This window comes from Glycine soja, chromosome 8 (assembly GCF_004193775.1).
Source record: "Glycine soja cultivar W05 chromosome 8, ASM419377v2, whole genome shotgun sequence".
NCBI classification, from domain to species: domain Eukaryota; kingdom Viridiplantae; phylum Streptophyta; class Magnoliopsida; order Fabales; family Fabaceae; genus Glycine; species Glycine soja.
The window spans coordinates 7,746,012-7,815,875 of record NC_041009.1 but is presented as its reverse complement, the minus strand read 5'-3'; the positions used below and the strand labels follow the sequence as shown (position 1 = coordinate 7,815,875).

The window sequence follows — 69,864 nt, the reverse complement described above, 5'->3', positions numbered from 1 at the left end:
AACATAAAGGACCTAATTACTATTGGTAAAGATAAAAAAAAAATGTAAGTTTGTGCCATAACTTTCAAGTACATTAAAGCTCTAGAATTCACAGGTACAAGCTCAGAAAGTGTCGTAGATATGGTATCTAGCAACTAATAATCAAAATAGCATATCACCTTCGGCCTGACAATAATAGTTGCTCTGCATCTGAGTACTTATTCCTTGCAATTAAAGAACAAGCAGTATTGTATGCCAATTCAAAGCTACTTGTTGCCTTAACCCGAAGTGAATCCAACATTCCTTGAACTTCAGATGACCTGCCAGCCATAACTAGGGCAGCAACAGAATTTATTTCCATGTTATCAATCTTGGAATTTTGGAACTTGCGGTAGATATCTAAGCAAGCATCCATTTTCCCAAGTCGATACAATATCTGACATTCCAAAAGCATAGTTTCATCATTGCTCTCTTGTCTTTTCAAAGACTCCAAGGCTTCATCCAACTTGTTTTGTCTGTATAAGCAGTATGCCTATTTAGAAACAACAAAGTAAAAAAACAGCAATCAATGGTAAGCATTCATCTTTTCTATTAGATCATGCATGAAGCAATTGTATGATGAACTCAAACAAAGTTTTCTGTGAAATATGTACATGCTTGAGTGTATGAACCTTTCAAAACAATTGAATCTGTATGGTTTTCTTTTAGAAGCAGTGGAGCCTGCATATGGACTTGAATTTATAAAAAAAGAATATAAACATATTATGAAGACAATGAAACATTGAAACAATTAATATAACCAATTTAAGTAAACCAAATAAACGGAAAACAAATACACCAAACAAGAAGATGCAAAAAACAACAAATCACCTAAAAATCAAACTATTTTTCTTGACTATCAAGTTCACTCATTTTTAATTTCCTCGTCTAAGTATCCCAATAACAAACATCAGTAGGAAAAAGCTGTTAAGAGTTCCACATACAGCAGCAGAATGGTTCGATTTCATAAAAAACTCAAAATTAAAAGGTCAGACCTCAGAGATTTGCCAATGACTTAATAACAATTTGCATGTTTGAGTTTGATTGGAGGTATGTTGCCTACAAATCTTTCGTTCCTTCTTCCTCAGTTTCTCTTGCAGTCACAAGTTCACACTTAGTACCTACACTATTATTCCCTTTTTTCTTTCCATCCTAATTGTAAAACCCTTCCTTCTTCTCCACTAACCTAAAAGTTCTAATTAACATGCTTTTTTCCATTTCCATCCAGCATCTCACAATTCCATGCTTGTTCCACTTCAACCAGCTTTTTTTTTAATATCTAATTCAATCCCTAACCTCTAAACACACAGTAAACATTCGAAATCTACAAAACTCATATGGCAATAAGCACATCCTCGGATCTGATTCCAAATTTCGACAATTAACCAACGAAAAAGCAGAACAAAAAGCGAAAATCGACGTGCCTTGAGGAAATGAAAATCATCAAGCTGCTTCTTAGAGGAATGAATGGCGGAGAGCGCGTCCTCGACGCGGTCATTTTTTATCAGCGCGACGACCTTGCATCGGAGCGCGTCCTCGTCGCCGGGAGCAATGGCGAGAACTGCGATGAGAAAAACAAATGAAGGTTTATGATGCGATGAAACGAAAGGCGTTTGAAATGAGAAGTGAGATTAATTGACGGACTCTGATCTGTGAGCTTGACGGCATTGTCGTATGCGGAAGCCTGGATGTGGCGGTTGAGCGTGGTGAAGAGATCTTCGAGGGCAGGAGGAGGAGCAGGCTGCGATGGCGCCGGTTTGGCCTTCGGAGCCATTAGGTTTCAGGCAGCGAACCAAATCTCTGAATCGTGCCGACGCCAATTGACTTGCGTTTTGTGTTGTGTGGTATGGTTCAGTCGAGAAAGAAAGAAGACGGGTCGGGTTGGCTGCGGGGGTTTTCTTCTTTGTCTTTTGCCTAACTTTTGTCTCTCCCTCTCTTTTTTTAATAAATCTAGTTGCAGCACTGATTCATGTATTAAAGTTGAATCCATATTAAATAAAATGATGATAATAACAATAATAAATAATATAACATGATAGTATTAAAAAAATATATTATGATAATTTTATAATACTACATATTAAAAGGTTTATTACCTAATAAATCGGTGTTTAAAAACTTTATTTTCTTATAAGTGTTTTCTTTATCTTTCAATTTATGCAATCATGTTACTTATTATTTCTTTTTTTTTTTTAACTGTCTGGTTATGTATGATTATAATGCACTCCTTATGATTCTGTCTTTTGTTGAAAAAATGGTAGAACTATAACTTAGGAAGGGTTTTGAGGTTTTGTCTATATTTAACATAAGTTATCTTAGTGTGGGTGTGCATTTTGTGTGTGCTGTTATTTCAAAAATATGAAAAATGCATGAATACACAAAATTTTAGTTGAAAAAAAAATCAGGATTGACATGCATCCAAGTACATGCTAAGACATCAACAATGATTATGTAATGCAATGTCTCGTGTTAATATAAACTTGAATTTATCTAATTTTGATCTTTATCTTTTGCTACGTGCATAGTTTGATTTATCCATTTTGATCTCTATCTTGTTGTGTTAAATATTATTAAACATAAGCACGAATAATTGATTTAGTCAAATTTATTCATAATCATTTGTGATTCAAAGTTGATCATGCTTACACATGTACTTAACTACATATGGTGTTCAATAACATTATTAATCTCTAATGAATAAAGTTAACAATAATTTATGATTAACATAACCACCTTATTCGTAGCACGAATAAAAATTTTCATCAAATGATTTGCCTAGATTTAAAACAAAAGTAAGAACTATTATGTGTATTGTATACTTATCAAACCATTCAGGTCGTCATTTTTTGTAATTTTTAGTGAAAGATGGATGTAAAATGAAATTCAATCAAATGTAAAAATTTAAGTTACTAAAATAACCTTAACACTAACTTGTAATTGTAGCTTCCATGATTCCCTTGGTACAAGTAGAATTATGACATGACAAGTTTTGCTCATATAAGTTCAAATTTCAGGCATGCAGTAAAAGAAAATTAAATTCATATGTGACTTTTTCAGTAATAATGCTAGAAGGATTAAAATTAACCACAAATGATAAAAAGGTTAACCATTAATTATTATGAAAACAAATTTACATCATATGATGTGCCTAAATTTAAAACAATAGTAAGGGTTAACATGTATATTGTATACTCATCAAATCAATGAAATCATTTAAGATTGTCATTTTTGTAGTTTATAATGAAATTTAGGATTTAAAATAAAATTCAATCAAATGTCAATCAAATGTAACTACTTAAGTTACCAATGTAATCTTAATTATACGCATAACTAACCAACAAATATATTTTGTTTGATTCTCCTAGTATAGTAGAATTATTTCGTTAAATCTGCTCATATAAACTCAATCTTTTAGACATGAGCTAGTGAAAATCTAGTTTAGGTGTGACTTTTGAGTAATAAAATTATAAGGACTAGAGTTAACCACCATTGAACCAAACTTAACCCATAATTGTTATTGACTTAACAATGATATGAATATCAGGAATACAAATTCCCATACAAAATCCATGTTCATTCATTCGATAATGTGTGTTTTCATTATATGTAAAAATTCCTCATTTACTTATAGAAAAATAAATTTTGATGACCTAGATTTTAACATTAAATTAACTCTCTAAAAAATATGGTTAACCATTTTAATATGAACAATTAGTCATAGTTATAAAACAACATATTCATAATAAACAACAATGTTAATATAAATAAAATCAAAATAAATTCAACACATGTATTATTCTCAAGTTTAGCAATATAAAAACCTTATTCAATTAAAAAAAAATTCAATATGGCCATTGCTGAAAAAGTTGAAGTAAATATAAAATCAAAATAAAGTTTTCATAAATTTTTCTCACAAGAAGTAACTACATATATTATTATACAAATTCAACAATTGTGTGTGTTAAAAAACTCCTTTCATGATTATTACCACAAACAAGAATCTTTTATTATTGACCATATGAAATTTTGTGGCTTTAACCTTGTGTCCAAAGGCCAAAACTCCTTAAATTTTTACTTTGATCTCCTTAAGCACTTGCTTAACATATGAAAATCTCAACTATATAACCATACATCACCCCAACCCTAATCTGTTCCAACTTATTTTACTTTGATCTAAAAGGTTAAATAGAATATTTATCTCAGTAAAGTGTTATAAAAAGAGAAGAGACAAAAGTCAAAGTAAATAAGAACAAAAAATAAAAGAAACAAAATGAAAATTGAAAGGTGTAGGAGAAGACATTTCAAAAAACAAAAAAATGAAGTTGTAGTTTTATTTGGATCGTCCTGCAAGAAGATAATAATCAATGCCCTATAAAAGGTGATTTAAATTGTAAAAGTGAAAAATTAAGTTTTTTTTCTAATGATTTAACCCTAATACCAAGTGCATAATCAGGACTTCTAATGACTTTAGGAGCAAAAATGCAACAGGATTGTGAGATTCAATTTGCCTGCAAGTTTAAAGAACAATGTCTTCATGAATAGGTTTGTTGAAGCAATCTTGATAGAAGTAGGGTTCTATGCAATGGATACCAATAACAAAGTAGGTGTTAAAATTTTCAAATAAGTGTAAACCATGATACCACTATACTTAATTGGTTTTGTATACAAACGTTTATCACTTGTGAAAAAATTGACAAATAATAATATAAAGCCTATTATGTATGGTCTAATTTCTAACACTTGAATGATACTATGCTAGAAGTCCTAGAAAATATAAACTAATGGTGACAAGATAGTAGGTAATGTTAGATAGATCAACCAATGATCATGGTGTAGCACAAGTAAGCATGGCTGTAAGGAAATAAACAAGTTTGAGATCACATTCAATAAAGAAGTCAAGAGGATAATGCAGTTACACATGAAAAGAATACAAATAAAATGAATAATAATTCAACCTTAATCTTTTGAGATATCCATAGGCCAACATATTCGAAAAACTTGTTTCTGAAAGCATTCTATTTGCTCGTGGATTGCACACTCTCATAAACAAGTTCCTGTCATGCTTCTTCAATAATCACGTCGGTTAAATTGTTGCACATAATTAAACTAGCCTTAATTTATGAATATGTTATATTGTGAACAATTACCATGATCAATTTTGCATATGTCTATGTCAAAAAATGATGGTTAACCAATTAATAAGTTTAATTAACAATATTTATATGAAAAGTTAACAACATACGTCTAAAACTAAAACTTAAGTTACATATGAACCTAAAACGTCAATTACCTCAAAAAATCATATATGAATTGAGTTCTTCGTTGACATTATCATTCACACCATTTCTCTTTAAAAACAAAGACAAATATTAAAAGTGGATTGTGCTGAATATAGAGTCTCAAAATTATTTTTTTCTTAAACCATGTGAGTATAACATGTGTGTCCAACATTTGAATTATGCACTAACACAAGCCAAGAGGACTTGTAGATTGTTAGACCAAGTTAAAACTAGCTATCCCAAAAAACTAGGTGTTTAACAAAAATGAATATGAAAGTTTTTCATCAAGTTAACACTTAACAACAATGTGATGTGGATGATAAAATCCAAGTATTCGAAAAAAGTATTAAGAGCTTGTTGACCATTGATCACTATGGACCAAACTCTTAAGTAATAAGACTCTAATAATTACTATCTTGTGATATGAAACAAACCTAGTACTAATGGTCATTTTACATTAATAATCTAGATCATGCACAAGTGTAGCACAACTAACTCAAGTTGAACCTAAAAATACTCTTAATATAACAAGAGCCCCTTAGTCCCCAAATTCCCCTTACCACACGTGCACATAGCGAAACCCCTAAGTCTCCAAATTAATTTGTTGCAAAGTAATTCAAAGTGTTAACTCATGTATGATTTGTGGTTACCTCTGTTAGGTATAAGGTTAATTATAATTTTCTAATAAGTGATTAATATTATTTGTTAAAGTGGTTAACTGAGTGATTTTTGATATGCAACCTGATATATGTGACTTGTGTATAAATACCTCCTATGTGTAACACAGTGGACACAAGTGACTAAGTGATCAATAAAATTTTCTATCATTCCTTTCATTTTCTCTCTAGAATGTGTGTGTTCTTCTCTTCATCTCCAACAAAATTATTTTCCCACACACAACCACAACCATCTAACTCACACATGCATCCACCCAAGTCACAAACATAAGACTCTTCCCAAATAAACACCCAAGCCAGAATGACAACAACCAAAGAGAAAATGAACGATAAACAAGAAACAAACAAAAGTCAAACCTACAAAGGAAGCTCTTTAATCCTTCACCATGTTAGAAATCAAGCAAGTAAATGAACAGTGGAAATCCATACCATAAGTGGAGACAAAAATGCCTAGAAAAGAGGAAGTGAATGCTTTGGATGCACTAAGGAGAAAGAGAAATGTTCTACCCTAAATAAGCCAAATCTCCAATTTCCTTGGAAAATTTTATTTTATTTATTCTTTTTTTATTAAATAATAAATAATATATTTTATATCATGTAAGTAGGTGTTGGATGAATGGTTTTATTGTTAGATACTCTATCTATCATTACTCGTGGAAAAAATGATTAAAGCTTAAACTGCCATTAAATCACAAATAAAATAACTGATATAATTTTAAAGATTTATTTGCCACTTGTACAATCAATATAGCCGTATATATATATATATATATATATATATATACTTACTTTGGTACCACTCTTCCTAGCTTGGCAAATCTCAATAAGGCGCATCAGACAATGGGCCAAAAGTTATTATTTTCCATATTCGGTCAATAAAGACAAAGAAAGATGCTTTCTTGCGCAATTCTAGTGAGTACTAAGTACCAAGTAGTATGTTTATTAGGAAATTTTAAGTCAAAATTTAAAACATATTGAAATTATCTTAATATTGTTTTAAAATTTTCTCACTCCTAATAATATTAATTAATAAATTAATAAAAACAAGGCCGGGTCGTTTTAAAATAACAAGGTAGCGTTGACTATGACATAAAATATTATATTACATATACTTTTTATGATTTAAAATTTTCTTCAGTAAAAAAATGATCTAAAATTTTCTAATGAAATGTTATAATTTATTTGTAGTATCCTTGTAGTTTTCAGTTTAAAAATTCAACTACTTTTGTGGGTTTTTAAAAATTAACTAACGCACTCTTAGAGTAGACATGTTTTCAATTTTTTAATAATATTTTTTTCTTAATACTTTTTTTAAAATTTGAATAAAAAATAAATATATTTTACTATCTTCAAATTATATAAAACATTAATATTTATAATCTAATAGAAATTAATAAAAAATATTTTTGGGGGGAGTTTTAAATTATTCTAAAAATTTACCACCTTCTCATCATGTTCCGTTGGATCCACTTGCGGAGGAATAGACAAGTTGATAAAATTAACTATTATTGAAATAATTTATTTAATGAATCGTGGGTAATTAATAAATATGCAAGTGGATATAATCAGTGTCAATTTGAAGTTCTCTTTGTACATTACTTCCATTTTTGGTACACAGTAGTTGTTTACAATGTTTTTTAAAAATTAAATTGAGTATTTTTTTTAATTACCGTGATGAATATATTATATATACTGTAGTTGTTAATTTAAAAATTTAATTAAATATGGAATGATATTAATAATACAATGTTATATTTAAATTTTGTTCTAAATTTCATTAAGAAAATTATACAATGATTTATATGAATCAGTACAAAAAATAATGACAAGAAGATCCATTTCCATTTTTCTACATTTATTTACACTCTTCTTTATCTCTCTTCTGTTTTAATTTCTTTACTTCATTCTCCACGGTATTGTATCAATTTTTCCTTTTCTTTTTATTTCTCACCTTTTTAAACAGTACGCCATATATATATATATATATATATATATATATGCTGCATAGGAGTGTTTAATTAAACAACTAAACATAATTACATATAGACGTGACAATGAAACCTTTACCCGTGAGTATTCGTCTAAATCCGTTCTGATTTTAATAGAAAATATTCGAGTTGATCAGGTACGGATTTGGGTTCGGGGATTATCGAGGTCGGAGACGGGGATGTCACTACCTATCCCATACCCATTCCGATGATGAAATTATTAAAATTTTATTAATTACTTGTTAATTTTTTTTATAATTTTTATATAATTTAATATTTTTTTCTTTATGATTTTTGTAGATAAATAACTCCAAATACAAGTACGAATATATGTTGGAGAACCAGTCAAAAATTGAAGAAATAATACCCGTCTCCATCCCATTACCATGTCTAATTATATATCTTATAGTAAAAGTGAATTAGAGTGTATGCAGCTACCCTTGCTTGATATAATTAATTCTAATTAATGACAGTAGGATATATCCTATATATCGATCAGTAGCGGTAGTTATCGATGCTGCAGGCAGAGCATCCATTGATATATACCATAGTCCTTTTAGTTATAAAAATTATCAAAGAAAATGGAGTTCATATCAAGAGAAACCATCAAACCCTCGAACCCCACCCCTCCTCACCTCAGAATCCATCCTCTCTCCTTCATAGATCACATCGTTTTTCGCAACTACATCCCCTTGCTTTTCTTTTACAACTCCCCAAACCATGAGCAAGCATCCACAATATCAAAACTCAAGAAATCCTTATCCCAAGTTTTATCCCGATACTACCCTTTTGCAGGCAAGCTCAGAGATCAAGTTTCCATCGACTGCAACGACCAAGGAGTGTCCTTTCTAGTCACAAGGCTGAGATGCAACCTATCAACGATCCTCCAAAACCCCACAGAAGAATCGTTGAACCCTTTGTTCCCAGATGAACTACAGTGGAAACCTATGAGTAGCAGTAGTAGTTCAAGTATAATAGCCATACAAATAAACTGTTTTGCATGCGGAGGAATAGCAATGAGCGTGTGCATGTGTCACAAAGTTGGAGACGCGGCCACACTTTCAAATTTCATCAACGACTGGGCCACACTTAACCGCCAAAAAGAACTAGAACAAGAAACAGCAGAGTTGTTATTATTACCCTTCCCAGTACCCGGGGCTTCACTTTTCCCGCAAGAAAACTTGCCCGTTTTCCCAGAAGTTTTGTTCGTGGAAAACGACACCGTATGCAGAAGGTTTGTCTTCGAGGCCTCCAAGATCGACTCCCTCAAATCCACGGTGTCTTCCCACAACGTCCCGAACCCCACGCGCGTAGAAGTCGTCAGCGCGTTGATTTACAACCGCGCGGTTTCGGCTCTAGGGTTGATTTCCAAGACGACGTCGTTCCGCACCGCCGTGAACCTTCGCACGAGAACGGTTCCGCCGCTCCCGGAGAAGAGCGTGGGGAACTTGGTCTGGTTCCTCTTCGTGCTTAGCCCTTGGGAAACGGAGCTGCATGAGTTGGTGCTCAAAATGAAACAAGGCTTAACCGAGTTTTGTGACACGTATGCGAAGAAATTTGGAGGGGAGGATAAGGACATGTCGTTCATCTCCGAGTGTCTGAAGCAAGCTGCTTCGGTTCCCGAACCACAGCCTGGTGGTTCGGATGATGAGGAGAGTCAAATAGTAACTATGTTTTGTTGTGCGAGTTGGTGCAGGTTTCCGATGTATGAAGCGGATTTTGGTTGGGGGAAACCGGTGTGGTTCACCACTAGTGAGTGTCCCGTGAAGAATAGCATTGTTTTGATGGATACCAGAGATGGGGGTGGGATTGAAGCCATCGTGAACATGGAGGAGCAAGACATGGCCAGGTTTGAGCGTGACGTGGAGCTTCTGAAATATGCTTCTCTTAATCCTGCTGTTGGACATGGTAATTAAGTTGTTAAGATTTATTACATGGTTTTGCAGTTGAAATTGTTGCAGCACGTGATTCAACCGATAAAAATAAGGATTCTAATGCTTTAGTGTTTGCTTGGGGGTGTATTGCGCAATGTAATGTGTACATGAATAATTAAAGAAGAATTTGGTCTGTTAAGTTGGAGAATTTGTATTGTTTATGCTATTGTTAACTTGTAATTACTTGCAAAGATAGTTTGACCCGACTCACCTCTGTGCATGTGGCACTAAAAGAATTTAAAGGATGGGATTGATCGATTCATTTTTCTAAAAGAATTTGAAAAATGTTTTCCTTTACCTGCAGCTACGCTTTTCTCTCTTTACAGTGAATTAAAACAGAAAAAACGTGATCAATTAACTGCACGCATAAATGGGTTTATTGAGTGATGGTTTTGTTTTGGTATGTTGAAGCCCAAATGTGTACATAATTGATGTTAATTTGAACGTCAGACGGGTTAATTTGGATCTATTAAAAAAAATGAGATCAAAGCTTGCAATTATCTCATCTAGTAATTTTGTTATGGATAACTCTCTCTATTCATTTGTCGTAAGAGTAGACTTTTGAAAAATCAAGTCATTCTTTTTTTTCCCAATCAACCTCGGTATATTTGATTAACTTTGACATGGTTAAAATAAAAAAAGTAGATCTAAGTTTAAAGACACTTCTCTGGACTATTTAGGATGAGATTATTTAATCTCATTTTTATTTCAAGCGTTAGATAAGAATTTATTTCCCCTATAGTATTTTTTTTAGTGACACTGACACGATATGATAGAGAAAAATATAGATTTTATCAAATACTAGTTTGTTGGTTTTACAACTAATCATACTGTGTCTTTACTTGATAAAAATTTGTGCCTTTCTCTACATGACCAATATGTCAAACAAACAGTCCGTTTGGTCCTGTTTAACAACATGAAATAGTCCAATATGTCAAACAAACAGTCCGTTTGGTCCTGTTTCAGCTGAGATCGAGTTCGATTATTTCACTTAGTTGTATCAATGGTTTTACTTCTCCATTTTTTCAAACAGTCATATATACCCTGTGTAGGACCAATCCAAATACATGATAAGCTCCTTCAATTTGCATCTCTTAATCCAAACAATTCATAATGGGCTACCTCTTGCTTAACTGGATCTAGATTCGGGAACGTGTTTTAAGTTATGATTTAATTTAGCTATGGTAGTAATAAAGTAATTAAGAAAGAGTTTACAAGTTTTTGCAATGCAATGTGGACAAATAATTAGCAAGAATTTGGTCTATTAAGTTATGATCATGTTGAGAAAAACATAATTTTTTTTATCAAATATAATATAATTTCGTCGGTCTTGCAAGTTGCAACTAATCGTTAGTTTTTCTTGATAAAGAATTGTATCTTTTTAATTTATGACCATATTGTATTAACAAGATGAAATAATCCAAATCTGTGAAACAGTTCATTTGGTACTAGATCCCTATCTATGCTAAGGAAACCCGTACCTAGTGGTGTGTTTGTAAGCTTTAGTCATGTTAAAGTAATGCTAATAATTTTTTTAAATCAAACCATGTTTAGTAAAATTAAGTTAAAGGATGAAGTCATAGAATAGGTGCATAATCATCTGCGATTATAATTTCAGGAATTCTTATACTGGAAGTGGTAAAAGGATCTTTCAATTATGGTTATCATAGGACAACCATTTGATTAGGATCACCAGAGCTTTCTATGGCAGGAGCTGATTGCTTATTAGGAATCATGAAAATATGCATTGAACTATGAACTATTCAATACTGCAGAAGCGAAAAACCATCAGTTAAGCTAGTTGATCAAAGAGATTAACGCACCTGTTCTAGTATGTCTACTCTCACGTACCCTGACTCTCAGCAAATTGCAAATTTAAATGAAAATTTTGTGGACCTAATGTCTTCTAAAATACAAATTACATGTAGGCTTCAGTAAGTTTTGTCATAGGAGAGGAGTATTTCGAAATTTGAACAAATTCTGCAATTGAACTAGGTTCCATCTGATTATGTAAAGGATATAGGAACATATATAAATGATCTTTAGTTGCATTTTCATGGACAAAATTACCTTCAACTCTTTGCTGAGAATCACTGTGGGCTTACAAACACAAGAAAATGCTTCTCCAAATATTCAGTTATTAGTATTAAAGGAAGCAAGCTTATTGATAAGCTTAACGTTTGTCATCACACATCATCCACTTTTATCTGTGCTTCAATATCAAAATCCTTTCTAATTGGAAAAAAGAATACCCCAGCCCCCTAAAGTTGATATTCTTGGAAAGGAAAAAGAAAGTTCAAGTTGTGACAGTAAATCGTCCTTTCGTGCATTTAGTTGGATTTTTGTTGAAGATGCAGAAAAGGGAAGAGCAGGACCGATCATGCAATGAATAGACTTTGATCTACCGATGAATAATCTGCTGAATCATAAAAGTGGCTAGGGACTTCAGCAGTAAGCCTTGGATCATAATACTCTGACATATCTATATTCTGCAGTCCAAAATTCATGTTGTAGCATTCACTTTGTAGCAAAAAGAAATTCAGGTCCTCATCCAAAGGTGCAGAAGCTACCTCACCACCCAATAATAGGTTCCTTTGGTAAAAATCCAGATCAGAAATGCAATCTAGATTGAATCCCTGAGTCTTCAAGCTCAAATTCGAGGTGAAAGTGGGCTCTGAAGATTGATCACTCACCATAAGGCTTTTGGACTGACTAGGAAAGGCTTCAACTGCAGATCCTATTGAACTCACAGGATTCACATAATCACTCTCGTAACCAGCATACAAAGGTTTGGTCTCTAATTTGGCAGCAACCTCTTCTTCTGTTATAGAGGGATTGGAATTAATTGAGGCAATTGATTGTGATTGATCAATCTGAATGTGATGCTGTGTACCATGCAATGGCAACTGGCAGAGGCTATCCTCTAATTGAACAGGTGTCTTCTGTTCTTCTTTGAGTGGACCTTTTGGAAACTCACTCCAAGAGTATTCTGTTGGTATGGTGCAATCAAAGACTGCATGGTTTGCTTCTGATGACTCTACAGATGTAAAAGGTTTGTTGAGGCTCTTCTGCGAACTTTTTTGTACCTTTGGATCCGGAATTTCACTAGTGGAAGCTCTTATTTTTTCTGTTGTAGGCTCTGACACAATTCCCTTGAGATCACCTTCATAACTTGTAGCATCCATCTGAATTAGTAAAGTTCCATCTGAATAGCTGAAGCTGTCAGTGGCAATATCATTTTGTTGCTTGTTTGCAGTGTTCAGAAAACTAAAACTTCCTAGATCTTTCGAAGGTGAATCCGAGTGCTTTATTCCACTTGATGAAGATTTCTGATCATTTTCCTTTTGCAACCTACTCAAGTAGAGCCTGTATTTCTGCAGAACAATTTGTTTCTCATCAAAGACCATCAAACAGTTTTTTCTCTCCCATTTCTCTGTCTTCATTTTATGAGAGGGTACATCTATGTTGTAATATTTTTTAATCTAAAAAACATACTATTTGGCTCAAAGGACGGAAAGGGAGAAGAAGGAAAATAAAATCTTCCAAACTTTATAGGGGCAGAAAAAGTTGGAGAGGGGAGTTTCCTTCCCCTCCCCTCCAAACTTTTAAACCAATCAAGAAGATTTTATCAAAATCTCTCCCTTATCCTTCCCTTTTTTCTCTTCCAATCACACAGTATCTTAGAGTGAACCTACATTATGATTCAAGGTCTAACATAAACAGCATATCAGGTATGATCACTATGGAGTATTAACATACCCAGATGTTTATTGAAATAAAGGTTATGTGACTGAAGTGTCCTATTAGGCAGTCTTTCAATCATAATAGTTGAGGACTGTTAATATAGTATCACTTAAGCAATGCATATGAGTAAGTGATATACCTGCAAGTGACTAGCAACATTTTCTCTAGTCAACCATGGAACATTCATCAGATCTAGAATTTTCTTGGGACCAACTTCTGTCCAAAAGAAATTATGTTATATTTTTGTACATAGAAGATAAGATGGTTAGCATTAATAAAAAGAATATGATCACAATTCAAAATTATACTTTGTAGGGAAGGTTGATAGGAAACTTACTATCAAATCCGATTTGATTCACTGCTTTGACAAACTTCTGATGAAGATCCACAGACCAAACTACTCTAGCTTTCTTTGTGGGAAAATGATCTCCAAATTCTTTGTCATCATGTTTGTTATCTGCATCTTTTCTTTTCTTAATTGACGTAGTTTCTTCTACAGCAAACAGGTTACCGTCATCAGAGTGATCTGATCCATTTCTCATTAAGTGAATGCCCTCAAAGTCAAAACCCTCATGGCTTTCAAAATCTCTTGCCTCATGCATCCTTTTTCTAAAGACATGTTGCCATATGTTTCGCAGTTCTTTCATCCTTATAGGCTTAAGGAGATAATCACATGCTCCATGTTGAACACCTTTCATCACCCTGCTTGTTTCTCCATCAACAGACATCACTGTACAACATTGCCAAGTGGGACTTGTCAGCATGAACTTTTTAAGTCAATTTGATAAAAATAAAATAAAATTATAGTGACATCATTTAAAGAAAAAGTTGAATAAATTATTAAAAGAGAACTGACTGATAACAGGAAGATCCATCTCAAGTCCTACTTGCTCCAGAAGTTTGAAACCATCCATGTCAGGCATGTTCACATCGCTGATCACTATGTCATATGCTTCTTTCCTTTCACGAAGTTTTTTCAGGGCCTCTGTTGCTAAACAACATGTAGTCACTGAAGCATATAACAGAAATGAGTTAGAAAGAGATATAATGTTGGCTTAGTGGTGAAGGGAGAAGGGAGGGGTGAAAAATCGTGGGTTCAAATCCCCCCACTTACAAAAACTAACAATTAACAACTAAAGGAGAGTAACAAGTAACAACAATCAAAAAGATGATTTGAATTTGGAAGTTACTAAAGATGTCCACTGAATAAAAAGCATGAGACACCTCCATCTTATTATTGAATTACATGTAGCCTCAGTTTGTTGAGCTCGGGCTTTTGGATAGTCCAATCCAATCCAACTTCATGAACAGCTTGAGTGCTTGACAGATATAAATCTCTTACTGATACAGTGATACCAGTCTCAAGTGGCATGGGGTTTTTATGTGTCATATATAGTATGTACTTGTAAATCAGTTTCTACTGCTTACTTGTGGCTAGTCAAATTAATATAACATCGTACATAATGCATATAAAGGTAGCAATTGAGAAAAAACCTTATTCTTGATTTCCATTCTCTAATTAAGGAGGCTAAGAATTGAAGCTCGGCTCAACTTATCCGTGCAAGTAACTGAACCCAAAGTACAAAGATGCATAATGAATAAAAGTCAGCCTAAGGCTTATTTTCTCTACCAACCTAAAGACAGGAAATTTCGAACTCAACTACAGAGGACAGATGCTTGGTATTTCCATCATTGTATTGCACACACAAGTATTCGGCATTTCTAAAACGCCACAAAAAGTGTACACAGAGTTTTGTTTGTTCAGATTAATTCAGTTACTTGATATATTTTATAAGAACTAATCTCAAATTCCACTATCCTCTCACTGACACTAATGCTGACATATGGTAACACATAATTACCAATGGTAACCATGTGTGTAGGAGGCAGTAAATTCTAAAACCTCAGGAATCAAATTCGACAAGGTCACTTCATTTTTTCCCTCTCTGGCTTTTCGTAGTGGCAATTTGTTACTTAAAAACTTCACTTGGAACCATATGTTGCCGGAAGCCTCATGGCAACAGAACCCTCCTCCCCCCCCCCCCCGAAAGTTTTGATACTTTTATTATAACCACCTTCAATCTTAATAAGTTTTATCATCCAAACTTCCAAGCTTTCTACTTTCAGAAACACCAAGTTCAAAATCACAAAGAAACAACTTGAACCGACCAAAACAAATAAATCAAACTCAAAACTCAAAACAACCACCAGAATACAACTCAACATGAGCACATCCCCTCACACACTCAAAATTCAGAACAAATAATTCAAAAACCAGAAACCAATTATAGAACATATATTGAATAAAGCAACAGTCATAGTATAAATTTCAAAGTCCTTTTTTTGAGCAACAAAACAATACCAAAACAGAAGTCGAACAAACCAACCTTCATATAAGCACTTCTTGAGCATCTTTTCAAGGATTCTCAACCATGTTAGATCATCATCAACAACAAGAACTCGCAAACCAGCTGGAAAAGCATCGTGGCGTGGAGAACTAGAGAAGCAACCATTGTCCATGTTGTTTGAGAGAAGAGTCCTATGGATCACTGCGTGTGAGTTCAAGAGAAAAATGGGGTTGGCTTCTTTGGGTTTTAATTAAAATTTTAAGGTGAAGGGAATATTATGTATATTTATATGTGTATAAATTTTCATGCACTGTGACAAAAAGCACTAACGAATATTAACGGTCCCAGTGGCGCACGTTATTACATGTCCCCTTTGAGTTTTGGCCTTCCAATCTTTGTGCTGAAAAGAATAGTACTATACTAGGAACAAGGTCCAAGGAAGTTGTTTTGATTAACAAGGAGTAAAGACAAAAAAAAAAAAGATGCATGGTGAGATTAAATTTTAGGAAAAGATGGCAAATTTAATGTACAAAGATGATGGGAATTAGAAGAAAACATTAGGTTGGTTTTTGCTTTATTGCAAATAAAAAGTTAAAAACAAAAAAGTGAGATGACAAGATTGTTCAATTGAAAAACAAAAAAGACAGAGTCATGCTTTTTAAAATGCAATAAAAAAAAGTTCATTTTTGCAAAAAATGGTTGAAAAGAAAGTGTGTTTGTATTAGCGGTTATGGTTGTTCAGCAAACTCGATAGTACCTTTATTTTTAAATGTAAGACTTTTTCAATTAACTCTATCTTTTAAAAAAATTAATTAATTTAGTTAATAGAAATTATTTTATCCAAATTATCCTTTAAAATATTGAGATTTATCATCTCACTTTTTTCACTTAATTACATTTTATCTAATTAATAAATGTATGTTAGTTATCTTATATTTAAGGACGAATGTAATATATAATAAGATATGTTCTAATTTTGAAGAGGTAAGTTTATAATATTTATAATAGCTAGCGGGTTGGTTTCTGTTTTCTTTATATAATGTTGATGAGGTTGAAGTGGGTGATATACGGTTTAAATTGCAAGAGCAAGAACAAAACAAGTATCAAGCCGTATTCTTTTATGGAAAAAGATGTTTGGAGAAAGGAATTTATCAGCAAAGGGGACAAGAAATATGCATAAAGAGGACATCACCTCTATGTTGTCTGCTTAATAGTAAGTATCTTTGTGAAAAGGAAAAATAAGAAGATAAACCGTTTGTGGAAAGGCACGTACGTGGAATGCATTCCAGAGACAAGAGAATATGGTTAGACAAGCCAAGACATTAATTGGAACCCAAATTTAACACGATCAGTTTATTCAAGTTTCTTTAATTTAATTTATTTCTATGAACACTTGCAAAAGTATTTTATAATTTAGAAAAGGTTATCGGAGTAATTTTCAAAATATGTAGGAGTTATTTTAGGGTTTTTTCCCCTCATAAACTAAAATCTGAAGTTGATGAAAATAAGTCATAATTGAAAATAATAATAATAATGTAATTCTGTGTTTAAATTTTTTTATCTACTTTTTACTGTGGTCAGTTTTCAAAATTCACAACGTAAGGTGCCAAAGAACTAAGTGTTATTTGTTTCGGTAGACTATTTAATGGGATTTTGAGATCTAAAAAAATATGAGTAGAGGAAGAACCAATTTTAAACAAAGGGAGGTATTCAGAATTTTATAAATTACAAAGGAAATAAAACTTATGAAACATACTATGAGATTATAATTAAGAAGTCCAGGTGATTGAGCTTAAATAAAAAAAGATAAGTAGTGTTTAAAATTATAAAAATGGCTTTAATATTTCTTAAGATATTATAATTCATAATTAACATAATTATGATAAATTTAAATTCAAATCGCATGTTATATTTAAGCAAATGTAATCACACAAATGAACAAATGAAGCATCCGCCAACCCCATTTAATTGGACAAATATTAATGCCTTCTTGGCCAATTTGCTTGCGACATGCATTCAAATTCTCCATCCTTGAGATCTTTTTTTTCTCTCTGATATATGTTCCTTTAATAAAATAATAAATTAAAAGTTACCCATTTCTTTTAATTAATAGTATTGAAGCAACACAATTAATAGGAGATGGAAAGAGAATGGAATAATTGAGTCCCTTAATTTCAGTAACTCAATGATTTCGGTCCAAAAACCTTAAAATATATAAGTGGGTGCATGAAAACCTTTTTTTTAGTGTCTGATGCCCAGTAAGCCCTTATAATTCAAAGCAACTTTATGTACTTGGAACTTTATTTTATGGTTAAAATGGTGCAATTTTATACGACATATGTGTCTTAGCATAAGCATCCAACATTTTCAGGTTTAGAAACCCATGATGTTGTCAACGCGTAAATGATGACGAGCTTCAAAAAGAAGGCATTCTAATTCTAACCAAGACAAAACACATCAAAACGCAGAGGGATAAAACATCAATGTCAGGTCAAGAAACACTAATAAGTAATACATCAAGTGAATTGTTTGTCTCCGCACCATTGGTGCGTGTTTTCTCCGTTTTGTTGATTAATAATAGCATTTTCTATGTAACCACGTAAATATGACGAAATAAGGATTATAGCACGCGGCAAAAGAGGGAAAATTAATAAATAGTCTTAAATCACGTAGTTGTTTCGAGTAATATTGTATTCAGTCTTTTTTTTTCTTCTTAAGTTTAAGTATTATGAATAAAAAATACGTAATTGAAATAAAAAAATCTTATTAAAAGTATTTAATCAGATTAAAAAAAAGTAATTAATAAAAATTAATTATCAACAAAATTGATGGATACTTTATATAAATTTCATGATTAAAAAAACACCACAAATTATAATCTTAACTCATTTTTATGTAATATGTAAAAAAAAAAAACTAATAGTATTCAAGTAAAGAATAATTTTTTAAAAAACAAATGTAAAGAATAATTAGAACTAAGGTTGCTCTAACAAAAAAAAAATAAAACTATGATATTCCTAGACTATGTAATAATTTTTAAACTCCAATGTTGATTCCAAACCAACCGAAGAGCCGAACCTTGTACAACTACCTTGATCATTTATAAAATTAATTTAAAGTAAATGTTATGGTGGAAACTTAATCACCACAATGAAAAATAAAGGTGATGACCACTAACCAGGCAACAATACTACTCCTTAAATGCAAATACTATAACATAGTTTGGTAAAAATAAAAGGGTTGATGTTGGAAGTCACCATGGATGATTACTAAATATTAATGGAGGTTGCACTAAAACAAACCAAAATAAAAATCAATAGGTATCTAATTATCCCATCGCATTATAATCAATAGACCCAATACGTCTCCATAATGACATAAGATATCCAATCAACGTAAATTAACAGACCCACATTATATATTATATATACCTACTAAAAACATGAAAAGAAAAAGGGGAGAAAACGAAAGAAATAGTGTTACAACTTACAACTGTTACGCGCGTACCGATGTAGGGATGGATAGGTAGCTCTAATCACGTTCATTGATAGAGGCCACGATACCCCTATCAATATAACATTTGAAGGCTACGATAGCTCCATTTGCAACGCATAAGAGGCCTAAAAGGTGGCATCTTCTTTAAACCTCTTTTAAACAGTGGTTTATTTGAATCAAATGCCACTAATTAAGTTCCGTGACCAACAGAAGCAAGAGCAATGGACACTTGTTTTATATCTCCTATTTATTCTCTTTCATTTTCTTTGTACAATATAAAAAGTTTAAAGAGATGGGGGACTTGTCACATTTTAAGACCATGGTACACACTATATATATTGTCTTAAAATTTAGAGCAAATAATGTAATGCATGCAATAATTTATATTGTCATTTAATTATGAATTCATTTACTTTTATAATAATAAATATCTTTAAAATCATACAATAATATAGATTAATAATGTAAACAATTTACATTTCATAAAATTAAAGTCCAAAAGTTTACGACAACAACAAAAATTACCAATAAAAGCTACTCAATTTTTTATATCTTATCATATAAGCTAACTCTTATTCACTCATTATTTTCTTTTTGTCCGGGGAAAAGTTTGTTTTGGAGGTTTCTCTTTCATGTTTGGGGCTAAAGGTATACTTTTGTTGAGTGGGATGGAGTACGGAGGGGGGGTTTCAGTGTAAAAGGAAAAGGGAAAAGAAGTGTACTAAGCAAAAATTGAATGACCCTAAGAAGGAAATTCCCACTAAGAAATTCTTTATGAAAAGGAGAGAATTATTTTATGTAAAGAGAGGGTGATGAGGCGGCGAATGATTGGCAACTCACAAAACACAAAGTGGATCAACTCCATGCAACTTCTCCTAAGTGGAATAGCTTTTCATTAGTTTAATTAATAATGCAAAGTTAAGAAAATGGTTTTGCCTTATATTCCCCCTCTATACATGATGCTTCTTCAGTTGCTCTTTCCTATATATATATATATATAGGAATTTATTTACTTTTCGTTGTGAAATTTTTTCACTGTTCTTATTGTAACTGGGAGAATATGCTGAATAATGCAATGGGCGACTTCAATTGGGAGAATATGCTTGCCCCTAATCATTTGAGCCACTTGCTTTCACATATTTTTCTGGTCCCATTGTTATGCCATAGCAGATTTTGATTGTTATATACGGAGGGTGGGGTTGTGTCATGTGTGTTTATATGTACTTGAATGTATTCAACAAAAAAAACTGTGTACTTTTTTTAGGGAGAAAAAAACTGTACCTATAAATGTATGTAATATTTTAACATGGAATTTTTTAAAAATAAATACATTTATTTATAAATAATTAAAACTGTATACGGTGTTGTAGAGGTCGTTAGTTTGTTATTGAATTTTTTTTAATGTTTTGTCAAGATGAACGAAAATCATTGGATATATGACAACATAATATCTAAAGAAGTTAATATAAATGAAGACAATGAAGATGAACCTAATGTGTTTGAAAATAATGATTATTCTTATGCTTTCAATACTTCTCAGGTATTGATATGATTTTGTATTTTGCTTAAGTAAGTAAATGAATGTCCCTTGAAAACTAAACATGTATTATCCCTTTTGTAGGTGTTTGCTACCTGTGATGATGTTTTTCATTGGGTTTACTCTGTTGCGTATGATATTGGTTTTGTGGCGATGATAATGAGGTCAGACATAAATACTGGAAAGAGAGAAAATACCTCATATGTTTTAATTGGTTGTGAAAGGAGTGGAAAATATAAGGCATATAAGAAAAATTTAGTACGAATAGTGACTGATAGTAAAAAAATGTGGATGTCCCTTTAAGTTGTTAGCGAAATCAGTATTGGGAGGTGAATGGTAGATGATGAATTAATATGTAGGAGTCTTAATCATGCATTAGCTAAGTTATTTGTTGGACATCCATATGTTGATCGACTGAGTGAGGTTGAAAAAATTATTATTGGTGATATGACAAAGTCAATGGTCAAAACAAAGAATATCCTTCTCACTTTGAAGGAGGATGATGTCAATAATTGTACAACAATGAAACAAGTACACAATGTAAGATATGCATACGGTTCTTCTATAAGAGGTAGTAATAGTGAAATACAACAACTAATGAAGCTTCTTAAACGTGATTAGTATATTCATTAACATAGACGGAATGATGAAGATGTTGTACATGATATATTTTGGAGTCATCCAGGTGTAGTGAAATTAACCAATACATGTAATTTGGTATTTCTCATAAATAATACCTATAGAACAAACAAATAGAGATTGTCTTCACTTTTAAATATTTGTAAATGAATGAAGAAATTAATTTTATATTTTTTTAACTTTGAAACAATATTTATATAAATATTTAATATTATTAAATATTTAATATTTATACAAATATATTAATAAAAAACATTTTTCTTATACAATATTACCTATTTTTTTTTAACTACAATTTAAAATATATACATTATAAAAATTTGGAATTTTTGTTATTTAACTATTTTAAATATATAAAATTAACAACAATAGTTATTTATAAAATAATTAAATAACAAAAAATTCAAACACTAAATTTTAAATAAACAATTTTATTAAATAAATTATTTATTTAATAAAAAAATATAAAGTTAACAAAAATACGGATTGAGAATCCGTATAATTCATACGGATTGACAATGTGTATGGATTATACGGATTCACAATCCATATGGATCATACGGATTGACAATCTGTATGATCGTATACATTCAATACACACAAAAAACAAAGAGGGTGACAACTGAAGTCATAGTGGCGATATCGGGACATGACGGACACCAACGAGAAGCACACACGAATTGATGAAGATGAACTACGGATTGATAAAGATCAAACATGGATTGAAGAGAAGATGAGAGAATTTGAGAGGAGAAAACCAGTAAGTGTGAATGAATGATGCAGACGGATGGATTCCCAATCCGTATTTCACTTTTTAAGCGTCAATGAATGAGGGATAAAATTGATTTTTCATTGAAAATGCTGGGTGTAGAAGAAATTGTACGGGGTGCAGGAAGAAAACCCCTTCAATAGATACCACAGCCCATTAACACGCACATAACTATTATTGGGCCTAACGACAGTGAAGACCTGCTAAGCAGAATTGTCCTTTGGGTTCAGCGCTACAGTCTATTCAATTTTAAGAATAATTCATTTTTTAATAAGGCTGCAAAATTTTAAGAATAATTTTAATTTTTAACTATTAAATATAAAAATAATGCATATTTTTATGTTTTTAAAATAGTAAAAAATTTTGTTTTTATTTAACATCTTTCATTAATTATTGAGATGTTATTATTTATTAGAACAATATCTTATAAAAATATAATAATGTTTTATGCATTTCTGATTAATAAAGGTATATAAGAATATCATGAACTCAAATAAAAAAGAAGAGATGGCTTGTGAAAAAAACTATTGGAATAAGAATAATATCTGATTATAGAAAATGAATCAGAAATTATGAATATAAAATATCTTTCATTACTTATATATGCTTTATAACTACCATAAAAGAAAATTAACCACCTTTAACTAATTATAACAAACTTAATTAGTTAGGTAGCTAATAACTAACAAATTTAATTAATTAGATAACTAACAACTAACTCAAGTTATATTAATACTGATCGTTAAAAGTTTAACTTTAAAACAAATACTTTGGAGTCCATCATGCATCGGATAAGATCGAGACAAGAAAGAAGATTAGGTTTGGTTTATCATTCGGTAACAATGTAGTGGTTAGACATGCTGCTTGTGTTGTGTACACTTTTATTGATTATTATTGAAAATCCATTTATTTATTTTTAAAGGCAGAGGCGGTTGTTGCTCTTGAGCTTGTTGAGCTCCAAGTATCTAACTTTGAGTCATGGCATGTTGCCTGAGGAAAGAGTTTGTGTTGAGATCCTATGTGAACAATATTGTTTTTTAAAATTTAATGACCAAATTTACCAATATAAAATTATATAAAGAACTTTAATCATATTTGATCAAAAGTTTAAAAATTTAAAATTCTTTTTTTCCTATTTATAAGTAATTATGCACCGAGCGATACAATGAACTTAAGTACACATTAATATTAACCTCTTGAAACAATACCTCTTATAAAGAAACATATATAAAAAAATACTATAAACTTCAAAATACATTTGACATATAAATATTTTTTTACTATTACTCAATTTTTCAACATTATTTTTGATATATACTCACCTCGTAGATATCATCTCTTAAGTTTTAATTTTCCATTTTTTTTATGTCTCGTATTGCATGCCAAAACTTGCAATCCTAGGAGTCAGAGGGATGCTGCCATACGGGAAATAATAGAGAACAAACTGAAGGGCTTTCCTTTTCTGATGGCAAGTTGCAATTGAAAAACACTTGGAACATGTCAATGTGAAATCTGTTACTTGGACAACTGGATTGATTCAGCGATTCGAGATGGACCACACTCTTCTAGACTTGGTCTGTCTTGATGCCGAGGTCACACACTTTTTCCAACGTTAAAAGGCTATGTTGGGTAATTTTGAGGAGGATAAAATGAGGGTGTGGTTTAACCACACACACAGAATTTGAGTGATTAAGGTGAAAATTGTAAATGAATATCCAAAATGGTAAAAGATGAATGCTCCACTACAAATCCCAAAATTGAAAGTAAAAAAATATAGAATTCTGAGAAATATTGGGTGGTTGGGTTCTCCCACTTAACCAAATCTTCACAGTTAACATGGGTCGAACTTTTTTTACCATTTACTTGTAACCCCTTGTTCTATCCATTCAATTGTCCAAACATAAAAAAAAACACAAGACAACATGGTCCAAAGTTACACAGTTAACAAAGATTTTGCGGTCTGCAAAAGCACAAATTAAAGTACATAATTTATGGCCCTCCATTGTAATCACGTACCTCCTTTTTCAATCATATTTGGCATTGGCCATTCTTTTTGCGTAGTTTAAGCCCTTTTCGATTCATAACATATTAGTACCTCATAATTTCGTTAACATTTTCTTATAGTATATATTATCAACCTATAAGGGTGGTTTTAAAATTCAAATTCTGTGTAAAATATTGCTAAAAACTCATACCATTAATGTGGCGCATGGTGGCATCAAAGATACAACCTATTACCAACACGACATCGTATGTCTTCGTGTTGTCCCGAAGCCCCAAGACAAATTGTTAATTGTTTTTAGGAGTTTCTTACAATAAAAACAAGTGCATGGGTCGCCTTGTAGCTTGTGCTAGCTTGTTCTTTTCGTGACACTTCTTTTTAGAAAAATAATAGAGAAGAAAAAGAAAAGGTGAACCTAAAATCTTCTTTTGTAGGAAAAAGAGGATTCCAACATCAGATTTAGATAAAGACACGAACGTGAATGAATAATCAAACATTCAACAAAGTCATCAATCCAAAAAGTTAAAGTTAATTAGTGGGAGAAAGCTGGGTCTTGTTGAGATGCTGCCTGAACTGACTCAACTCACAAAACAAAGAGTTAAATTAATCGACCACTTAAAATTCTTGTAGCAAAATTATTATTTTCTTTTCCTTACATCCATGGATTTATCTTCTCTCTTTCTTGTTTTAATCCCTCTATTGACATCACTTGCTGTTTGCCAACTTGAAGGTGAGTTTCATGTACCTTTTTCCAATTCAATTTCAGTTGAAGGAACCATAAACCATGATTACTAATTTAATTTTTTTTAACCATATTCATGTCATGTAATGATACAAAACACAAAATCTGACTTCTTCACATGTAGAATTTGTTAGCATTGATTGTGGAGGGACAAGTAACTACAGTGATACCAGCACGGGGTTGGCATGGATCTCAGATTCTAGTATCATGCAACATGGCATTTCAGTGGAAGTGGAAAATCCAAATGGAAGAAGCATGTTGCAGTATCAAAAGCGAAGAGACTTTCCCATAGACAGCAACAAGAAGTACTGTTACACACTAAGCACAGAAGAGAGAAGAAGATATTTGGTGAGAGCAACGTTTCAATATGGAAGCTTGGACAGTGGAGACACATACCCTCAGTTTCAGCTCTACTTGGATGCAACAAAATGGGCTACTGTGTCAATTTATGATGCCTCAAGAGTATATGTTAAGGAAATGATCATCAGGGCACCCTCAAATTCTATTGATGTCTGCATGTGTTGTGCTACGACTGGTTCTCCTTTTATATCTACCCTTGAGTTGCGACCCTTGAATCTTTCAATGTATGCCACAGATTTTGAGGACAATTTCTTCTTGGAAGTTGCTGCAAGAATAAACTTTGGTGCTCCAACTGAAGATGCTGTCAGGTGTGATTTGTGAAAGCTCCCTCAATTTTTATTTTTTTTAATTTGATGTTGCTTTTGGCACATAAATGAATGAAGACTTTCCAAAAATTTTACTTGAGAGAATAAACATCAGTAAAAGTATTATTGCCTTATCAAGGAAAAATTGCAGCATGGTTAACTTGATTGGGAAGAAATAATCACTAATGTGATGGCATAAGTTTGGTTTAATCTTTTTAAACAAATTTGTTTCTCAGGTACCCGGATGACCCGTATGATAGAATTTGGGATTCTGATCTTATTAAAAGGCAAAATTATCTTGTTGGGGTGGCGCCAGGCACAGAAAGAATTAGCACTACGAAGAACATAGATATAGAGACTAGAGAATACCCACCTGTTAAAGTTATGCAAAGTGCAGTTGTTGGCACAAAAGGAGTACTCAGCTACAGATTGAACCTGGAAGACTTCCCCGCCAATGCTCGAGCTTATGCATATTTTGCAGAAATTGAAGATTTGGGTCAGAATGAGAGTCGAAAATTCAAACTAAAGCAACCTTATATAGCTGACTATAGCAATGCAGTAGTTAACATTGCTGAGAATGCCAATGGGAGCTACACTTTATATGAACCAAGTTACATGAATGTGACTCTCGAATTTGTTTTATCATTCTCCTTTGTTATGGCCCCAGATTCTACTCGAGGACCTCTTCTAAATGCATTGGAAATAAGTAAATATGTACAGATTGCTTCAAAGACAGACAAGCAAGACTGTAAGTTCTTAATGTTAGTATTTGTGAAGATAGATCTTTTGTTGCTTCAAGCATACATGGCTGATGTATGAACTGATTTCTAACCAAACTTTCGTCTTGCAGCAACCGTTGTAACTGCATTTCAATTATTGTCTGCTGAAAGTTCCCAAACAAACAAAGGCGATCCTTGTGTCCCAACTCCCTGGGAATGGGTGAATTGTAGTACCACCACGCCTCCAAGAATTACTAAAATGTAACATCTCCAATCACTTTTGTTCACAATTTTGTTTCATAGCAAGTAAATTGTCATTCTTTGAATCACTAATCTCTGACAGCAGCTTTTGAATACTTAAGAATGTTAAATTCCAAAATGCATCAAAAGAGTTTGAGTTATAGAATGGCAAATACTGCTGTATCATTTATGTTTGGAATAAAATAGGCTGGGGCATTATGAAAATCATGATCAAACATTTCAAAAAGTTCACTGAACATTTTGCTATGCTAAACACTTATTGGAAGTTAAAGTTGAACAATTTTTACTAATTGCTATTGTTTGTATTAGAATTCTTTCGAGGAGGAATGTGAAGGGTGAAATCTCACCTGAGCTTAGCAATATGGAAGCTTTGACAGAGTTGTAAGTACATTTATCTTCATGATAAAAGTACTTGAAGTTTTTCTTTAATGAGATTTCTTTTGTAATTCATTCTGATTTACTAAGGTGGTTAGATGGCAACTTGCTTACTGGACAGTTACCTGACATGAGCAAACTTATAAATCTAAAGATTGTGTAAGTTCTTCAGTTTGACGCATGCCCCTCCTTGGAGGGTTGGAGTGCAATAAAAAAACTTCAGTTCATATTTCAAATTTATTAGTTTTTAACCCCAAAACATTCTTCTTTCTATGTTTTCTTTTTTCTTATTTTCATTTCTTAATTGATGACATGCAGGCATTTAGAGAACAACAAGTTGACAGGTCGACTACCATCTTACATGGGTAGTTTGCCAAGCTTACAAGCATTGTATGTAGCACTTATTCACAAATGTTTCTCATCTCTAATTTCAGCACTTGAAGTACTTCCCTAGTTAGCCTGACTTTTCCTAATTGAGCATAATTGATATTGCTATCCTCGTAAGTTTATTAATCACACAGCATCTGTGAATTTGTGACAGGTTCATACAGAACAACTCATTTAGCGGGGAAATACCAGCCGGATTAATATCTAAAAAAATCGTTTTCAAGTAAGTATGCTCAGCAACAAAACAATTTTTCTTGTATAATGTTAATGTAAATGCAAATTCTTTAAATACTCACTGATTTGACTTGACAATGAAATCATTATGAACATAATAGAACAAGGATCTTTTCAACTAGCCTTGTACCAAGATTGAAGTAACAGACATATTTAATTTCTGTTCCAGCTATGATGGTAATCCTGAACTATACAGAGGAAACAAGAAGCATTTTAAGATGGTTGTGGGAATTTCAATTGGAGTACTAGTGATTCTATTAATATTATTCTTAGTAAGTTTGGTGCTATTGCTTAAAACACGTAGAAAGGCATCTCAAAAGAAACGTGAGGAAAAAGGTTTGCCATCCAATTTAAATTTAATGCTTTTGTTTCAACTTGATTACAATCAAACGTCTTCAACTAAGCATTCTTTTCCCCATCAGGCATTTCTGGACGCACTAATAGTAAACCTGGATACTCATTTCTTCGGGGTGGAAATTTAATGGATGAAAATACTACTTGCCATATTACACTCTCAGAGTTGAAAGAAGCTACTGACAATTTTTCAAAGAAAATTGGCAAAGGAAGCTTTGGATCTGTCTACTATGGGAAAATGAGAGATGGAAAAGAAATAGCAGTTAAAAGTATGAATGAATCATCTTGTCACGGGAACCAGCAATTTGTTAATGAGGTAGAGTTTAATTTTGTCCCTTCAGCATTTTCAAATTTGAATTCTGATAGACAACAAGTTCTGTTATGAGTAATTTTTACCTTAAGAAGTGCATATCAACCAAAAAGAATTGTACTCCATGAATTTCATTAGTATAATGTGAACACCTCTCTGTAACAACCTTCTTGATTCTTGCTCGTGTCGAACTGCAGAATGCCTGCTTTAGAACATGATTTTCTTACATAGATAAACAGAACAACAATAACACATGAATATCTTGATTTTCAGTTATTTGACAATAGAATCACAAATGCAGGTGGCCCTCCTATCCAGAATTCATCACAGAAATTTGGTTCCTTTGATTGGATATTGTGAAGAAGAATGTCAGCATATTCTGGTTTACGAGTATATGCACAATGGCACTTTACGCGATCACATTCATGGTCTAGTGACTAACCTCACAACCTTGTATGCATTTTATTAATTAATAGTGAAGCTTGACATTTATTTCCAATGTTCTGCAGAGAGTTCCAAGAAGAAGAACTTGGACTGGTTAACTCGTCTTCGTATTGCAGAAGATGCCGCTAAAGGTTGCTCAATGACTACCTTCATGGTCCATAAGTAATTATAGTATGGTTTAACATGTTTGTTAGTTCTTGTAAATATGGCAAGTTTTAGTTTTAGTCCTTGTAATTTCTTTTTGTTAGTTTTCGTCATTATAAATTTTAAAAGTTTTGACAATGATTTCATCAGTTAATCATATGGCACATATTTAGACATGTCATGGTCATCTGATGACATGACATACATCTAGACATGTCACATTACATGTCATTTTAGAGTGATTGTCTACATAACATTTAAATTTATGAGTATTGAAACCAAATTTCTCATATTTACACAGATTAAAAACATATTTAAATTATTTAGTACCAAATTTTGATTTCTACAGGTCTTGAATATTTACACACAGGATGCAATCCAAGTATCATTCACCGTGACATAAAGACAGGAAATATTCTCCTAGACATCAATATGAGAGCAAAAGTATCAGATTTTGGACTCTCTAGATTAGCCGAAGAAGATTTAACCCATATATCAAGCATTGCACGAGGAACTGTTGGCTACTTGGATCCTGAGTAAGTCATGAGTCTCATGTGTTTGTCTTTTTTCCATTGAATGTGTTAAATTCAGTTAGTATTTATTCTCTACAATTACAGGTACTATGCAAGTCAGCAATTGACAGAAAAGAGTGACGTGTATAGTTTTGGAGTTGTTCTGCTAGAACTGATATCTGGAAAAAAACCTGTGTCATCTGAAGATTATGGTGACGAAATGAACATTGTTCACTGGGTATGTTTCCCTTTCATTAACCACAAGATGAAACATTGGCATCAGTAAATGATGTTAAACAAGAACTAAACATGAGCATGTACAACATCCTACGTCGAATGCAATTAGTTCTTCCCGGAGTTTTTTTTTTCCGACAGATATTAATTGTTAGTTTGTTAATTTTTTATTAGCAAAGAGGAATCAAATTCATGATCTTTTCCTTTTTCCCTTTTTTATTAACCACTCAATCAACCTTATATCTCCCGGTATTCGTTTTGCTAGGAGTATATTGCAAACATATCTTAAAAATTTTACTAGTTTAAAAAAACATTGTTTTGCAGGCAAGATCCTTAACTCGTAAAGGAGATGCAATGAGCATCATTGACCCTTCTCTTGCTGGAAATGCCAAAACCGAGTCCATTTGGAGGGTGGTAGAAATTGCCATGCAGTGTGTAGCACAACATGGTGCCTCCAGGCCAAGGATGCAAGAAATCATTTTGGCTATACAAGATGCAACCAAGATTGAAAAAGGAACAGAAAATAAGCTAAAATCATCATCATTTTCAGGTAGTAGTAGTTCAAAGCCACAACATTCTTCCCGGAAAACTCTACTCACAAGCTTTCTTGAAATTGAGAGCCCTGACGTGTCAAATGGTTGCCTTCCATCGGCAAGATAATTAAATTGGACATACCTTACAACATTCCATGGGTTGATTTTGTTTGTATTTTTACTTCTTTTTAACCATTATTATTCTACCATGTTTACACCAGTAACAATGTGACACTAACTAGTTACAACATTCCATATTTTGGAACCAATAGTAATCCTCTTCCAGATTTATTTTTTTGTTTAACCTGGTTATTGTAAACTGGAATGGAAAACTAGATTTATTTATATGAAAAGTCATACCTTTAATAAATAAATATATATATATATATATATATTACATTTATTAAATATAGTTAATATAATATTATGAAGTTTAATTATATGTTATCTTTAGTAATTAATTTAATTAATACTATATTAGAAAAATATTTTGATTTGTTTATTTATGTAAATATCGCACTAATAAAATTAAATAAGGCATTAAAACTTTTTTTATATCTAATTTACTATATATATAAACATCAGTATAGATAGATTATAGAGTAATTATCTTTGTTATCCAGAATCTTCAGATTTTATCGTATTTTGATGAATTGTGCATCTATGCTCACCTAATCATAATAAAAACCTAAGATTATTAATAATTTAATAATAATTGCCAGTTTGTCTAAAATATTCAACGATATGCTTCAAAGGTGATGACATATTGTTTTCTATTGAGTAGCCACCCATGCATGAATCTCCCAGAAGCAAATCAGGATAAGATACATGATTTAAAAAGCTATAAAAATAAGCATCTAATTTTTCTTCCACTTCAACCCATTTACAAAACCTCGTTGAACTCCATAATATTTTTTAACGAATTTATATTGTACTTTAATTTAAATCTTCACCTAATGTGTTACATGTGCAATATCTTAATTAGTGATAGTTTGACTGTCATTATAGTTCCCTCTTACATTATAATTTATTTTTTAAAAAAATAAAAACTAATTCAATTGGTGGAAGGGGGAGCAGAGAGAACTGTTAATTCTTATGAAGAGATTTCTTACTATAAATTAAATAATGAATGAGTAGGATATGTTTTGGTATAATTAAAAATAAATAAAAATTCATTAAAATTAATGCAAGGAATCTATGATGAGACAATAATCTAAAACAAACTCTTTGAAGGTAAACGTCTAAGCTTGGCAACTTGAAACAAGGAAGCCTACAAATACCCTTTCCTTTTTTGTAAGGGAGTAACTATAATACCTTATCAATAGCCACCATACGATCAGATATGATGAGGAGAGAGAAAGCGATAACCAGTAAAATATTTTTTAAGCAAAATTTAAAATAAAAAATTAAATAACTTCTTAATTTTTTTTTTTGGTGAATAAATAACTTCTTAATTGATCCTTGTGAAGATGTTATATGGAGATATTTTGGTTCTTTTTATTTTAATTTTTTTGTCCTTACTCTTTATTATATACATTTTTTTTTTATATTTCATTGTGACTTTTGGGGTTAGGTTTTGTGACTTTTGTCCGTTAAATGTAACAAAGGTTCAACTCACAGGCATTGAATAGAAAGAAAAAAAAAAAGAAAGAGAAATAAAATGAAAAATTAACAGGATCAAATTAAAAATAAATCTTCTATTATAGGGACTAAAAATTTATTGAAGCCACCTTTATAAAAATCAAACTTTCATGAAAAAGTATTGTGTGGTATTTCAAAAGATTGGGTGAGGTAATTCAATTATTTTTGGTTGTGGTATCCTGAATGGTAGAATTGTTTAGTGAAGTATATCACACTGCACTATCTACCGCGTGTTCTATTAGAAAAAGGCGTGTGATATCTTTTGTTTTGCTTCATAAGTAGGATTCCAAGAAATTATTTCTAAATCCAACAAGAATTTGCTAATGATTTCACTAAGATTTATGATGGATTTTATATTAAGATGGAATCTTATCATTTACTAGTACTTTGTTTCTTATATTAAGATGGAATCTTATCATTTACTAGGATTTGCTATTATTAAGATTTATTTTCAATTATTATGAGGATTTCTTTTCTATTACATGTTTTTTCTACCATTTTTTTTTCATATGAATAATAAACACTAACATGAATTTGAATGAATATTATTTTATTTTTTTAAAAATTGCGAGAGCTTTTCGTTGATCTTGTGACGAAAAAAATCACATGATGTATCACTTACATTTTCACACATGTCAATATCTTTTATTATATAAAAAAAATAAACCTGTATTTTTCAAGGCATGTTCATGTCTATGTTCATATTGTAAAGTAGTTTGAGATGGTTGAGATTGCTTTTTGCTATTTATGAAAAAAAGTGTAAAATATATATTTAAAAAGAGAAGGAAAATAATATTGATAATGTTTAAACAAAAGAGTGAGAAGAATGAGACTACAAGAGTCTCACCTTATAAATGATGCATGTATTTTAATTTATAATATAAAAATATATCAATTATATGATTTTGTCTTTGTGTAATGAATTTTACTATTTAAGTATGGATCTTGTCATAGAAAAATTTATTTTAAATGAATATTAAAATATAGGGTATCTCGTTAAATAATTAATAATCTTTCTTTTTTGGAACATCGATAGTTTTGATTATCTAGAAACAGTAAAATTTTGAAATGATTTTTACACAACAAACACTCTTAACAAAAATATGTTAACTTTTATTCTCTTAATCAGTTGCTTAAAGCATTTTTCCTAAGTAGCTAATCACAACTAGGGGTAGAATGGATCTCTCATATTAAAATTTTACATGCTTGATATTTTCTTTGTTTCTCAAACGATATATTATAAGATTTTGTTTAGAAATATAAAAATAATCAGATAATTATGAAGGATGAAGAAAGAAGAAAGAAGAAAGAAAAATTCTCTGTTTGAATTCTTATTCTTTCACGGACATTTTTAATAAATTTTAAATACTAACTGATAAAAAAATGAAATAAAATAAAAATTTGCACAAATTTTATCTCCTGAAAAAAATACACACAAAATTTACGTATATTATTAAGATCTATCTATCCATATAGATATAGAATTATAGATACGGGACCCTTTTGATTCCTTTCCCTCTGCAAAGAGACGAGCATGAATTAATTAACAAGAAAACACAGTGTTTGAGTGTGAGCCAGCACAGTAAATATCATCACACTCGTGTTATCTCATGTCTCATGACTCCTCTCGGTCTCATCACATCATATGACTCAGCATTCCACACAATCATAGAAAGCAACGAAACGCAACACAACACATCGTAATACGGCATTCCGTTCATTGTTTCTTTCAACTCAACTCAACTCTCTCTCACCCACCACAAAACTAGCAGCAAAATTTGAACAAACTACCGAAACAAAAACAAAACCAAAGCAAAAATCGTTTTTTTTTTTTCTGTTCCCTCATCCTCATCTATTGGATTAACTGATTAATATTATTAGGGTCCCTTGTAAAAAGAAGATTCTTCATCCTTCCACACACCCCCCACAACTACTGGGAGAGAAAAAAGGAAGGAAATTTTGCTATTTTCTGAGACTCTTGATTTTATTTTATTTTTATATTTTTTCTGCTCTGAAGAAGAAAGATGGAAATGATGGCATACCAGTTTACTCGGTTACCTTACTCGGATTCCCTCAAACTGCTCGAGGCTGATATACAGCATGCAAATGCTTTGTTAGTTTCATCTCTCTCTCTCTTCATCTTAACAACTTATCTATTACTTTCTTTCTTCTTATGTGTAGTTTTCTATTTTATGAAAATTGAAAAAAAAAAAAGAAGGATTTTTTTTTTGTTTGTAGAGAACGGGTTTTGACTTTATTAAAGGCTATAGGATTTGAAATGGGGTGTCATAATCACTTGATAAGCATCTGCCTGTTACTGATTGAGATTGATCATCTTTAATTGCTTTCTAGTGGTTGATAAAGTGGGAAATTTGTGCTTTTTCATTGAAATTGTGTCAGACTGGAATTTGGTGGTTAATTTGATTGTGAAATTCTTTGTTTGGGACTATGAAATGTACTGTGTGTGTGTTTTACTTTCTTTTGTGTTGTGAATCTTCTGAATTTCAATACTGGGTATGTACTCTCTAGGGCTGCTGCAATTCCCAGAGCCAAGGGTGGGACTCTTCTCCAAATGAAATTGGTTTACAACCACTTGGCTCCTCTCTTTCTGTTGTTGCTACAGTGGATGAAATGTTCTTGTACATGCTTTCTACATAGATATCTCGACCTCTTCCACATAGTTGTATACAAGGTAAACTCCTTGGTGGATGGATATTTGTAATTCTTGTAGTAACTTGTAAGGTTAATCTATTCACTTGGTCGCTATAGTTGTCTCCATTTTAAGTTTTGGTCCCTATAGGGAAAACTGTAAGTTTTATTTCTCCACACATGCTTAAAAGTTAAATTTTGGTATCTGATGCTTACACTAGAGACGGATTTCTGGCAGTGTAAAACTGCTATAAAATCTCTGGCAGTGATAAATCACTGCTAAAACTTATAATTTTCTTAAAATGAGGACAACTATATGGACCAAGTGAATAGTTTAACCTTCTTGCAATAATCTTTTGATTCAACGAAATTGGTTTTGTGCAGTTCTTTTTCTCTTGTTTTTTTTTTTTTTTTTTTTAAGGTATAGGATTGCCAGTGTTTGTAATTGACCCTTGTTTCTGTTTTGTTGTTGCTCTCCTATTTTTTTACCAAAGGTACACGATGATGGTAGATCAAATGTGGCTTCTCATGGGAGGAAAGCAAGCATCCGGGACTTTTATGGTGCGTGAATCTTTGACTTTCAAAAAAGCACCTTTTATTTTAGTTATTCCACCCTTAAAAAAAGTGCTAATTTTTGTGGCTGCCTTTATTAATTATTCCTCACTGTTTTTTGGGGTTAAATATTGTACTTTAGCTGTTATCCTTCCATCTCTCGAGCGGCTTCTTGGTAGCTTGGAGAAGTTGGACATTTGTAAGAAAAGTCATTCTAGCATAGATGGTATTAGTTATGGCAAGAAAATGATGGAAGGTGATGGGAAACTAATCAATATCGATCTGGAAAGAGAAGATGAATGTGGCATATGCTTAGAGCCTTGCACCAAAATGGTTTTGCCTAATTGCTGTCATGCCATGTGTATCAAATGCTACCGCAAGTGGTATGTATTCATATTAGACATGCATATTTAGTCGCCTTACTTTATATTCAAATTGGTTTATCATCATTTTTTTTGTGAACAATGGTCGCACTGAGGTTCGATCCTAGATCTCACGTATATTACCCAAACCCTCCCCCACTATATTGACCTAGTGATTCTAGTTTAGCATCAATTGTAACACCCTCATGCTGAATCTTTCCAACTTGCAGGAACACAAGGTCAGAATCTTGTCCTTTTTGCCGTGGTAGCTTAAGGAGAGTTAATTCTGAGGATCTATGGGTACTCACTTGTAATGAAGATGTTGTTGATGCTGAAACAGTTTCCAAGGAAGACTTGTTGCGTTTCTACCTTTATATCCACAGCCTACCTAAAGATCACCCTGATGCACTTTTCTTAATGTATTATGAATACCTGATTTGATATTTTTTTTACTAAATAAGGAGAGAAAAAAATTGTACAGATAGGAAAATTCGAACTGCAATTGTGAATAGAGTCTGGTAGGTGTCCATATTTAATGTTTGAAGGAAGATATATGTAGGGGGAGACACATAATACTCTTGCTCCCCATTTCAAGGGTCTATATCCTAATGGAATTGATAACCGATCCATAATTTGACCAAGAAATTGATATTTGTTTTTTATGCATTCCAAAGAAAAGCAAACAACAACAACAACGTTCGAAAAGATTTGACTTGCAAGATCTATTTTAACTTGCAGATCTATTTGGAAAATGCATGAAAATTGAATAATATGCATAATTAAAAAATTATAAAATTTAATATCAAATTCTTTAACAGGTGCTAATGAAATTTATTTTTCACGCTAGTATTCCATGTTTTGGATATTTTTAGGCTTGAAAATCAGTTATTTTCATGGTTTTCATTAGCTGAAATGGTTAAGAGTTTAATGTCTTAAATTAGTAAAAGAAAAATTACAAAAGCGTGTCTCAATATAAATAAAAAAATTATGACTATCTCAAAAAGACCAACTTAACCCATAAAAAATAAAGGATCGAAATAATTCTTTTACAAGATGAAGGATTAAAATAAATTTTAAAATTAAGATAAAGCTATAATTTATCCTAGTTTCAGGGACTCATTTTTCGTTTCTTTTTTTAAGTATTAAAATTAAAATTTGAAAAGGTAAAAGACAACTTCCGAAGTCCGAAGTGACATACCTACAAAAAATGAAATATTGGAAACTTGTTGTGTTCCCAGATCAAAATCTTGTTTTGGTTCAAAATTGGCAAACAACAACCTTACATTCTCTCTCTCTGCTTTTTTTCTCAGGTATTTTCTCTTGTTCATTTTCAGGGCTTTGTTTCACCAAGGGTATTTCATCGGATCTACATCCGTTGCTTGCCCCTTGTCTTCAATTCGCTCTGATCGTGTAAAGTTTTTAACTTTATTAGATAATCATGCATTTGGGTATTGGGGTGGATTTGTTTTTATGCTTTTTTTATGGGAAAGCCATTTTCTCGGATGGGTTTATTGTCTGAGATAGTTTGCTGCATGCTTTTACGTATATCATGTATGTGTTAGATAAGATTCTTTAATCCCAGATTTTGTTGAGTGTACAACTTTCAGTGCTTAGAAACTTCCTCAGTTGTCCATTTTTCAGGCAGTAACTTCCAGTGGGTGGTGGATGTATTTGTTGATTGTAATTTGGTAGATGCATTTTGTGAGGTCATCTGAAAGATGGATCTAGAAGGCAAAAAATTTGGGAGGGGTAAGAACTTGACATTTAGCTTATTGATTGTTTGCTTCTCTATCATATGAATTTGTGATTACTTCGTTAGAATAGTTGAACAGGAACACTGTGTGAGCATATGCAATATAATCATTCACAGAATACAAATTGGATTTCTTTTGTAATTCCCATGATTAAATCAATGGACTGTTAAAAACAAAAGATTGGTAGTTATCAGCTTTCTGTACCACAGAAAATGTTTACAGTAGAACTTTTTTTATGTCTTGGTTCACTGTTTATTGGAGCCACACGAACAGAGAATTTCATGAGGTTTAAAGTCAGTGATACAGCAAATGGAGCTTAATGGTCCTTATATGATCATGAGATGGTTATTTATAAGAATCCTGTTGAGGGTTCGCTCTAACATTTAAAAGTATGAATTCCCCACCTTTCTTTTGACATTAGGTCATTGATGACTAGATAACATTGTGGTCAGGCTCTATCATGTATGTTAATTTATTATTTATCCTCAGTGAGTTATTTGATAAACTAATGTCCAATGCCCTTATTGACTTTTATTACTACATGCATATGGCCATATGTGTAAAATCTAGTATGACTGAACTGATTGTTCTTTCTTTTCTAGTAAAACTTAAGCCTGTTTGATGTTGTGTTTTAGAGGTTATTTTCTTTATGATCCCCTACTTACAAGTTTTCACCCCATTATGATCCTATATAATCTCAAGTTTAACAACATTGTGTAATTGTAACTGAATCCCTTCTTGGCATGGCTCTCACTTGTGAAAACCTTTTCCTTTCTAAATCCCTTTGAGAGTGTTGGCCTCTGGGGATGCTCAGTTCAAGTATTTTGATCAGATTTACTTTTTAAAACCATCACATGCAATATTATTATATTAGCTGTTATTAGGTGCTGCCGATTAATATGTCAGAACATTGATTTAGATGGCGCCTCAATTTCTTTTCTTTCTTCTTGAAAACTTGCAATCAATGCATGAAATTCATATTTCTTTAAGTATATTTTGTTTAGTAAGGTTATTTCTTGGAATCAGGCAACAAAGAACTTGGAGGTACTCGTGATCTCATAAATCAGTATAGACTTTGGCCCTACTATGAATTCTTCTGCAAGAAGTCACTCCCAGTGTCAATTTCAGAGACACATTATCTTCACAATGTGGTGGGTGACACAAAAATCAGGAAGGGAGAAGGAATGGAACTGGATCAGCTCTGTAAAAACACAGACACGAGTGAGAAAAAAGCTTGCTTATGTCCTTTTGACTTGGATGTACTCAGTGAAGCTTTCCATATGAGGGATATGAATCCAGTCCACCTTTCTTCTGTAAGATTTTTGTGGCTGCACATTTGATCCTATATTCTTGAAAGAAAACTGAATAGTTCAAATTGCCGTTTGATTTTTGTGTTAAAAAGACGCATTGAGCTGATGTGTTATACTCTGCCAGAAGGGGCTACCAAATGCAGTGCCCAAGTTAGAAAACCAGTCTAGAGATCATGAGAGGAAGAACAAAAAGGTAAAAGATAAAGGTGAGGAGTATAGGAAGCAGAAGCATAGATTACATCGAGTAAATAATGGAAGTTGTATAGAGAACATCAGAATTAGACCCCATGATCCTCATCCCTTGCTGCAGTTGAAGAACCAACGAGGCAAGGTTTGCTCTCAGTCCTTTATCCCACTCTTCTATGTTGTTACAATATTTCATAGTTTACATGACAATGATGACATAACTAGTATATTTCATAGTTTCTGATTGAAAGAGGAATAGACAATAGTTATTAGTATTAACCATATTAAGGTAATACATGATTTTGGTTTGACAAAAACATTAATGAGCCGTGTTATTCATACAACAGCTCATACGACAACAATTTTTGTAACCATCTCTCTCCATTGCATCATTTATTACATCTCACATTTCTCTCTTTTTCTCTTAATTGTATACTTGGTTGTACAAATAACATTTCTCTATTAACATATTGAGGTTACCATTTTTTATTGTTACTACACATGCGTCAATGTTTTGTTCCTTTATTTTTTGAAGTAGAAAATGATATTTATTTGCAGCTTAAATTGCACTTAAACATAATTTTATCTTTATTTAACTCTTTCAGAAAAGGAGGGCAGAGACAAGCAATAATGATCCTTCTGTTTGCAAGCGATAAGATACTGGAAATATGTGATTAATTCAGAAGCTGACAGTGAACTCTGTTTTTGTCACATTTAACATTTTTTGTTCTCTCCTACTCTAAATCTCTTGTTTCTATTTGGCTCACCTAAATACTTAATTTCCAAAGTGCGGGAACAAAAGAATTTCATGTTCTGGAGTTTGTTTATTAATTTAATTAAAGCATTATCATTTTCTTTCTTTCGATTTTAAGTTTTTTCTTATTGTTTATCACTAGTTTTTCCTAGTATTTCAATTGTATTTTTTATTAAAACAAGTGATGGTGTTAATGTTTTTAAATTGGACGGATCATTAAATCGGGAAAAGTATTAATCCATGATTTATTTGACCATCTTTGGTAGTAGTAATTATGTGTACATTTTATTTATTTAATATTATATATTATAAGCTCATAAAAAAAATTAAAAAATGACTTACCCCACTGTCAAGAATTTTTACACTGATTAATATCTTTTCATTATTGCTAAATTGAGACTCAATACAACCCCTGCGGCCTTGAATCCTGTTGAAAATCAACTTACACACGTTAGTTTTTAGATAAGTTAAATAAGCATTTTTTTAAAAAAATTAAGTGCATATGTTAATTTTAATTTATAAAAAAGATCAGTTGGTTTACTTTTTAATTTTATTCTCCTATAAAAAGGTTGATAGAGAATTTAATCCAAACAATAATGGATGAGTTGTTTAAGCTTCTTTTGTTATATTAAAAAAGCACTTATTTTAATAAAACAATCAATTTTATGTTTTTTAAGTGTTTATTTAAATTGGTTTTACTTAAAATAAACAATTTTCTGCTTATTTAAAAAAATAAATTCCATCTGTTTGCTAAAATAGACTTTTTCCAAAACACTTATTTTAATTTTTTTTTTTTAAGTTTAAACAAACTCACTCAATAACTAACTTAAAAAAAAAAAACTAACAGTTTACCTAAAATACAATTCATTAATTCTAATAAAGGTTTCAGCAATTGAAAACCAAATGAATGAATCATTTTAATTTTTTTCCACCATTGGTCAAATAAGAGATTATCACCTGTCGTTACATTTCTAACCTACTAACATAAATGTTTTTTTTTTTTTACAAATGTTTTTTAAATATATAAAAATTCGTAATAAAAAAAATTAAACATATACACTAGACTTGAACTTTAAAGTGGCTATAAAACTATTTTGGTGGATGGAGTCACAAGTTCCAATCTTGGGAATTATTTAGCACACCCAACATTTTTTGATACACCCAATAATTTTTCATTTTTTCAAAATTACCCCTTAAAAACATACAGATTGCAAATCCATATGAAAGAATCATACGGCTTGTTAATCTACGGATTCGTAATCCGTAACGGCAAATTCATAAGACCATTACTTTTCGCACCTCCTCATCAACTCCGCTACGCCACCTCCGCCACGCCACAACACTACCATCGCCCTTTGCTCCAACCTTTTACATGTCGCAGCACCGCCACCTCCTTCATGGCCATCACCCTCCCTCTGGTCGTGTCACCGCCAACCTCCTTCGTGTGAGGTCACTACTACCTCCTTCATCGTCACACGAGGTCCCTTCACTCCTCCTTCATCTCACACGAGCACCTCCCCCTCATGCCGCACACGTCCTTTGTCACCGCCAACCTTGTTGCGAAGGTCCATGGCCTTACGAATTGCGAATTCATAATGGTCTTACAAATTGTGAATCCGTAGTGACCTTACAGATTGACAATCCGTATAGGTTATACGTAAGGGTGCTTTTGGTTTTTCACCCTAAATGTTGGGTGTATAAGAACAAATGTTGGGTGTAAGAAGAAAAAGCCTAAATCTATTGTTTAAAAAGATTGGTGCAATGCCTACCAAGGAAAACCCTAGGAAAAATAAAAACATTAAAACAAAAGAAGTCAGGGCTTTGAAGGCAAAAATCAAATGCAGCACTATTCACTAAGGTCATCATAAAGGAATTTAACTTTTGCTCTAGGTGATGCTCGATCCATTTGCAACAAATCACATGAAATACTTAACAATACAGATGCATCTGATCGATTTAGACCAAGACCAACCCTGAAAGTAAGGATCTTCAATGCCGGTGATCTTGCAAGCACAAGCCGTATCAAATCAAGTGCAGGCTTATAGGAAGTTTTAACTGTGATTTTCACATCTTGAAGCAGATTAAAGTAACAGTTACTATAGTCAAACACATCCAAAATCTGTTGTAGCTCCACTGCCATGCTATTGCACTATGAAACAAACAAAGAAAACTAAATCAAAATATGACAATTACAAGAACAAACTAAGAAGCATAGGTCTTCTTGGTCACCTTTATAGTAAATGTCTCTAGGTTAGAAGAACTTCCATGTAATAAACAAATAGTTAACAAAAGTTCTCTTGCTTCATTGAAATCCACACCATCCAATTCCAGATATTTTATAGCTCTAAGCTCCACTTGCGGATAGAAGCCTGCAGACAAAATCTATGCATAGAAACAATGCAAGGGTGAGATATATTTGAACACATCCATCTCAAAATACAGAGTTCTTAGTATAAGACAAGGCATCAAATTAAGAATGTTGGTTCATGAACAAAAATACAACCTTGTTTCTCTTCCTGACCAACAAATAAATGAATAGGATAATTTTAGAAAATAAAAAAGGGCAACCAAGCTAGGTAGAAGAAATGTGAACAATTGTCAATTTGTGATGAGAATATAAAGCACTCCATGCATGATGCATCGTTCATTAATCTTTGGGTTTCATTTTTGTCATGCATAACATAACTTAGCAGCTTACATTCACTTGTGGAAAAATCACTCCACGGAGCTGTGTAATTAGACAGAACATGTCCATAAGTCAACAAATTACAAATTACTACATTGTTCAATAGTTTTAAATGAAATCTGCCAGGCTAACATAAGAGCCAAAAAATCAAATCCAACTAAACAAAAGTGAATAGACTCAGATATGTGTCACTCTTTACTCACCTTAATGTAACTTGTTCCCAAAAATAACCTCTCAACATTCGGCGAGTCTTCCAACAGATCAGCTACCCAAGCTCTATCAATGTTATCCCCAGGACCATCAGCAAAGAGTTGGATAAGAATCAAATCATGTGGTTCCTTCAAACAAATTGACTTGATAACCTCATCACCTTCTATCATTAGGAATTGGAGAAAAGGAGCAGAGACATCAATATGTTCAAAACCAGAACAGTAAGAAAGCTGGAGGTTCGTAAGTAAGGGACAACCAGATATAAGACTCTCAAGTGCACCTGACTCAAATATAATGCCAAATAAGTGAAGTTCAATCATACTTGGAAAGCCACGGAAAGTAGCTGCAACTGAGAATCTAAAATTATTAAGTAAAAGGTAAATCAAGTCCCTACAAGAGAAAATATGAGTTGGCATTCAATAGGGATCTTCTTGTTCACTCGCAAGCCCAATATATTTAACCCCTTTCCTCGACAAAAACAGAATCCACTTGTTGAGGCATTCTAATTTGATAGGATAGTGCGGAGGAGGGATGACAGCAAAGACGTGTATGGGGCCGGTGTGGAGAAGAAGAGCTTCCGTAATAATGGCGGAAGTTTCAAGGTATCCAAGATGGTTACACTTCTCAAAAAAGTCATCTCTAAATTCACGCCGTGGGGTCGACGACCACATATACCTCCATGCCCTTGCCAGTACACTGGTCTTCACTAAGTCTTGGAAGGGCAGGCGTTGTAGGATGCTAACAATCACATTCATCGGTAAGTCGCCAATTCGATTAACGTGTTCATCATCACAATCAGCCATCTTCTCGCACCTAATCAAAAGCAAACTAGAAATTCAAGCAAAGGGTACATGATATATATTATGATTACCACTATAAAAGTAGAAGCATCTGTGTTCAACCACATTACACACCATACGTAGATTTGATACTTACTACTTTTACAGAGTTAACTTTCCTCCAACCCTTACTCTCTCCTTTTTCTTTTCTTAATTTATATTATTCCTTACCGAAATAATGTTCCTAAAACATAAATTACTACTTAGAGAACATAGAAGCAGAGAAGATGATAACTTGCAAAATTACACAGAAAAAATTGAATTGCATATCCCATTCGGAACCAAAAGCGAAAAAAATGTGAAAGACGGGCGCAATTGCAGAATGAACCAACCTGTGCGAGAACTTTAACACCAAACGGAAGGCACTGCCAGAGCTTCTACGATGTGTGACCGCAAAGGGATTTTCGATTTTGAATGCGACGGAGATGCAAAGACTAAATGCGAGATGAATCAGAATGGGTTAGGGTTAGAGCGATTCCAAGGAATTTGTAACCCTCTGTTTTCATCTCATCTTGAACCAGGGCTTTTCACATTTTCTTTTTTAGTTTTTTTAGGGCATTTTTTTAGTTAAAATAACATTTTAGTCATTTTCTGATAATAGGTTTAATTTTTCTTTTTTTAATTCAATTTGATCTTTTATTATTTAAATTTGGTTTAATTTGATCATTTCTTAACAATAAGGCTGAATGTAAGAAAAGAAAAAATTGAATGTCATTTTTTATCCTTTATGCCTTATTTTTTTGTTTTTCTATTCATAAATTGGATACAAAGATTTATAATATTAACAATTAAGTTTTTTTAGAAGAAAAATTAAATATGTAAACAAAAAAAGTGTAACATATCTATTAATGTTAATTGGAATGATGATATAATATATTAATTGAAACACATCATTTTAAATGATTTTATTTTGATCATATGTTTTTAAATTATTTTATTTTGGTATTTTAATTTTTTTAAAAGATTTCATTTTTATTTATCAAATTTACAAAGTGATTCATTTTAATATAAACTTTTACACATGTCTAGTGAATATAATTAAGGATATTCTATCAAAATTTCTAAGGTCCTAACTATTTTGGAATGAATTTAAATTCTTTTTTGACTTAGTGAAGACATATTACATTCATGTAATGTTTGAACTAAAAGGTTATAAATATGATAAAAAAAATTACTTGAGTGAATTCAACAAACAATAAAAAAAATTAAAAAAATAATATCAAATTCTTTGTTAATTATTTGTGAAACTTATTTTTTATATACATGAATGGACAAGTTAGTTTTACGTCTAATAAGGAAAAAAGATTCAAAAATATGTTCTAAATTTACAAGATAGAGGAACAAATTGAATTAAAAAAAAGATAAATAATTAAGTCTATTTTAGTTATTGCAATGATGTAAGACTTTGCTGTATTCATCTCTGGGTTGGAAAACATCCATGATTTCTGACCAAGGACAAAAAAAGTGTATTTTAGCTTTTTTGAATTTTACATTAAATTTAATATATATTTTTGTTGTAGGATAAAAGAAGGTTCAATTGTACTTTCATCTTTAAGAAGATTATAATTTCAACAAATTTCAATCAATCAAGCAGGATGTTAGAAATGAATATCACTACTAGCATTCTTTTTGTCAACCAACCTATGACGTTTATGTATTTTGTCATGCAACTTTTTAAATTTATTGCATCTTAAATGTACTAGATAATCAACGCTCTCACAAACAAAATTATCCACACCTATTAAGGATCATGAGAACACACACAAAAATTACACCGTAAGAAAAATAATAACAAACATAAGAATTTAACGTGATTCGGTACCTCTTACTTACGTCCACGGAATCGTCTCAAACATATTTTCACTATCACAAGAATGATTACAAGATTGTAACTCACCCCAAATAGTGTATCGTTCTACAAATCCGAATACATCACTCAATGGTTACAAAAAATAATAACACTCTCATACAAAGACACTTTTTTTCAACAAAGTGACTTTGGTTTACAATTTTTCTTATCGCACATTCTCTGTGTTGTGTTTCTCCACTAATTTTCTTATCTTTTTATAGTGAAGATTGTCATCAACTATAATAAAAAAGTTCTCTTGAAAGTTGAAACAAAAATAACTTTGAATGCATCCATTCAATTAAAATTCATCTAGTAAAATATAATCTTTTATTTTGCATTTAAGTCATCTAAACCTTAGATATAAAAAATCAAATTTCTAATATGTATGCACTTTATCTTTTTGGCTTGAAACTCTACAAAATGTCAATCCTTTGATTCTTGTTATCACTTTGAGAGTTGTTAATTAATCTTTCATAGATCCAATGGTTGTATAGTTAGCCAAGATCACTCTTAACTTTGGTTGATTTTTTGTTATTGTTCACTTCATATTTGGTGTGTATGCTTTTCACATGAGTTATTTTTTTATTCTCCTTTTTTTTGTAATATTTTGTTTACGTGACTTTGACGAAGGTTAGAGAAAAAAAGAATAAATGAAATAATATTTTGGTATCAATATCATGATTATTAAAAAAATGAATCATAATAATAATATTATTATTATTTTAATTGATTATGCCGATTTTTCTGCTGAAAACTCTAATTTTAATTTTGAAAGTAATAGTGATAATTTTAAAAACCCTCCAAAAATTATATTTTAAAATTTTTAACTTAGCAAACTACCTAATTTCAACAATAAAAATAAAATTCCGTTAAAAATATATTTAACCTTATTTAATTTTTTCCATAGTGTCGCAAGTTCTGAAAAACCTATTGTTTAAAGAGATTGGAACACCTATAAAAAAAAAAAAAAAAGAAATTGGAGCATAACCAAACATCAAAAAGGAGTTGGGGCGTTGAGGGCCAAAATCAAATACAACACTATTTACCAAGGTCGTAATAAAGGAATTTAATTTGTGCTGTGGGTGAGGCTCAATCCATCTGCAACAAATCACACGAAATACTTAACAATACAGATGCATCTGATTGATTTAGACCAGGATCAACCGTGAAAGTAAGAATCTTCAATGCCGGCGATCTTGCAAGCACAAACCGTATCAAACCAAGTGCAGGCTTATAGGAAGTTTGAACTGTGATGTTCACATCTTGAATCTGATTAAAGTAACAGTTACTTTAGTCAAAATCCTTCGAAATCTGTTGTAGCTCCACTTCCGTGCTATTGTACTATGAAACAAACAAAGAAAACTAAATAAAATATGACAATTACAAAAACAAACTAGGAAGCACAGGCCTTATATGTCACCTTTATAACAAGTTTCTCTAGGTTAGAAGAACTTTGAAGTAAAGAAATAATAAACAAATGTTCTCTTGCTTCATTGAAATTCACAGCGTCCAATTCCAGATATTTTATAGCTTTAAGCTGCATTTGCAGACAAAATCTATGCATAGAAACAATGCAAAGGTGAGATATAATTGAACACATCCATCTCGAAATACAGAGTTTTCTAGTATAAGGCAAGGCACCAAATTAAGAATGTCGGTTCATGAACCAAAATGCAACCTTGTGGTAATTTAAGGCAATAAAATAGGGTGACCAAGCAAGGTAGAAAGTAATGTGAAAAGATATGATACCCAATCTCTATGTATAGAAAGTAATGCATTTGTCTTTCAACAGATCAGATACCCAATCTCTCTCAATGTTATTCCCAGGACCATCGGCAAAGAGTCGGATAAAAGTCAAATCTTGTGCTTCCTTCAAACAAATTGACTTGATAACCCCATCACCTTCTATTTTTAGGTATTCGAGAAAAGGAGCGGATACATTAATACATTAATCTTGTGCTTCAAGATGCTTACACTTCTCAAAAATGTAATTTTCAAATTCAAGCCGCGGGTCTATGACAGGCAGGCATTGTAGGATGCTATCAATTACATTCTCTGGCAAGCCTCTGATTTGATCAATGTGTTCACCACAATCAGCCTTCTTCTCGCACCGAATCATAAGTAAACTAGAAATCCAAGCAAATGGTATATTTTGTGATTAACATTATTAAAGCACATGCATCAGTATTCAACCACATTACACACCCACAAAATTGAAATACAAATTAGCTAATGGAGAGAATTTAATTATATATGCACAACATGTAGGTTTACATTATACCAAGTCAGTTTGGCATCCCTTAAAATTTGGGCTTGAAAAAAATTCTCAGTACAGACTTTCTCGTATAATTCTAGCCTAAATTTGCATTTTTATCTTTAAGGGGAGACCAAACTCATCCAATATGCTCACATTACAACTCCAAGACCAGCATTGAATACTTCGCTAGCATGTGAAGGAATATCATCATTGTCTCTTTTGGGCTTAACCCATCTTCCATGAGCATTACAAACCAATCCTTTGTTGGCCAATTGGTACCAACAATGTGGGATTCTAAGCTCATCAACTAACATATCACATGACTTGTTAACTAGTGCAATATCCCTCCTAGCTTCTGACCTAAACGGTGTCTCATGACTCAAGTACCCATCAATAAGATGAAGGTAAGTCTCCAAGCTATGAAACCCTGACAAGTTCATTCCACCTTTAAGATAAGGAGATGAATGAACATCAAGCGCCAATTCAGCCCCAACGTGTGTGTAAACCCATTCCAACCCCGTAATCTCATCAAACATTTTTAGCTTCTCATTGAACAAAAGCCCAGGCATTTTTGGTACCCAATCTTGTTTCACCACCACACGCAACAATTTCACCCCCATTTGATGCAATTCATCTTTGAAGGCAATGTTTCCAACTCTTGGTGCCCCAAAAGAAATCACACTTACTGGAAGGTCAAGAAAAGTAGTTGCTACCTCGTAAGCATTAATCAATGCCAAAGCACCTCCTAGGCTATGCCCTGTGATTGTAAGGCTAACTTCCTCACCTTTTTTTCCCTTATAAAAATTCACCAATTTTGTCACTTCCTTCATGACTTGATCTGAGGCACTTGATTTGTTGTACCTTGTAGTCTCACTCTTGGATTTATAAATGCTAAGAAATCCATGTTCAACTTTGGCATCCCCATGCCCAATTGGGTCCAACTTCCTTTGAAAATCCTCGTACCACTCACACGGTGCCACGGTGCCACGCCACGCCACCACAATGTCCCTCCTCCCAATCCTACGTGTCTCGTCATCGTCACTAACCGCCACAAAACCGATCCAATTAGAGTCTTTGCTCCACGTGTCAGCAACATGTGACCTCTCGAGCCAACGTGGTAGCTCTATGTGTGACATGGCATATATGTACCTAGTCACGGTGTAACTGTTTCTAGTGAGACCCAATTTCTCAAATAACTTGTTTTGGTTGTAACGACAACTTCCACAATATTCCGAGAAAGAATCATAGTCAAAGGCATCGTAGGTTGCTTGTGCAAATTCTCCATACTTGACAATTTCTCTACGTAACCACGGCTGAAGAGGGTCTAAAATGTCCTCCCAATTGTGATACCCTTGAATTTCACGCCATTTTTGTGATATGTTCTCTCTTGGAGACATGGTTGGAGTTGAGTGCTTCTCTTCATGAACACTTAGCAAGTCCAAGTTTTTGTGTGAAGTGGGGTCAATGTGAAGGTGAAGGACATGTGAAAGGGATTCAGCTAAACGTGTAGCTCTATTGGGGGTCTTGGTTTTGGGGTGATCAAGAAGCACATGATGGTGTTGGGCTCGAACCATGTTGAACCGGTTCAAACCGGGTTCGCGGGTGGCCAGAAAGTGGTTATGTCTCACCGTGGAAAGTGCCATCAGGGGTAAACAATGTGTGTGCGCCAAGCAGATCAACAAGAATAGAAGCTTGAATATTTAGAGACAAAGAAGAGAGAGTTTGGTGGTTGAAAAAATTGAAGATTATTAATTAGAAGAAGTATAAGATTATATATGGTGGGAGGTTAGGTAGTGAAAGCACATGCAACGCGGGGTCGTAGACAAAAACAAATTATAAGGCTGACTTGTAAATACAAGAAGTCTTTAAATTAATGGAGTATAGTATACTTGGTCTTTTCTTTTTATTTATTTATTTTCAAAGTTGGTTTCTTACTTTTACTCTAGCTAATTAAATAATTTATGTGACTGTTTCAAAATTATACATGTATTTGATTATACTTTTTTCATGAGATTTCTGTAATATTTCTGGCCTAACAACTACTTCGGACTAGTTATATTACCAATTTCCAATCAAACCGATCCACATCCAATTTTTACAACACTGGCAATCCTTTATGACAATATGTAACATCACCTTATGACTAAATCACTTGTTCAATATTTTAAACCTCTTTCACACTACACCAAACACATGTGGATTAATTAAACACACACGGCAACACCATTTTGTTTTATTTAAATAACACAAATATTTTACTTCTAATTTTTAACCAAACTGTCATCTCGTCATGAGCTTTAAAAATATATATAGCATTACTGTAGTAAGTCATTTTAAGGATATTAAATCAATTTTTTATACAATTAATATTATTGGTAATTGAATAGATTTAACTTGATTTTTTTTATTTTTCTTTTTTGAATTAGACCAAGTTTTATTTTAATATTATTGGAAAGAATATTTTAACTTATATTTTGCAGTACAAGTATTAGGGACTAGTTCATGACCTTATTAATTTATAGTAAGTCATAAAAAAAATATAAGATAAGCGTGATGGAAGGAAAATGATAAAATAAATGAAGTCCATGATAAGATTAATGGCTTGACTTTTACATTTTATATTTTATTTTTTAATCACAAATTGCAAAAAAAAAAAAAAAAACTATAATTATCGTCTGCCACTTTAGTGTTTTTTTCTTTTTAAGTATTCCTTGAAATCGTAAGCACCTTGTACGACTTATAATTAATTTTACCAAAGTTGTAAAGTTATGTATGACTTTTAATCTATTTGCTATAATATCTTATAAAAGTCTTTATGATACCATACTACTGTATGTCTACTGACATTGCAAAACACAGAATTTCCTAATCGTAAAAGAACACAGAAGTCCAAGGGGAAAACATCACTGGCTTTTTTGCTGTTAGTGTTGCTAAACATGCTATCCTTTATTCAGCTTTTTTGCAAATTTCCTTAATAAAATAATTAGCTGGTTAATCTTATTGCTGCTGTCTAATGCTTATGACATAAATGCATAAGCATGAAATTCATCTCAATTTCCATTGTTTTTACTTTTTAGTGATGTGTGTCCCAGAAAGTCCTCTAATTTTGTTGAATGTCCTATTTGCCATCTAAACAAATTTCCATGGTTCTTGTGGGAATAATATAATTTGCTCAAATAATTTTATTTGTTTGCATATTTGCAGTTGATTTAGCTTTAAAGGGATTAAAAGTCGTTGAGGGTGAGACAAAGTTATAGTTTCAAGGATCGATACAATAATAAAATTTAGAAGTTGTGAATCTTGTGACGACTTTATATTATATTAATAAAAATAAATAAATTTTAGAAGTTGTACATGATTTTACGACATTAGCAGTATAATAATAACAATACATGACATTTACGACGTCTAAAGTCTTAAAAAAATAGAATTGTAAATAAAAGTTATAATTTATATAATTTTTTATTAAAAATATCATTAATCCCGTAATCAACTTTATTTATTTTAGATTTAAATATATTTTTAATCTTTTAGGATAATTATTTTTTAGTCCTTTAAAATAAATTGTGCAGATTTTAATCCTCCAAATCTTCGAAAATCTGATTTTATTGCTTTTGTGTTAAAATCTTCCTACTTAAAAAGTTAAAATTTTGTTTAATATAAATCAAATAATACGATTTCTGGCGGCTGAAAAACCGCTAGAATATGTAACAAAAAAAATGATTGGTGCAGCATAACATACCATGACCATCTTCGTCGAAAGAAGCAGATCTTGATTCAACGGAAGCATAGACCCCCAAATTCAATCCCACATCCCCAAATCCTCACCCTCCTCTACACAAACTCAAAACAAAATAACGCACTCCTACTCTCACGTCCCTCATTCCAACCCCATTATCAAGAGTTGGTTCATTCCCCTTTCCCCCATGTGGAACTTTGAATACTCTGTTTAATTTTTTGTTGCCATGGTGTTTATGTTTATTTTCTTTTTGCTTAATTGTGTGACTAAAAATTATATTATTTGATTTAAATAAATGAAAATTCACGGTTTGCCAGATAGGCAGCTTTTGTAACCGAGTTAACACAAAAGGACTAAAATGATTTTTAAATTTAGAGGCCTAAAAGATTTTTTTAGAAACTAAAAAAAATTGTTCTCAAATTAAATTAAAAGGACTAAAAATATATTTTATTTAAGTCTTTATTTTATTAGTCCCCTTTTATTACATTTATTTTAGAAGTGGTGAGGATGGGAACTGGGAAGTACTAACCTTATCCTAATTTAAAAAGTTTCCCTTGACTTGACCACAAATGTAAGAGTTTGCAGATAAAAAAAAAATGTTAAGAGTTTGGGTCAAATTAATTCGCCGGTATCTGGCGTGTGTAAAGGTCAACTGAATTTAGTATTGAAGAAAGAATTGTGAAGTTGGGCAAGTAGAGACTCGTCTTGTCTAGAGTGCCAAAACGAAGCTAATTTTGATCCCATTCTACATAGTACATACGCAAGGGTGGAGTGTGTTCACATTACTGTTTGTTTTTTTAGTGATGTTCATATTACATTTTAGTAATGACTTTTTTTTCTCCCTTTGTATACTTAAACTTAAAGAAACTTTATCATTGAAATATAATATGTTAATTAAATTTAATAATGTGTCTTTTCCATCTGGGACTTTATATGAAATTATTTATATTGCTGCAATACACGAAATTTAATTCAGATCTAACATTAATTTATTTATTTTTGATGGTATTATCCACTCATTTGTTAGCATAACTTTAAGATACAGTTAGGCTCAATTCTATTTTTAGGCCCTTAATTTAAACTGATTTTAATCCTCCATATTGTTTTCAAACTAATTAAATTTATCTATACTTAAAAATTAATAATTTTAATCTACTTAAAATTCTCAAATTGTAATTTTCTACAAAATCTTACACCTAAAAAAGAGAACATCAAAATCTCCTCTTTCAAATCCTAATGTCACATCTTATAAAATCCTTCAACTTTTATCAAATTTCCACTAAATTTCTAACCTCTAAACATAAAAAAAAATCCCATATATTTGAATAGAGATTAAGAATTTAAGAGTTTTGGATAAAAGAAAACTTCCAGAATGACCAAATTTGTTTAATTTTAAAAATAAAGGAACTTAATGCTAAAAAAACTTAGAGAATCAAATTTCACTGGGTCTAAATAAAAGAAACCAAAGAAATAATTAAGTCAAAACAGTAAGAACAAATAAGTGATATTAAAAAAATACATAAGCATTATTTAAAATTAAACCCTAATACACAACTGTAAAGAACAGTGCTAACTAATAACTCAGTAAGATTGAGTTTTTAAAATAACATGATATTAGGTACAATTTCTACTACTATACTTTCATTGCCATAAGCCCTAAATAAAGCATACCTTAGCCATGAAATAAGGCACTCCCCTCCCCTCCCCTAAACTTTTACTAATAAAAAATGTATATTGCAGTTGTCAATTTGGATGGACAGTAAGAGCAGTCAAACTGTTCAACTGCGCCACCACCTAAGTAAATGACCTTAGAGATCCTGGGAGGGACAGTAGACACTAAGATATGAAGCAAGGAAATACCCACAGAATTTAACTCTCGGCCAGAAGAAGTATGCACAAGTATCAAATGGAAGTGGTCTAAAACTACTGTGTTTTCACCTTTTCCCCCTCCCCCAGCCCAACCATATAGTACTGTACGATGCTTCATCTGATCATCTCAGTTCTTTTTTTCCCTCTCTTTTGGAAACATTGGTACAAAATTCTATTGCTTGCAAATTGAATTTGTGGCACCTTTTGTTGTCATTGTAGTTTTCTCCAGATATTAACCTAGGTGGACTTAGGATCAGCACAAGGGTATAAAGAATACAGAGATACAGTGACACGTCCAAGAAGCAAAGTTGTTCGTGTGGTCATCTGAAGTTGCAGCAACGAGCTCGACCTCTTGACAATTTGTCCCAAAGACAGATCATCTGCCTTGGTGATTGGTAATGTGCAGTGAAGTAGCCCTCCATGCATCCATACTGACAAAACTTCCAATTGTGGGAGTACTGGACTGCTGCAATGGTATTGTTATATCGCTCAACCCACATTCCCATGCTTACATCCTCCATTTTAAACAGCTGCCATAAAAATATATTTCAGTCACCTATGATTTTGATTGGTGTGGCAACTTGGAAAGGGAAGGGGGGACTGCAAAAGGTAAAAATACAGATAAAAATTTAAAGGTTAACTATAACTAACCCTTAGTTTCCTATCCTTGTGTTGAGATCGGATGAAAGTAACAATATCACTAGAAATTACATATGCAGGCCCATTTGCATAAGGAGGATATACTTCTTCTGGCCATTCCTGCAACAACAATGCACAACACCTCAGAGAATGGAACAAGAACAATTTATAACATTCTATGCATTCTCTGTACTTGCCACCAAATATATTTTAAACAACCACAATAACCAAGGACAAAAATCCAATTACAAAACAGAAATATAATTATGAAACACTACTGCATCCTACTACAAAGTGTCAACCAAAACTAGCAAAAGTGTGGCACCAATGCACTGGCACATTACAGTAATATATAAAACAACTAAAATCATATTTACATTCCTATGCTTACTAACTAGAAGTAATGGCATTGCTAAATCTTGGGTTTTTAGCCCACCCTTTAGGACCCAATTTGGGCAAACAAACATCACCCACACAAGTGGTCATGGCAGCAAAGCAGTTGGTCTAGAGGTTTCTGTTCTCCCATGTTTTCAAGACCCTATGTAAGGCCAAACAGACTTCACTAACATGTGTTAGGGGGTGTAATAGGATATGAAGGGAATTAAAAGCCTAATCTCTACATACTATATTTAAGCTCGAAGGAGAGCTGCCAATTGATTGTTAAAATTAACAAACAAAAGAAATAGAGGATACACAATTCATGTATGTAGTAACTATCATACCTCATAAGTGACTGCCCATTTGCCATTCCTCAGAGGCCGATGCCGAAGATTGAGATTGCCCATATAAAGGGATTTTCCCTGGGGTACCTTCTCAATTTCTTCCAAGACAGTATCAACCCTAATAAATGTATCATCATCACATTTCATAACATATGCAGCAGTCACATTCTGAATCTGCATAAATGAACCTTAACTTCTTTACTCTAGAGAACACAAACAAAAGAACTTAAGGAATCCGAAGTGGGGGAGAATTGAACTCACCCCAAACTCACTAATTCCCACAGTTTTAAGCACAACAAGCTCATAGCGGTCCATAAAGGGCAAAATGACAATATCACCAAAGTAAGCAGCCTCCTTCTTCAGCACTGCATTTACTTCCGCCCTTGGATTCTTTAATTGTTGTTTACAACAGGAACAAAAACAGAAGTTAGCCTTACAATATCACTACAAGGAACAATTCTTATATTAAACACATTCCCTCATGCAAGATCCCTTTCGGCTTTAAGCATGGACTATGGATAAACTTAGCCAACTGTGTGCTAAAATTTACCTTTTATTAAGAATAAGGGAGGCAATAAGAACTCTGGACCACATGGTCATAAAGGCTCTTATACCACACCATGAACCAAATATCCAAAAGCATAAGTTTTTAGGAGAGTGAAAAAGCAGATGAATGGTTTGTATATCAAACACAACTGATGTAATGATTTATGGTTTAACCTAAAACATCAATCTTGTCTCATGCATTTGCAATTGATTTATAGCAACAACATTATGTGTAAGAATAAAAGTTGTACTTGTAGTCATCTTATTCAATGAAGCTAGCTTCATGGAACACAAAATAGCTTAGTCAAGGTGGTAGTTACTCCTAAAAGTCTGTTATCACTCATATAACATGCTTAAGTCACATAACAAAGTCAATGAGTTCCATTGCCAAAGAGAACCGTGCTACTACATCTGAAACCTTACCAGTGCAACAAAGAACCGTGCTACTACATCTGAAGACTTGATTGCAGCTGATTGCATCCATGTCTTTCTAACTGCCATACGTTCTGCAAAGTGATTTGAAGCTGAAAGAACTCCAATAAAAAGTTTAATAGGATGTTTAGGTAAAGGTGAGGCTTTCCAGGTCTCTGACATTTCCAGTACTCTTTGAGGTGAGAAACTAGGATGGGAAGTAGGAAGAGAAGTAGCATAAATTGAATGAACATCCACATCCCCTTTAATTGCCAATCCTGTAGCATCCTCAAGTGTAAACCCCTGAAGATTAGACGGGGGAAAGCTGTGACCACAGAAGCAGATTATAGAAAAACGGAAATATATTCCATGTATTTTCAAATTTTAAGCTATAAGAGTCACCCTTTAACATGTAGAACAGGAGTTATTACCATTACCACAAATTATTGAGGGTAAACCGAAATTCTATATCTATAGCCCATAACATATACAAAAGGAATTCACCAGAATTTTTTGAACTCTAATACAATAAAATTAAAGCAAATAAAAACTTATATCTCAACATATTATTGTCATTAAGAAGCTAGATATCCAATTTCACACCATCTAGATGTTTAGCAAAAGCATTAGATGGAAACACCTATATTATCTCAAGAAACTTACAGTCCGATATGGAAATGAAGTTACATGGCGACCCCCAATATTAATATGGTATCCATCAACACCAGCACGCAATGTAAGGACAAACATTCTGCCCTCAACTAAAGGAAATGGCCAGGTCATTTCGGGCTTTTGCTCACGCCCTATAAACCGCTTAAACCAGGATGTCGTCTTGGACTCTTTAGAATCTATAATATCATTCCGCAACCATTTCTCACACCGTCTGTATCCATCAACTGCCAAATATAATAATAAAAATTATAAGGATAGAAACAGACAGATGTTAGACATCACCAGACTTCACCATAAATAACTGGAATATCATATTGACAATAAAGTAAAAATATTCATAAAACAACTAATTTTAAAGACATAAGATCCTATTACTAAGTAAATGATATCAACGCTAACTACAATAACCATTACATGTAATACGATGTATAGCTTTATATCAAATACACCAACCAGGAAGATAAACCTTATCTTTCTGTTGACCATGCAATGACCAAGAATTAAGGTGTGCATATTTTCATGATTTTTTTTTTCTTTTCTTTATTCCACCTTTACAATGCTATCAAATGCTTTTTATATTTTACAATAATGACAATGGTGGAGACTAAATTCTGCAACACTTTTTTTCTAAACAACACATCAAGATGAATATGAAATATGATATATCATACCAAGCATTTCTTCTTCATCCCCAGACGGTAGACCATCACATCTTTGAGAGGTTCCCCAGTGCATTCTGTAACAGGTATTATGCTCAATTACTGGCTGTCTGCTCCAATCCCCCCTTATTCGAGGATTCAAGTGAAGAATCTTCGGAGGATCCTCCCCATCCACTGACTTCAGCCCTTGCAATTCAACCATGAATTGTGAAACTAAAACCAACCCTCCACCTCTCTTCATCTTGGCAAGCTGGGGAACATACTCCTTATGAGCATGATGGGGTGTCCCCACCACAGTGATTGAAGAACCAGCTGCAAGCCCACAGGGAAGAAACATCAAACTATCTCCTTTAATCAACTCATCCCCATTCATTGACACCCAAGAAGGGCATGACTCGGGCTTTCCATCAAGGACCGAGTTTTTCATCGAACCCTTCTCATCAACCTTATCTACTTCCTTCCAAGCCTTCAATCCCAATATCCACGCCTCATCCGCCATCCTCTCAAGCACAGACAAATCATTGGTCCTCTTATATTCCCGCATTATCTTCCCAGTTATCCTACCATATCGCAGTGGAATCTGCTTCGGAGATTCCGGAAGACGCTCTTCCTCCTTCTTTGGCTCCGTGTTTGGTCTCAAGGGGGCACCCTCCTGGTCCCTATTATCTTCCAATCTCCTGTGAAATGCATCTTTATAAACAGAACTCACAAAAGACTTACTCAAATCTGAATCTTCAGAGTCCCCAACAGCTGCCCCCTCCAAGCTATCTTCACTCCCATCCCCACTTAACGTTGATACAATTCTCAAAAACTGTGGAAACTTACATGACACAAACAACAAGTACAACACCCCAATGCCAAACAAAAAATGAGACAATCTAAACCTCCTCGAGTTGGGAGGATCACTTTTCGTTCTCTTCATCTTCAAAAACAAGACACTCTACAAACACAAGCAACAATCTCCTCTCCTCACAAGACCAAATTTTGAAGCCAAACCCACATTCAAATTTTCAACAACAAAAAAAAAAAGGTCATGCATTAGGCAATATAACCGAGCATTTTTTTTTTCACGAGAATTTGAAGAATCAATCCTCAATGAAGAGGGAGAGATCGAGTTTCGGAAATCAACCAATGTAACGAGGAATCAACAAATTGGGAAGAAACCCGTTTCAATTGGACTCCGGAGAACCCTTAAAGCTTCAAGCTTTAGACAGAACTCCGCGAAAAACTCGATCTCCACCCTGAACCCTATTGCACAACCCTGACGTGAATGGCGCTGACTGAGCCTGAAAATGAACACTGTAATGATGACACTTGAAATGAAAACGAAGAGGAGGGGACCCAGAATTTTAAAATTAAATAAAAAAATTACAAAAAGAATGTTCATTACTTTATTGTATTATTTTAATTTAATTCTTATTCTTATAGCCGAATTTCCGATACTAACTGTGTACCCTATTATTTAATGTCTTTCGTTTGCAAGGAGGGTATTTGGAATTTTTTTGTACTGTTGCCGTTAGTCGGGGGGGATATTTTTTTGTTTTTTTGCTGGATAAGGAGGAGAAATATTAAGAGTGACATAAATAATCCCATGAGAATTTTTCAGGCTTTGAAATTTATTAAAAATTACTACTACATTAGGTGAGTTTAACACTTTTACTTTTACTTCTAGTTTTGTAATAAAGTTTATTTATAATTTTATAATACATTAATGTCCTATCAAAAAATAAATGTTAATTAATGAATAAGAGTGCGCGAAAAAAATACAGTATATGTTTTTTTATATTTTTTTGTGATTTTTTTTTTGTTCTTTCATATCTAACACAGTATTAAAAAATAGTATTATGTTATTAATATCTCTCTAATTATTAAAGAGAATTGAAACTCACGGCATTTTTAATTTGCTTACAATTTAGTTTTCGTGTAAACTGGAGTACTTTTTTACAAGGAGGGAATAAAATACAATTTGCAACGTTGGTTAATTCAATTGGTATTTTTTAATTTATAATAGTAATAATAATTTATTAACTTTACTAAACCTCTAAAAAGAGAGCACAAGACGTGCGTTTTTAAGATATATTTTAGTCTAATCATTTCTTCCACCACTTCATATTTCTAATTTTATTTTTATAACAAAATTGGTATTTATTTACTTCTTAAGATCGGGAAAAACAGAACAGACGCAACAAGTATAGATTTTTTATTTAATTGAAATTATTTTAGCACTAAAAAAATAATTTCTTTAATGGAAAAAATATGATTTGTTAAATGGAGATATGAACAACACAAAATGTAAGTTCCTTCTCATTATTAAGCTGAAAATTTATTTAAATTTTATTTATTTTTCCTTTCTCCGATAATCTGATTATACATCTTTTTGGTAAAACCCTTTTTGTTTTTATCATTTTGGGCATATGTGTCTTGCTTCAACACTAATTAGCTGTTCTCATGTATTGGTACCTTGTGCAACTTTCTTTATTAATTAAGGGAACCACGTTCTCATTATTTGCTGGCCTACGTTTCTCAGTTTCTTGGTATTTAGAAGTATGCATCAAACAAAAGGAAAATAATGAAAATATCGATTAGCTGGATTTTCTCCATCCATTTCTGGTTGGCAAATTGGCAAGGTCATTCTTTACCTATATAAGTTTAAAGTAAGATGCTAACTTAAACTTGATATTTCATTTACTGTAGATTTTTTCATTTGGAATGATCTTTACTGAAAAATAAAATTTGAGATTGTCAATAAAACTTATTTAAAACTTTATATCACATGAAAATATTTTAACGTTTTTAAATAATTGTATGACTAATAATTTATACAAATTATAATTTTAAATTATATTTAAATGATAAATAAATGAGTTAGCCTATTAGTTGAAATGACTTTTTAAAAAGTTCTTAATAATTTACCTCTTCCAATAATGATATTTCTTAGTCGACTATCAGATAACAATTATTTTTTTTTACCAAAAAAAAGAGTAATTATTTTTTTGACATAAAGATTAATAAAATGTGTCTCTTCCAATAAAACATAATTTTAACATGTATAATTAAATAGAATTTTCTAAAAACACAAATTTCATGTTAAACAAGTTAGATAATGGGGTTTTCTTATGTGTTTATTATTTTCATCCCTGCATCATTATAATTATTTTTATATTTAAGATTATGGAAACGAATAAATATTATTACTTTATCATTTTACTTGAACACAGATCGCATTGATCAATTGGTGTTACATTATTTCAATTTCATCATATGTCTTGAGTTCAAATTTTGGTATATAATTACATCAAATATTCAGAGGGAGAGTTTTATCATACATAATAATTTTATTTTGTTAGAACAAGATTGAGGATACATGTTTTGTATACCATTTTTTTTTAGAATAGAGTAAAATAGAATTGAATCAAATGATATTTATTTCATTTCATTCCACCTGATAGCTCTATTTTTGTTCCCCTTAATTATGAAGTATAAAATATAATTGACTTATTCGTTATTCATTTTTTAATTTTAATAATATAATAAAAATATTTCAGCATGATGACAATCAGTGTGCCTAATTTTTCCCTCCAAGAAAATTCCAAACTATAAAGAATCATCTGGGATAAAAAAACAATAAGTGAAGAATCGAGATAGAAAAGCAACAAAGTCAAAAATGGTTAGGGCATCTTGTCAGACAACAAATGGTTTATCTCTTTAATTAATCTCACTTCACACCAAAATGCATAAAAAAATCACTAGTACACTAAAAACTTCCGAGAAAATTATGATTTAATTAGAATAGTGGTTATGATTAATTCATGACTACTTGAAAACAGAAATTTTCGTACATATTAGGAACGAATTCAATTTTGAAACTTATGTACCTATAATATTTCTTGCACGAACTCGACATCATTTGGCCCTATCTGACCTTGTGTGTTGCTTTGAAAACGAGTACATGGCACTCAGAACAAAAGGTAATGTAAATAGTAATGAGAATTTAATTCATACTCACAATCCCTATTGTATTTGGTAGTTTTTTTTTTTCAATTACTACTAAACTCTTCTTGCGTCGCATTATTAAAATAAGACAGATTTTCCTCTCTTAAACTTTCCTATTAAAATGAGTTATTTACTTCTCAAAAACCTTTTTTTCGCTAAAAATATTAAAAGTCACAAAAGTCCAACACAACCGATAAAAAAAATGCAAATTTGATTCTCCCATTTTTATGCTTTTTTTTCATTTTTATTCTTTTGGTTTGTATCATTTATTAGAGCTTAGAACATTGGTTAACTTTGCCCATTTTTGTTGGCTCTGTGCTGCCATAATTTCCAATATAGATATTACATGAGATTTCATGGGTACTATTGTCACTAAATAAATTGGAAGCTGACTAAAACCAACGAGGCAACGACTACTATAGAGGTATTGGCTTTGCTTGAAATTTCGCCACTTCCTTTGTCAAAACTCAAAACTTGTATGGTGGGGTCATTTTGTAACTATGGCTTCATTATGCACACTGATGAGCCTCTCAATCCTAACTTCATCTTTAGAAACGAGGATGTTGCTTCCTACACACCCACTATTGCTTTCCTTGTGTCCCATTGGACTCCAGATCGTAAAGACCAATCCGGAATGCAAATTGTTATGATTTAATTAGAATAGTAAGCATTGCATTTTGTATTAGTCCAACTCTAGCAAAAGCATTACCCGTGCATTTCAACTAAAAATTTGCTTGCGCTGCACACTTGGAACAATATCAGAAAAGTTCCATAACAACGTAGTGATGCAAGTATTTTTATTTATTTATAACGAAAAATTGACTGAAAACAAATTCAAAATTATTGGAAAGATTAAACACACGGTATTTTAAAACTGTGCTCACTCCTTTTCAACCCCAGCATTCTCATTCTGTTTTCACACCCACCAAAATAAGAACAAAATCACAATAGTAAGCCTAAATTTCAATAAAGTAGTGTTTAGTTGAACTTGAATGTGGAGGAACAAATAGTATTAAAAAAGAAAAGTCTCTAAAATGTTGAGAGAAAAAAGCTATTATTTCTTCAAAAACAAACTTAATCATACATGCACTAACAAGTAACAAGGTGGTAGCAACATACCTGGGTTCGAAGTAAGCACTTGACCATAAGAAGAGAGTGTGGCCCTTGGCACCAAATAAGCAATTATAAGTACCAATATGCACTCAACCAAGCATATACATAAACAAAAAGTACATATCATTTCCATTGTAGTAAAGCCCTTTTCCCCGATACTCACAAGGCCATACTCTTGAAAGGGGTTATTAGGGATTGAAAAACGTAACCAAAGTTAATAATCCATTAGGCCCCCAAAACAGGTGTAACATGTCATGATTAAATACTACATTTCTCAAAGGCACAGTTTAATGCTAAACCTGGCCAAAACTAGAGGAGGAGCAAAATCAAAGTTTTCCCTTGTCTTCCTCCTTCATCTTCTTCTGCCACCTTCTCTTCTTGTAATCCAGCAACATCTGGGGCATCTTCTCCATCAACTTGGCAGTGTTTGCGCGCTTCTCAGCGGATATCCTATCACATTTGTGTCCTTTCCTCCTGGTCTTCATCTCCTTCCTTTCAGGATCATACGGCCAATCTTCCCCAGCAAGGAGGACTTCCTTGCGAATTCTAGCGCGATGCCGAGCACCGATACTCAGCGGCTTCCATGCCCCCAGCTCCCAGTATCCCCACACACCCTTAGCAAACTCATCCTTATATTTCGCCAACTTCTCACGCCAAGGATACTGATATTCTGCTACTGCCTTAGCCACTGAACCAACACCTTTGCCCGCCATAACATAACAACCTCTCTTTCTCTACACATAACATAACAACCTCAATCAGGCAAATTCACAAACACCTCCTAGGCTAACATTTTTTTTCCTTTTTAAGACCAAATGAATTGATGTTCCAAACTCATTTTTCACAGTTGTTCTCTGAATAACACATTAGTCAAAAAAAGGTACCGTTCAAATAAATAGAGGAACTAAATTTAATTTAAATTAATTATAATAAAAAAAAAGTGATTATGTTCAAGGGAGGTAAATCAGACAGTCAATTATGCCAATTTAGATCACGATTTCAACACAGAACAAATGGGATCTAGTTCACAAGCGAGAAAACTGGAAGAGACTAAAACATTACCGAGTAATAATAAAGTGAGACTTACGCTTTGTGGGATTGTCGGGTCCTCTTGAATAATTCACCTAAGAAACCAAAAAAATTAAACAAATAAGAAGAGAAATTGTTAACGATCAAATCCTCTAATAATCACTACAAGAAGAAATGAGCACTTAATTTGGCACCATTACAGTGTCAATAGATGTCTCTCTGCAACACCGGATGAACCCTAGCTCGCTTAGCATTCAGCCATGTTGTAAGGTGGGCCAAGTATTTAGACCCAAAACAAGTTAAGCCCACGAACTAGCCAGTTATCTTTTTTATTTATACTCGAAGCAAATGAGGTTGATGGGCTCTCATTGGGCCTAGATACAACAGTTTTTTTTCCTTTTAAATAGGGGAACTGCTTGGGGCACCCTGTATTTTCGCTGGTACATCCAGCAGTTTTCCAACATACCGAAAATATGGGTATTTTTAGTTACAAATAAATATATTAGTTTTTTCATTTTTTACAGTGCCTTTTCTTTTGTAAGATCGCACTCCCTTGGTGTAACTTGTTTCCGTTAGCATTCTTCCGTGAGTGTTTGTTATTGTCGGTGGTGCACATGCGTTGTTTAGAGATATACGGTGAAGTTGGGTGGTTTTTCGTCACCGGAGAAGAAGAAATGCGTATTAAAAAAAAATCAAAACATACGGATTGGCAATCTGTATGTTTTGAATTTTTTTAAAATTATAACTTTTTCATACCTTATTTTATTTACAAAATTTGATAGTTAAACAAATTCGATATTTAATTGGATGTTGTATTTAGATGTTTATTAAAGTAATTAATAGTTAAATAAATTTGATATTTAATTGAACGATGTATTTGGATGTTTATTACAGTGATTGAAAATTAAACAAATATGATATTTAATTGAATGATATATTTAGATGTTTATTACAATAATCAATAATTAAATAAATTTGATATTTTTTATATATGTAAATTTTTATTAAACCTATAAGTTTTATTTATAATTTATATATGTAAATAAATTAATTATTAAATAAAAATTAATTATCACAAAATTTATTATATAAATTTATATGTGTATTAAATATACATTAAAGAATTTAATATTATATATAACTATATTAATTATTTTATAAAATAACTGAATGGGCTCTGGCCTAAAGATAAAACAGTGAATTAAATTCCAACAATAAAAAATTATATGAATAGAACATCATCTATTTCCCCATTAAAAAAAAAGAAACATCTATTTCTAATCCTATAATATCAACATTGTTCTTTTATTTTTTGGACAGAATATATCACCATTGTTCTTGTTCTGGACAATTCCGAACCACTGTCTTTCTTTGAATAGATTTTGCCTTTTAATCTATAGATGTAGGCAACTGTTTGTGCTTCTTCTATTAATAGTGATAATTTTAGTTTGACTAGCAAAACCATGCTCCAAGTCTTGTCGTTATATGAAGCACTTCAGGCCAATGTTGAAGTTCCTCTTTCTCAGGTCACGAATGAAGCAAATAATAGGCGGCATGAGCACTTGTTGATATTTTTGACCTAGAAAAGTGATTCCAGCATCGAGAGATTGCAGCTACGTACGCAGTGCCTTCTTTCTAGTCTATGCCTAGCTTAGCTTCACTGTCAGAGAAGATCATATCCAGCTATCAATATATTTATTATCAACACATTAGTGATTGCCATAACATGTTTGATTAATCAATCATCAACAAAGTGAACTACTCTGTGTTTTTTTACCAGACAATTTTCACATATACTTTTATGTCTCTTTCTTTCTCACTGTTTTACTTTTGCTGCATTATGTATATAAAAAAAAATCTTTTTTTTTATCACAATTTATTTAGGTGTATATATATAGTCTTTGACGGGATGAAATCATGGTTTTTAAACAAGAATTATATTTTAGTTATTGGTTCGAGGTTGAATCATAAATATTTGACAATTATAATAATTTTATTTGATTTGAATAATACATATAATATGTGTACTTAAAGTTTAAATTCAAGTATGCATGATAATATTTTTAAGAGTAATTTTAATTTTAATGTTAAAGGCTTGTATATAGATATTATATTTATTATTGTCTATAAAAATTATTGTATTTATTATTATTGTACATTAATATATTATTATATTTCTGTTTTTTAGAAGCCGGGAGTTTTTTTTGTCTGAGAGATCATTATGTTTGGAACAGTAGTGAAAAAAAATGTAAAAATTTAATATAATTATGTATTCAGATTTGATCATAAATTAAATATAATTTTATATCAACTCATCAATAAATTTGATAATTGTTGTTACTTTAGTACGAATGTATAATATGTTATTAATATTGTAGTACCTTATTATATAATAAAATAAATTTTAAAATATATTCAATTAGGAATTAGGACGTTCAAGTTACAAATCTATAATTAAAGAACGGTGAAGTCATGTTTCCATTGGTTTAACTGCTCCAATTTTGTACACACCAAAACAAAAAAAATTAACAAACTACTCCAATTTTGTACAAAAATAAAACAAACGAACTACTCCAATTTCAAAAGAATTATATATTTGACTAAAATCTAATTAAAGCCCAAGTTTGTTCGTCTCAAAGCATAGCCTTAATTTATTCCCTATGGCCTACACTATCTAGTTGATTCCTCAGCTAGATCTTAAAGTGCTTTGTACATTAGAATACCATACTTTGTAGCATTATTAAATCCCAACAGTTGGTATTCCTTGGACCAAAAGATATTACTAGCATATTGTAGTAATAAACTTTACTGGTTAAAAAGGTATTGAAAATTACTACCAGTATAATATTGGAAGTGTATCAATATTTTTTTATAATAATTTTGCACTATTAATTTCTTAACCATAAATTCTTTTTAGAATTAATAGCATCATCATTGTCTAACATTTTCAAAAACCCCACTCGCCATGCTTGAAATGTGGTCCCATCGTGTGGATTCGTTCATATATAGGATTTTCACTTGCAATTTTAAAACAAAGAAGCTTTCAAACGTAGTACTCCAATAGTCTTAAATGGAATTTAGTTCCATGGAGAATGCCAATATCCTCAAAGGAATTACTCCAATGAGAAAAAAAATGTTGACCATCCCATCTCTAGAGGAATACTAGTATATTTTTCCTTTTCCATGTGACGCTGAATATTTTATATATATGCAACCCAAAGCTGAAACATCTTAGTTTAGGCGTCTCAAAATTCCCCCCACTAGGTTAAGGGAACATATATTTGACTAAGTTAAGGGAACAACACATGTTTGACATCAAGCAACACGGGTGACTTATTTGCTGCTTATATGGTATAGATACAAAGTGTACAACCAATGCAATCATGCCACATGTCCAAGTGTATAAAAGAGACAAAAAAAAAAACAGTGATACATAATTAGAGCTTAACAAATTGAATTGTTAATGTAAATGATATGGATTAGAGATTTGACATGCGTGAAAGACAGAATGTTTAGTGTAGGTCCATTTTCCCTAAACCATGTATTATAGAAATGATTAGTAAGTGGGGTGATTAGCAAACATGTATTATAAATTGAAACAAAAAATTGATCCTATAATGAGATGTTTTATCCTTTATGATACGTTGGAATCTCTTATGTCACCCAAAGCATGGCCAAGAAAAAATCTAATAGGGTTGCTGGCGTGCTTTAATGCTGTGCCCCCCTTGGTTGCCAATATATACCTTTGAAAAATGGCAAACAAAGAGAGCGTGAAAACACAAACATTTGGTCAAACATGTTTCATTCTTTGCTCGTCTCTCTCTAGCAATGCTTGGATCTAATTCTTTGGGGGCTGGTTTGGTTTATTTTTTGAAAAAGGGACATGCACACTTATGGATAAACCCTTTTTATCTTAGCAATAATTGTGATTAGCGACCCTTTCAACTTTTCTTTGTCACTAATTAGTCATATTCGGATTACACTCCATCATGATTAAGATCATGGGGCCCCCACTGGAACCTTCCGTTAGGGTTGCCTCTTCATCATAACCTTTCTACTGTATTGCTCTTGGCTTGTAAATTAAAAATTAATAGAAATACAATTAAGCTGGCGCTGCTAATCTCATCTTAGCTTCAAGTTAGCCAATTAGCCGTATGCACTTATGCAAATAGGATAATAATGTTTGTTTTTACATCATTTCTATTTCTATTATATCGTTTGAATTTTAAGTAATGACGTAGAAAAACATACGTAGTACATATTCCTTTACTTTCTTTTTCTACAGACCAGCATGGATCGATGTAAGAAAATGTGTAAAAAAATATGCATACAAATTATCCCCATTAAATATCAATATACAGGAGTACAGTATTTTTTTTAGGAACTTAATTATAGTCCCTTGAAAACGCATCAAGTTATCCAATATGTGTATTTGCATGAATTTGTCCACACATATTTACAAAAATATATAAGTGATTTCAATACGAAGATAACAATTACTACTCTGTAATAAAAATTATTTTACGTATTTCTAAAATGTATAATCAAATCATTTGCCATATTAAAAACAGTTAGCACAAAAATGACAATCCAACTAAAATATATTTGTAAAATACTTGAGTATGATTTTTCGCAATAAACTTGTGTTCATTTCATGCCAAAAAAAACTTTTCATTTAATGAAAACGATACCTCATTATTTTATGAAATGAAAATTTTTAATTACAATTTGATAAAAGATAAAGCAAAATTATGATTCACCAAAAAAAAGCAAAACTATGAAGATAAATATCCAAACTTAGAATAGTGGATACGTGAAATCTCAAGTGATTAGGGTATGTTTGACCTAGTTTTTTTTTATTTGGTTTCTTCTCTCCTTAAAAGTAAAAGTTTGATTAAACATTTAAAAAAAATACTCTCCGACTTGGACTACCGCATTTAGGTTACATCTCTTAAAAGATAGACACACATCAAGGAAACTATTGTTTGCCCATCACCACCTTTCAGCCATTTAACTATGGATTCTTTAAATATTAAACTTTCTTTATAATTTTCAAATATCTCCTTAATCAGCTAGCTTGTTCCTTCTAATACTAAGCTCTTTCCTAAAATAAGATTAATTGTTGCATTTCTCTTTAAATACGTCTTTAAATAGGCTTGTAAATCAAGTTAAATTTTTATGTTGTATTTAATTTAGAGGATGATATATATATATATATATATATATATATATATATATATATATATATATGAAACTCATAAAAATTCTCTCTTATTTCTCTTTTCTCTTCATATAAATCAAACAAAGCCTTCTGTAGCGTAGGTTTTTTTTTTTTTATCGTTTTTCGGTAACTACTGTTTGAGATCTCAAGAGGGGGAAACAAATTGGGTGGACAAATTTGAATCACAAATTGTGTAGGATCCCCAAAATTATTTCATAGGGAAAGGTCCCTCAATTATAACATACCTTTTCTCTCCATTTGTGTACAAATACAGTAATCAGTATCTTCAAAACACTACAGGCACCAGGTTATTATCATGGGTTTGACGTTTTATAGGATAGTTTCCTTACATGCACTGTCGCCATGCCAGCTATCCCGAGTGGCATTATTTTTCCCAAAATCGGTTGCTCATTTGATTGTTACATCCGTATTTTTTGGCTTTATTTATTGAAGCCTATTTATGTGAATCTTTACACTAAGAACCATGAACCTAGCTACAATTTAGAGATGTGACTTCTTCAGCCCAAGAGCAAAGATCTTACGAGATATAAAGGTTATTGAAAGGATCTCAATGTTAACTAACGCTTTTGGACTTACATGTATGTGCAGTTTATATAGCTTAGCTTGGAGATATTATTATAGCATTTATTTTGATATTCTAATTCAAAAGGCAAAGTTAAAAGTCTTCTATGTGACATTACAGTAGGTTCTATACAAATACTGAGAGATCACGACCTACTTACAACTTATTTTTCCTCTGAAAATCACATTGCGGTGAATAAAATGGAGGATGATAGTAACGGTAGATTTTGCTTAACGTTTTTCAATTTGTGGTAAATAAAATTAATTTTCAGAGAAATGTTTTTTATTTTATTTGAAAAAAATACTCATTGCAATTACTTTTTTCCCTATTAGGCACAAAATACAGGATACCGTGGGTAAACTACTTTTATAAAGATTAAGTGCACGTTTTTTATTTCATTTGTTTTACTGCAGGGCACATCTCGAGGTAGATCCAACGGATGAATGAAGAATGAAGGGGGAGACCTATTGATAAACATACGTTTGGAGCTCGCCCAGTGAATTTTCAGCCATGTTCTAAGTCTAAATTCATTCCTAATTATAAAGTTTAGTACGACTTGTTTATCCGTCATAAGTATTTTTTTACAGGTTTGAGCCAGTATATTTAGAAGATTGGTGTGACCTAAATAATGGGTCCAGATTAACCAATTTAACAAACTAATAAAATGCTTGTAATTATTTATAATAAGAATGATAGATTAATAAAAAAAATATTAATTTTTTTGTCAATAAAAAATTTAGACGAGTTGAATCTCGGTACTTCATTAAAGTCAGTGTATATCTCAAGGTAATACTTATACATCGTCTATTAACAAAGTTCTGGTATGAAAAATATTAATTGAACCTATGTCCTCGAAGGATATAAGTTAAATTCATGACATGATAATTAATATTTAATCATGTTTATATTAACCTATACTTTTGGTCTTTTATAATATTTAACCTACAAATTTGATCTTTTTTTACACGATATCAGTACTTAAATGAAATTTATGATTTAGAAAAAAATGTTAAAAGAGATAGAAAAGGAATTTGAACTCATAACCTTCTCTTTTTCTTTCATCACTTAAATCACTTAGTCACCTAGGACTTTTTTGAGGATGATTGTGAGTTTTTTATTTTTAAATGTAATTTTTGAAATAAGATGTGTTTGACAAAAATTAAGGTTGAATGATTTTTAATTCAATTTTAAAACATTTTTTACCTTTATATTCAAAATAAAGATAAAAGATTTCTTTATGTTCAAAACTAATAATTTTTTTTTAATTTTGATTTT

At 32.0% G+C, this 69,864-nt stretch overlaps 10 protein-coding genes across 19 annotated transcripts in view; 4 read left to right on the top strand and 6 right to left on the bottom strand.

Annotated features, from left to right (window-relative positions):
* Window positions 1–1,956, bottom strand: part of LOC114421593 (signal recognition particle subunit SRP72-like) — a 5,498-nt gene extending 3,542 nt beyond the window's left edge. The window contains exons 1-3 of the mRNA XM_028387605.1: window positions 1,663–1,956; window positions 1,443–1,579; window positions 159–511 (exon numbers count right to left, since the gene is read on the bottom strand). Coding sequence (XP_028243406.1) covers window positions 159–511; window positions 1,443–1,579; window positions 1,663–1,792 — 620 coding nt within the window. The 5' untranslated portion in view covers window positions 1,793–1,956. The remainder of the gene's footprint in view (window positions 1–158; window positions 512–1,442; window positions 1,580–1,662) is intronic.
* Window positions 1,957–8,460: 6,504 nt separating this feature from the next.
* On the top strand, window positions 8,461–10,106 carry LOC114424275 (acylsugar acyltransferase 3-like). Its single transcript, XM_028391112.1, has one exon. The coding sequence runs from the start codon at window positions 8,544–8,546 to the stop codon at window positions 9,876–9,878; it is 1,335 nt and encodes a 444-aa protein (XP_028246913.1). The 5' UTR covers window positions 8,461–8,543; the 3' UTR covers window positions 9,879–10,106.
* Window positions 10,107–11,877: 1,771 nt separating this feature from the next.
* Window positions 11,878–16,252, bottom strand: LOC114422975 (two-component response regulator ARR11-like). 2 transcript variants are annotated; one of them, XM_028389554.1, is made up of 5 exons: window positions 16,028–16,252; window positions 14,497–14,649; window positions 13,978–14,370; window positions 13,780–13,856; window positions 11,878–13,270 (listed from the first exon to the last, which is right to left on the bottom strand). In XM_028389554.1, the coding sequence occupies exons 1-5, from the start codon at window positions 16,158–16,160 to the stop codon at window positions 12,275–12,277; spliced, it is 1,752 nt and encodes a 583-aa protein (XP_028245355.1). In that variant the 5' UTR covers window positions 16,161–16,252; the 3' UTR covers window positions 11,878–12,274. The 2 variants fall into 2 exon arrangements, with proteins under 2 accessions (XP_028245355.1, XP_028245356.1); XM_028389555.1 differs by having other exon boundaries at window positions 13,780–13,853.
* Window positions 16,253–24,824: 8,572 nt separating this feature from the next.
* Window positions 24,825–30,648, top strand: LOC114421592 (probable LRR receptor-like serine/threonine-protein kinase At1g67720). Of its 3 annotated transcripts, none has more exons than XM_028387603.1 (15): window positions 24,825–25,160; window positions 25,297–25,840; window positions 26,074–26,585; window positions 26,688–26,817; window positions 27,127–27,198; window positions 27,283–27,351; window positions 27,511–27,582; window positions 27,734–27,802; window positions 27,983–28,149; window positions 28,236–28,483; window positions 28,779–28,905; window positions 28,987–29,052; window positions 29,436–29,601; window positions 29,683–29,815; window positions 30,136–30,648. In XM_028387603.1, the coding sequence occupies exons 1-15, from the start codon at window positions 25,091–25,093 to the stop codon at window positions 30,469–30,471; spliced, it is 2,781 nt and encodes a 926-aa protein (XP_028243404.1). In that variant the 5' UTR covers window positions 24,825–25,090; the 3' UTR covers window positions 30,472–30,648. The 3 variants fall into 3 exon arrangements, with proteins under 3 accessions (XP_028243404.1, XP_028243405.1, XP_028243403.1); XM_028387602.1 differs by having other exon boundaries at window positions 24,826–25,160; window positions 29,415–29,601; XM_028387604.1 differs by lacking the exon at window positions 27,283–27,351 and having other exon boundaries at window positions 29,415–29,601.
* Window positions 30,649–33,583: 2,935 nt separating this feature from the next.
* Window positions 33,584–36,177, top strand: LOC114422597 (E3 ubiquitin-protein ligase AIRP2-like). The gene is made up of 5 exons (XM_028389042.1): window positions 33,584–34,098; window positions 34,515–34,677; window positions 35,129–35,195; window positions 35,329–35,569; window positions 35,779–36,177. Exons 1-5 carry the CDS (start codon window positions 34,010–34,012, stop codon window positions 35,987–35,989), a joined length of 771 nt encoding a protein of 256 aa, XP_028244843.1. The 5' UTR covers window positions 33,584–34,009; the 3' UTR covers window positions 35,990–36,177.
* A 552-nt stretch (window positions 36,178–36,729) lies between these two features.
* Window positions 36,730–39,661, top strand: LOC114422971 (probable mediator of RNA polymerase II transcription subunit 19b). Of its 5 annotated transcripts, none has more exons than XR_003668773.1 (5): window positions 36,730–36,858; window positions 37,190–37,297; window positions 38,329–38,615; window positions 38,705–38,943; window positions 39,404–39,661. XR_003668773.1 is itself a non-coding variant. In XM_028389549.1 (5 exons), exons 2-5 carry the CDS (start codon window positions 37,267–37,269, stop codon window positions 39,427–39,429), a joined length of 546 nt encoding a protein of 181 aa, XP_028245350.1. In that variant the 5' UTR covers window positions 36,730–36,858; window positions 37,190–37,266; the 3' UTR covers window positions 39,430–39,661. The 5 variants fall into 5 exon arrangements, 4 of the variants coding, with proteins under 4 accessions (XP_028245350.1, XP_028245347.1, XP_028245348.1 ...); XM_028389549.1 differs by having other exon boundaries at window positions 38,737–38,938; XM_028389546.1 differs by having other exon boundaries at window positions 38,737–38,943.
* Window positions 39,662–40,623: 962 nt separating this feature from the next.
* LOC114422606 (F-box/FBD/LRR-repeat protein At1g13570-like) lies at window positions 40,624–43,813 on the bottom strand. 2 transcript variants are annotated; one of them, XM_028389053.1, is made up of 5 exons: window positions 43,620–43,813; window positions 42,843–43,261; window positions 42,442–42,728; window positions 41,782–41,934; window positions 40,624–41,701 (listed from the first exon to the last, which is right to left on the bottom strand). In XM_028389053.1, exons 2-5 carry the CDS (start codon window positions 42,862–42,864, stop codon window positions 41,399–41,401), a joined length of 765 nt encoding a protein of 254 aa, XP_028244854.1. In that variant the 5' UTR covers window positions 42,865–43,261; window positions 43,620–43,813; the 3' UTR covers window positions 40,624–41,398. The 2 variants fall into 2 exon arrangements, with proteins under 2 accessions (XP_028244854.1, XP_028244853.1); XM_028389052.1 differs by having other exon boundaries at window positions 42,442–43,261.
* A 3,536-nt stretch (window positions 43,814–47,349) lies between these two features.
* LOC114423156 (phospholipase A1-Igamma1, chloroplastic) lies at window positions 47,350–49,128 on the bottom strand. Its single transcript, XM_028389786.1, has one exon. The coding sequence runs from the start codon at window positions 49,034–49,036 to the stop codon at window positions 47,543–47,545; it is 1,494 nt and encodes a 497-aa protein (XP_028245587.1). The 5' UTR covers window positions 49,037–49,128; the 3' UTR covers window positions 47,350–47,542.
* A 3,478-nt stretch (window positions 49,129–52,606) lies between these two features.
* On the bottom strand, window positions 52,607–58,004 carry LOC114421590 (hydroxyproline O-galactosyltransferase GALT2-like). Its single transcript, XM_028387600.1, has 7 exons — window positions 56,663–58,004; window positions 55,983–56,215; window positions 55,332–55,622; window positions 54,624–54,752; window positions 54,363–54,536; window positions 53,653–53,760; window positions 52,607–53,531 (listed from the first exon to the last, which is right to left on the bottom strand). The coding sequence occupies exons 1-7, from the start codon at window positions 57,570–57,572 to the stop codon at window positions 53,322–53,324; spliced, it is 2,055 nt and encodes a 684-aa protein (XP_028243401.1). The 5' UTR covers window positions 57,573–58,004; the 3' UTR covers window positions 52,607–53,321.
* A 3,777-nt stretch (window positions 58,005–61,781) lies between these two features.
* Window positions 61,782–63,092, bottom strand: LOC114422053. Of its 2 annotated transcripts, XM_028388235.1 has the most exons (3): window positions 62,986–63,092; window positions 62,844–62,880; window positions 61,782–62,490 (listed from the first exon to the last, which is right to left on the bottom strand). In XM_028388235.1, the coding sequence occupies exon 3, from the start codon at window positions 62,467–62,469 to the stop codon at window positions 62,083–62,085; it is 387 nt and encodes a 128-aa protein (XP_028244036.1). In that variant the 5' UTR covers window positions 62,470–62,490; window positions 62,844–62,880; window positions 62,986–63,092; the 3' UTR covers window positions 61,782–62,082. The 2 variants fall into 2 exon arrangements, with proteins under 2 accessions (XP_028244036.1, XP_028244037.1); XM_028388236.1 differs by having other exon boundaries at window positions 62,844–63,082.
* Between the last annotated feature and the right edge of the window lie 6,772 nt (window positions 63,093–69,864).

Coding starts and splice junctions, on each gene's coding strand:
- LOC114424275 (XM_028391112.1), top strand. CDS start 8,544: ATGGAGTTCATATCAAGAGAAACCATCAAACCCTCGAACCCCACCCCT.
- LOC114422975 (XM_028389554.1), bottom strand. CDS start 16,160: ATGGACAATGGTTGCTTCTCTAGTTCTCCACGCCACGATGCTTTTCCA. Junction 14,371..14,496: donor GATGGATCTTCCTGTTATCA/GTCAGTTCTCTT, acceptor AATGTTGTACAG/TGATGTCTGTTGATGGAGAA. Junction 13,271..13,779: donor ATGTTGCTAGTCACTTGCAG/GTATATCACTTA, acceptor ATTGTTCTGCAG/AAATACAGGCTCTACTTGAG.
- LOC114421592 (XM_028387602.1), top strand. CDS start 25,091: ATGGATTTATCTTCTCTCTTTCTTGTTTTAATCCCTCTATTGACATCA. Junction 27,352..27,510: donor CTTATAAATCTAAAGATTGT/GTAAGTTCTTCA, acceptor GATGACATGCAG/GCATTTAGAGAACAACAAGT. Junction 28,150..28,235: donor AAAGAAACGTGAGGAAAAAG/GTTTGCCATCCA, acceptor TTTCCCCATCAG/GCATTTCTGGACGCACTAAT.
- LOC114422597 (XM_028389042.1), top strand. CDS start 34,010: ATGGAAATGATGGCATACCAGTTTACTCGGTTACCTTACTCGGATTCC. Junction 34,099..34,514: donor ATACAGCATGCAAATGCTTT/GTTAGTTTCATC, acceptor TGTACTCTCTAG/GGCTGCTGCAATTCCCAGAG. Junction 34,678..35,128: donor TCCACATAGTTGTATACAAG/GTAAACTCCTTG, acceptor TTTTTACCAAAG/GTACACGATGATGGTAGATC.
- LOC114422971 (XM_028389546.1), top strand. CDS start 37,267: ATGGATCTAGAAGGCAAAAAATTTGGGAGGG. Junction 37,298..38,328: donor AGGCAAAAAATTTGGGAGGG/GTAAGAACTTGA, acceptor TCTTGGAATCAG/GCAACAAAGAACTTGGAGGT. Junction 38,944..39,403: donor TGAAGAACCAACGAGGCAAG/GTTTGCTCTCAG, acceptor TAACTCTTTCAG/AAAAGGAGGGCAGAGACAAG.
- LOC114422606 (XM_028389052.1), bottom strand. CDS start 42,864: ATGCCAACTCATATTTTCTCTTGTAGGGACTTGATTTACCTTTTACTT. Junction 41,935..42,441: donor TGGGAACAAGTTACATTAAG/GTGAGTAAAGAG, acceptor TTCTATGCATAG/ATTTTGTCTGCAGGCTTCTA. Junction 41,702..41,781: donor TAGAGACATTTACTATAAAG/GTGACCAAGAAG, acceptor TTTGTTTCATAG/TGCAATAGCATGGCAGTGGA.
- LOC114423156 (XM_028389786.1), bottom strand. CDS start 49,036: ATGGCACTTTCCACGGTGAGACATAACCACTTTCTGGCCACCCGCGAA.
- LOC114421590 (XM_028387600.1), bottom strand. CDS start 57,572: ATGAAGAGAACGAAAAGTGATCCTCCCAACTCGAGGAGGTTTAGATTG. Junction 55,623..55,982: donor CTTCATTTCCATATCGGACT/GTAAGTTTCTTG, acceptor TCTAATCTTCAG/GGGTTTACACTTGAGGATGC. Junction 54,537..54,623: donor TGGGAATTAGTGAGTTTGGG/GTGAGTTCAATT, acceptor TCATTTATGCAG/ATTCAGAATGTGACTGCTGC.
- LOC114422053 (XM_028388235.1), bottom strand. CDS start 62,469: ATGGCGGGCAAAGGTGTTGGTTCAGTGGCTAAGGCAGTAGCAGAATAT.